The 60,948-nt window shown below is 43.9% G+C and overlaps 3 protein-coding genes and 2 long non-coding RNA genes across 8 annotated transcripts in view; 3 read left to right on the top strand and 2 right to left on the bottom strand.

Annotated features, from left to right (window-relative positions):
* Positions 1-6,848, top strand: part of FRMPD4 (FERM and PDZ domain containing 4) — a 203,852-nt gene extending 197,004 nt beyond the window's left edge. For 2 of the 3 annotated variants that reach the window (XM_081907515.1, XM_081907516.1), the window contains exons 15-17: positions 1-714; positions 1,049-2,335; positions 4,913-6,848. The exon at positions 1-714 is cut by the window's left edge and continues 351 nt beyond it. In XM_081907515.1, coding sequence (XP_081763641.1) covers positions 1-714; positions 1,049-2,335; positions 4,913-6,258 — 3,347 coding nt within the window. In that variant the 3' untranslated portion in view covers positions 6,259-6,848. Of the gene's footprint in view, positions 715-1,048; positions 2,336-4,907 lie in introns of all 3 variants that reach the window. The other variant, XM_081907517.1, reaches the window with a different exon arrangement.
* Positions 6,849-14,340: 7,492 nt separating this feature from the next.
* Positions 14,341-19,562, bottom strand: LOC309367993. The gene is made up of 2 exons (XR_014167460.1): positions 19,371-19,562; positions 14,341-14,545 (listed from the first exon to the last, which is right to left on the bottom strand). It is a non-coding gene; the product is annotated as an uncharacterized lncRNA (long non-coding RNA).
* Positions 19,563-19,638: 76 nt separating this feature from the next.
* Positions 19,639-48,298, top strand: PRPS2 (phosphoribosyl pyrophosphate synthetase 2). Of its 2 annotated transcripts, XM_081907692.1 has the most exons (8): positions 19,639-19,882; positions 29,139-29,322; positions 30,880-30,894; positions 37,322-37,420; positions 39,397-39,521; positions 41,796-41,969; positions 43,623-43,782; positions 45,940-48,298. In XM_081907692.1, exons 1-8 carry the CDS (start codon positions 19,761-19,763, stop codon positions 46,030-46,032), a joined length of 972 nt encoding a protein of 323 aa, XP_081763818.1. In that variant the 5' UTR covers positions 19,639-19,760; the 3' UTR covers positions 46,033-48,298. The 2 variants fall into 2 exon arrangements, with proteins under 2 accessions (XP_081763818.1, XP_081763819.1); XM_081907693.1 differs by lacking the exon at positions 30,880-30,894 and having other exon boundaries at positions 19,643-19,882.
* Positions 46,238-49,129, bottom strand: LOC309367967. Its single transcript, XR_014167416.1, has 2 exons — positions 46,926-49,129; positions 46,238-46,877 (listed from the first exon to the last, which is right to left on the bottom strand). It is a non-coding gene; the product is annotated as an uncharacterized lncRNA (long non-coding RNA).
* A 3,371-nt stretch (positions 49,130-52,500) lies between these two features.
* Positions 52,501-60,712, top strand: LOC309367886 (toll-like receptor 7). The gene is made up of 3 exons (XM_081907534.1): positions 52,501-52,635; positions 54,828-54,912; positions 57,458-60,712. Exons 2-3 carry the CDS (start codon positions 54,868-54,870, stop codon positions 60,608-60,610), a joined length of 3,198 nt encoding a protein of 1,065 aa, XP_081763660.1. The 5' UTR covers positions 52,501-52,635; positions 54,828-54,867; the 3' UTR covers positions 60,611-60,712.
* Positions 60,713-60,948: the final 236 nt, after the last annotated feature.

Below are 60,948 nucleotides of genomic sequence, written 5' to 3' on the forward strand. Positions count from 1 at the left end.
TTATTTTTGGAGATCACAGTTTGGATGGCATTAACCCCCAAACCCTTGGCTATGAAAGACTATTGGATGAAAGTCCAGAAGCCCTGGAAAAGCAGAGAGCTCTTTATATAAGCCATGCCAACGACATCAAGAGTTTGGAGTTGTCCCCTGACGCTGAAAGCATTCAGTTTGCTGCAAATTCCGTTTATGCGGGTTTGAACGATGGCAAAATATTTGGAGCTGCGGAAGGAATAGAGGAGCCCCTGCTGCATGACATTTGCTATGCAGAGAACACAGACGATGCGGAAGATGAGGACGACGTCAGCTGTGAGGAAGACATGATGGTGGGAGAGATCAACAGGCCTGCTCTTCTCAGCCTTTCGGGTTCCAGTGATGACATCATTGACTTGACATCGCTCCCACCTCCGGAAGGAGATGACAATGAAGACGACTTCCTCTTGCATTCTCTGAACATGGCCATTGCGGCTCCTCCACCTGGATTCAGGGATAGCTCTGACGAAGAAGACTCTCAGAATCACACAGTGCAGTATGGAGAGGACAAGGAAGAGACGAATAACGCAGGGAGTGATGATATTCCAGTGTCGCTTATTGATGCTGTTCCTACAAATACTGAAGGGAAATCTGAAAAGGGTCTGGATGATGCTGTGGTTTCTACTCTTCAAGCATTGGAGGCCTTGGCTGCTTCTGAGGAACAACAGACGAATGACAACTCAGGTTCTTACACCACTGTTACGTTTATTCACTGAAACAAACCATACCATTTCATCCATTTTCACCATTTAGCCTTTTCATCATTAGCCCATTTTTTTTGGAAACATTTCATTATTAGTTTTTGTTTTTGTTTTTCCTCCATCACCTACACATACCATGTGATAGAACTACCATAATGTTAAGTTGCCTTTCTTGGAAACTATGCAATATGTGAATCAGTATGCTAGAACCATTTTAAAAAAAAAACTTAAAACAATCCATTTTTTTTCCCCTTATCGGTATATTGAAGTGCCTGACGTGATTTCATTAACTGGCTCTTATTTTTTACGGCATGCAGGTGTAGCCATCTTGAGAGCATATAGCCCCGAATCATCCTCAGATTCTGGCAATGAGACTAACTCTTCCGAAATGACTGAAACTTCTGAACTGGCCACAGCACAGAAGCTGTCTGAAAATGCCACGCGCCTGTTTTTGCCCACGAACGAAGGTTATCAACCGCTTGTGGAGCAGCAGGCTGAGTTCTCCATCACCAAGAGCCAGGCTGGAGGGCTGCTGCTGAAATCCGTACAATCCTCAGCCAATCAGCAAGTTGCAGAGCTACAGTCAAAAGTTGTGCCTTCCAAGCAGATTCTCCATTCAGACAACATGGAGATGGAACCGGAAACCATGGAAACAAAGTCCGTTACTGAATATTTCAGCAAGCTGCACATGGGGTCCGTGATATATTCTTGCACTACGAAACGGAAAAATAAGGCGGCCGAAGGGGAAGGGAAAGCAACCCCTGATGGCAATGTTGTTATGAAAAAACAGCCGGGGGCTAAAAAGACAGAAGCCGATGAGCAAAAGGGCAAAGTCAGCACTCTCTCCTCAAGAGAGGGTCAGCGCATAAGCACTTTTAATGTGGAAAGAACTGCCTTTCGCAAGGATGGCCAAAGATGGTATGCTGCTTCGGATGAGGGAGCGGCAGAGAAGCCAAATTCAGAAACGGTGAACGGAAAGGCAGTTCCGAGAGTTTCAAGCCTTGGGAAAACAGAGGTGGACTGTAAAGAGGAAATGCACCCTGAGATTAGTCCTAGTGGGGCTTTAGGGCACGGGCCAGATGAACATTTTGTTTCAGATGTGACTACTCTCTCTTCACCCAAAGAGCGCAATGACTCCGAAGATGCTAATTCACCTGGCGAAGGCCACCTCTCAAAGCTTCCGGAAGCAGAGCAGAGCATGACTAGATTGTGTGAGTATCACCTAGCTAAGCGCATGTCATCCCTGCAGAGCGAAGGCCACTTTTCTCTGCAAAGTTCGCAGTGCTCCTCAGTGGACGCAGGGTGCAGCACAGGCAGCAGCACGTGCGGAACCCCGGTCGAATCTCCTCTTTGCACCTCAGACGCGAAGCACATTATCCCTGACTCGGCAGGAAAGGGCCTCAGCTACATTATTCCGGCAGACGAAAGAGCCGCCATGCTCTCCAGCCACGGAGCAACATACAAGGAGCTGCACCAGCAGCCTGAAACTGTGTGCCACAGAATGGCAGTGCCTGTTATGCATCCCACAGTCAATTCCGCTGACCCACTCTTCGGCACGTTGAGAGATGGATGTCACAGGATCCCCAAGATTAAAGAAACTACAGGTACGGCAGCAACAAAGTGTTAATCTGAATGTGTGTAAGAGACGTGGGCGGCATTTTTTAAACTGTTAAAATAAATAAAAAAATGAAGTGACTGTCCAGAGCACACGCAGCCCAAGAAGGGCAAACAACCAGCACAAACTTAACAGTAGCTCCTGAAGCACACTAAACATGCACACACATGCGCCTGGTAGCTAGGTAGCTGGCACCCCTTTGCAGGCTTGTGCTCTAAGTTGGAGCAATGATGGGACCATGCCTGCATGCAAACGTAAGTACCTTTGTCTGCTGGCAAGAGCACAGGCAACCTGCTCAGACCCTTCCCCCAGCTCTGGCTTCTGCCTCATGGGGGTCACAACATCCCATAAATCGTTACACCTTAATAATAATAATAATAAGAATAAGAATAATAAGAATAATAATAATAATTTCATTATTGATATCCCACCCTGACTAGGTTGCTCTAGCCACTCTGAGTGGTTTCCAACACATACAAAAATATAATAAAACATCAAACATTAAAAACTTCTCAATACAGGGCTGCTTTCAGGTGTCATCTAAAAGTTGTGCAATTCTTTTTCTCCATGACATCTGAAGGGAGGGTGTTCCACAGGGAGGGTGCCACTAACAAGAAGGACCTCTGCAAGTTCCCTGTAACTTCACTTCTAGCAATGAGAGAAACACCAGAAAACTCTTGGAGCTGGACCTCAGTGTCCGGGATAAACAATGGGGGTGGAGATGCTCCTTCAGGTATATATAGGGCTCCTGGCCCCGCTATCTCTTCCCCCCACTCCTCAGAGCCCTGACAGTACTTCAAGTGTTAAGAGTGTGGCCTTAGCATGGTTTCACACAGTCACTACTCTAGAAATCCCACCTGTACAGTGGAGTGTAGACTTTGTGCATATCCAAAACACATGCTCCATTATCTGCTTTGAGCCACATGCACATTTGTCTGATTTGTGGGATCAAGCCCTACAAATAAAAGAATCAAACTCTTCAGAAGAATATTTTGAATTGGAAATACTGAAATGAGAGGCTGCAGCAGGAACCCAGAGACCAACTGAAGGGAGGTTGAGGTACCAGTTAGACCTGGCCGACCGTGGGTAGGGAAAGCAAAGCAAGATAGGGAGGAAGAAGGCAAAAGTGTCACAGCAGGCAGTATTAACAAGCCTCTAACTCTGCAATCCTGCACATGCCTACTCAGAATTAACCCCATTGAGCAGAATTGGATTCACTCTTAGGTGAGTGTGTATAGGATTGCAAAAGCTCCCATTCAGGCCTATCAGAGCCACAAAGCTTTTATTATTATTATTTGGCAATGTTCTTTCCTTGCAGTTCCTTCCTCTATTGGCCAGAGCTGGAGATGTTACTGTATTGATTAAGTCCTGCTTGAAACCCAAACCATGTGATGCATGCCGTTTGGTGTTTTTTCTCCTGAAAGTTTGCTTTTTCCTTAAAGGCTTCATCTGCATCATACATTTATGCCACTTTAAAAACCATAGCACAGCACACACCCCGAGAATCCTGGGAAGTATGGTTTGCTAAGGGTGCTGAGAGTTGTTAGGAAACCCCTATTTCCCCTCATGGAGCTACAATTCCCAGCTGGTTTCACAGTCAATCCTTCTTCACATGAAACTCCTGGAATTGTAGTTCTGAGAATGGAGCAAGACATTGAATGACCAGAATAACGTATATGCTGATTCCTAAAGTCAGGGGGCAGGGGTTGTCCTTCAAGCAGGAGGAAGGACAAAACCAACAGCTAAACAAGCATTCAATTTATCACTCCTATGACAAGTGCACTTCAAATTGTGAAGCAGCTTCACAGCTGAGGTGGTGCGTTTTCTCTTTTTACACCATAGACTATACTGGTGAGTTAAAACATTCTAAATGAGTTATAAAAATGTACAGCAGTAAATGGAAAATTGCACTGAGAGCTATAGTGGTACCTCCGTTTTTGAACGTAATCCGTTCTGGAAGACCGTTTGAGTTCATGGCATGTTCGACTTCCGAGGCATGTTCGAAAACTGAAGCATTTACTTCTGGGTTTACGGTGTTCAAAAACTGAAATGTTTGTCAACAGAGACGTTCGAAAACCGAGGTACCACTGTATATAACTTTTTTCTTAGCGTTTTTTTTTAGATCAGTGTAGATCCAGCCTATATCTGTCTTCTTCGTCAGAGTTAACTAATAACATATGGAAGGAACAGTTAGTTCAGTTGTTTAGCACTGGTTTAGCACCAAGGTTGCAGGTTCAATCCCTGTATGGCGGAGCTGCATATACCTGCATTGCAGGGCATTAGATTAGATGATGTAAAGGGTCCCTTCCAATTCTACAATTCTATAATTCTATGACTGATGTAAAGATCTTTTTTTAAATTTTTGTTTTGATGAACTGCACATCTCCTGAAAGATTTGTGATTGCATGTGGGGTCTGAAAAATGTGTGTTCAGAATATTAAACCTTTCCTTTTTAAAATTTCCAAAGAAACAGTTATGACTATACGGCTGAAATGCTTGGCCACTTAATGGCTTTTTGAGGCGATGCTTAATTATTCCCTTTGTTCTTCTACTCCCCCTAGTGTAGCTTTCACAGAGCCTGTGACTGGAAGACAAGGAAGCATGTCTTCAGCTTTTCCTAACCAGCCCAGAGCTGATTCCATCACGCTATCATCCCACATTCACTCAGAATCAAAGGTGCCAAGTCGAAACCAAGACTCTTTTGATGTTCCCAAAGTCAACCAGTCAGGTGGGGTAGCGGTTAGTTTATGGCCATATGAGATGATGGGGGGAAGCCTCAAGATGCCGCACAACAGGAAAGTTCTGCGGCGAAGCAGCAGCGTCACTGCAGAATCGACAAGCCTCGAGACGTTTCTCGGGAAGAAGAAAGCCCCAGTCAGTGTGTTATGTACAGACATCGCTGAAGCAGGTGGCTCAACAAAATCGGAAAAAAGAGGAGAACTTCCTCTGGGCAAAACGTTATCCAAAAGTTATTCCCAGAGCTCTGTGAATGTCAGCAGCGTGGGCAGCAAGAGATCTCCTGTCTTGAATGCCATCCGGAAGGAGTCCAAGCAGTACAGAACGTTGCCCTTACGAAAGCTGGATGCCAGCAATTGGAAATGCCGTGGCCCCTTTAGCTATTGTTTCCTAGCGAGAGGAAACGCCGAAGAGGACGAGGATGAAGATGAGCACAGAGGTGGCGCCCGGCTCTCGTTCCTCTATCGTCCCGAGATACAGTGCCAGGTAGCAGAATTGTCCCCTCGGCCTCCTTCCATTGAAAGTGAGGAGAATGGGAAGGAGGGCACAAAGACTGGCAGCGATGCCGAAAGCAGCCCAAGCAGCAAGAGCACTCGCGGAGACCAGGATGGTCAAACCGATAGGAATCTCAGCGACATGTCCTTCGATGCACGAATAGCGAGACTCGGCGTAATGAAGGAGAAGAATTATGCAGTGCCTGATGGATTTCTTGCAGCACAAAAAGATGCCAATGAGCTCCTCTGTTTGGTCCGATCGTGTATGGGGAAGAGGGAGGATCATTCAGAAGCATATGACCTTAAACTTTCTCAGTATAAACAACTGTTATCTGTAGAATCGCGACAGTTGGGAAGTGCCTGCAGGAAAATGGCCATGGCTGAAAAAAGCCCAGAGGAAATGCTTGTAGCTATGACTGCCAGCTTTCAAGTACTCTGTTGCTTAACAGAAGCCTGCATGCGTTTAGTTAAAATCATGAACTCTGAAACACAGCAGGAGGAAATTGTAGCTAAAATAGATGAGGTTGTAATAAACTACATTTGTCTTCTAAAAGCTGCGGAAGCAGTGTCTGGTAAGACCTCCGGTAACTCTAGCATTAAACTCTTGGCTCGTAATTCGACCACCATGGCCACTATCGTAAGCACACTAACACGTTCTCTTAAAATGCTTTTAAATAAATAAACAGAAGTCACTTCATAATCTACCTTTGCAAAGCCATACATTAAAAAAAACAACTTTTATTTACTTGTACGTGTATGAAATAATGTTTAAAAAACAAACAAACCTTGACGCTCTCTCTGTATATTTTGTTATTTTATATAAAATAGGTATGAGATTTAAAAAACAACAACTATGGGACTTCTGACCAGTTCTGTCCTCCTCTTTCTTTCTTTCTTTCTTTCTTTCTTTCTTTCTTTTTGAAGGATAAACTACATAAAAGCATTTGGAAGTTTGACTTTTTCCATAGTCAAATCTACAGGTGTTTGATCTTAATTTCTTAAGACTGTAATGCTAGAGCATTTACTTCCTTTCCCCCTCCAGGTTTATACTTGGGAACTATACTGTTCATGGTTAGAACTAAGAAATTGAATCATAATGTATATAACAGTATTTAATGTTTGAATTATAATTTTTAAAGCATTGAATATAGCAAAAATACATTTTAAAACCCAGAGACTATTGTGACTGAATAGAGATTATATATATATATATAAATATATATATACATATGTGTATATATATGCGCATAATAAATTACTCTTTTGTTCATACTGCTTGCTTGATGCATCTGTTACATTGGTAGTTTGTTTCTGTGCCACTGCTCAATCAAAAAGGCACTGCTCCCAAATATTTAACGCTAATACAAAATTCAAACACGTAAATGCAGCTTATGACATTCGGGGGGGGATGTTTACTCCCCTTAAGTTACATTCCAGACAGCAGTTTTTTTATATGATTCCCTGTAAAAGGGGGTGGTTTAGAACAGGTAGAGAAGCTCACCCCACTGGCTTTCCACACACACCCTCCCTGGTAGCAATTCCTCCTATGAAAATAAAGGGCAGCTTGGCCTTAAATTATATCCACATCTACACACTGAGTCTTTTTTTCAACGCTGTGGCTTGAAGCAGTTGCTCAAAGTTATTTTGGTTAGTCTGCCATGTCAAGATGGTGTGTCACAAAAGCTGGTGTGTGGGGAACACTTTCATTTGAATCCCAAGAGGATTTAAGGCACCCAACCCTTTGAAAACAGAATCAAAAGCAATCTTGCCACAGATAGCTTTGTGCATTACATGAAATAACATCCTGGACAGTTTGAACAGAGTGACTTGATTTCTATATATTGGCTTTTTAAGGCATCTCCTAGTCTTCTTACTCCTTTGTATCATCTTCTGTTACTTTATGCATTTGGTGATTTGTGGTCTGTTTTCCCGCTCTGCTCTTTGCTCAAATAGGTCAATAGATAGAGCTTTGAAAGGATGTCATATAACCAACTTGTAATTTCCTGGCACATCAGTTTTCCTATTTCAGACTTGCAGTAATCAGTGATTACCTATAAAGCTTGGGAACATATCAGTTTACATGAAGGGAAACCTTTGGTCCTCCAGTTGTTGCTAGACTACAACTTCCATCAACCTGACAATTGTCCATGTTGGCTCAGGCTGATGGGAGTTGGAGTCTAACAACAATATCTGAAGTACCACAGATCGCCCCATCTCAGATCTAAGCAATATTCAGAACAATATGGTGCGTATCTCCAGCTCACGAAGAACAAGTAATGCAGTGAAGTATTAATCAACGACAATATGATTGCATTCTTCATTTATTTTATCCATTTTAGCTTGGTAAATCTGGATCATTTCCAGCATTAACTGAAGTGCCTACTTAAACTGGTTCTCTCATACAAATGGTCTTTTCTCTCTCCATAGGATGCTAGTAAACTACGGTGTGTACCATGTGGAGTGTACACACTCATGTGCTTAATACTGGTGAGAAGAGAGGATGAGAGCACATTGCTGCATAGAAACATCTGCAGCTATTCCAGCTGATCCCAGAGCATACGCAGCAGAGACTGTGTCAACACAGTTATCTGAGGAACAAATGAGATATTTATTGAGAAGACTTAGTTTTTTGTCTAAAGGGTATTTGTGCCCTTTGGGTACATGCCAGACACTGTTTTCAAGCGTTTCTCAACAGCTAGAATCTGTCTTCAAGATTTTAGGCTTCTCAGGCTAACATCTAAGATACGACGGCTCTACTTTTAGTCACCAGCCTTCCACATCAATCTTGCTTGTCTTTTCCCATTTAGGAATTTCCCAAAGACTTAGTCAACTGCATTTCATTGAACATTCATGACTAAAACCTCTAGTACCATTAAATCATGCTTTAAAATAAAAAGGAAGAGGATGCCTTCCATTTTGTGCAAACTTTGTTTTCAAATTAAGCCTATAAATGTACATTATGTCAAACTAACAATCCCCAAAAGTCCATAATTAATATGGCTGATGTCCATGTGTGTGGCTGCAGGGTGAGGGCTTATCCCAGAGATGCTGATAAGCTTAAAGATAACTAGGCCATATCCATAGTTGATCAATTGATATTTATGGTCCCATTCATGTTGCTTCAAGGGAAAAAATATGTATAAAATAATAATTCCTAGGTTGCCAAGATCCAAGTTTGGGGCAAGTACTGCAATATTTTACGATTAGGCTGTCTGTCAGTGTGCTTTTTACTATGTTTTTATTATATTTTATTATGTTTTGTTCCTGCCAACCTAGCAGTTCGAAAGCACGTCAAAGTGCAAGTAGATAAATAGGTACCGCTCCGGCGGGAAGGTAAACGGCGTTTCCATGTGCTGCTCTGCTTTGCCAGAAGCGGCTTAGTCATGCTGGCCACATGACCCGGAAGCTGTACGCCGGCTCCCTCAGCCAATAAAGCGAGATGAGTGCCACAACCCCAGAGTCGGCCACGACTGGACCTAATGGTCAGGGGTCCCTTTACCTTTACCTATTATGTTTTGTAATGTGTTTCTAATGTTGTACACCGCCCTGAGATCTTTTGATTAAGGGCAGTATTTACAGACATACCTCAGAAGTCAAACAGAATCTGTTCCGGAAGTCTGTCCAACTTCTGAAAAGTTCAGAAACCAAGGTGCAGCTTCTGATTGGTTCCCAATTGTGCAGGCGTGCCGGAAACAGTAGCAGAAGCTGTGCCAGACATTTGGCTTCCAATTTTTTTTTGAAAACTGGAACACTCACTTCCGGTTTTTGATCGTTTGGGAGCGGGAACGTTCAACTCCCAAGGCGTTTGGGAGCCAAGGTATGACTGTACATTGAATTAATAATACTAATTAGTGAGAGAACCCCTGCAGAGATTTTAAATCACAAAACATGTAGCAAAGTGTGGAAATATAGGCTGTTAGACCTTTAAAATATGCCCTTGTGAGTTCCAAAACAATCCCTCTTCCCCTAGGACAGAAAAAGACCACACGTTTGGTAAGTTAAAAACGGTTTACTTACAAACTCTCCAAAGGTGTGATTCATGTGCTTTTCCATACAGCATTCGGAAAAGGTTGCACAGACAGTAAAACTTGGCTTAGTTACAATGGTGAAAGTTCCTAAATTATTGGTATAGGAACTCAAGAGTGGCTGGTGAGAGCCACGTGGCCCTCTTCACATACTGAGCTTCTAAGGGAGACTGGAGAGTGAACAAAAGCTTGAACCTAGTCCCTTCCAAGGTGAGCTAAGCCTGGCAGGACAGCTGAATTTATGGTGTTAGTCCCTTTATGCATTAATTAGGCCTAAGCATGTTTGTTATGAGGCCAGTTATCCCACAATCTAGTCTTCAAATAACTTTATCAGGCCCCTAAAGTCTACGAGAATTCTATACCCAGAGAGGGCTCCAGTCTTTTATTGCTGCAGTGTCTCCTACTAAGCTTTATGGCTGAGTGGAGTAATGGCCTGGCTAGAAGCCATTATTACACTAATACAGAGCCTGACAGCCTATGAAGAAGTTGGCATATACCACATTTCTTTGGCTCCCTAGACATTGTTTGGGGGAATCGAGTGGCCCCTGAAATGTCCATTTCTGACTTAGCCTAACTCTTGGACCCAATAGCCTGAACTCTGTAGCTTGAGGTGGAACCAAACAGATAGAAACATCATAGCATATTTTTCAGTCACTATTCAAGACAAAGCTATGGTCTGCAGCATCACATTTGCTTCTTCAAGCCAATCTCACTAGTTGTGGTCCAACTATGTGTACGTATAACCCAATCAGATAACTTACCACTGTGTGTCGATCAGCAGTTTGTCAGGAAGCAGAGAGTGAGGAAGAAGAATCCCAGCCCCTCTTCCTCCCAAACAGCTGAATTGCACGACTGATGATGTATTTCATAGTTCCAGCTTTTGAATCAGCCTAGGAAACTCATTTCAATGTATTTCAATGTACAGTTCCATGTACAGAAACCTGCTTCCACGCAGATGGCCTCTGGAGGGATCAGGACAATTATATGGAAGAGGTCTCATTCACATCAAAATAGCTCTACTAAAGATGGCAACCCAAGAATGCAAGCATTTAACAAAGGTATGTTTCATTTAAAAGCTGCAGTTTACCAAACATGATGGTTGTGAGTGGAAGAGGAGATTGAAGTATTAATTATTTCCATATGAACCTATCCGGACCCTGAGAGCATCTTCTTCAGGTGTTTCCTCCACAAGAGGTCCAGAGGGTGCAAACATGAGAATGGGCCCTTTCTGCAGTGGCTCCCCATTTGTGGAATGTTCTCCCCAAAGAGGTTCACCTGGCACCTTCATTATACAATTTTAGGCACCAGGCAAACATGTTCCTCTTTAACAAGGCCTTTGGCTGATTGACATCCAATGCCCTTTTAAAAGGTGTTGCGGAGGGAAGTGGGTTATTAGGTTGTTTTTGTTTCTATTATGTATTTTGTGTTTTTTATATTGTGACTTTATGCTGTAACTTCCCTGAGGCAGTATACAGATTTAATAAACAATAAATACAACTTTTAATGTTGGGAGCCAGAGTCCACCTGGTCCCCACACCCCTTTTCTAGCGCAGTACAACGGTGGAAATGATGCTAAAGGGAGACTCTTGGGAGTCTTCTTTAAGAAGCAACTCTAGGGAGACTACCATAGCATCTGGGGGAGAAATTGGAAAGGAACCTGCTCCATTAAATGAGTCAGTATCAATTAGACTTCCCTCTGCTGCTGGTCCAGCCACTGTTGCGGACAGTAAAACACCTACTTGCAGATGCCTGGCCCAACAGAGCCAGCACTCTGTGGACCAATCTGGAAGAATGTGTTTTTGGGCAGAATATATTTGCTCTGTTCTCATGCTGCACAGTAGATCTTCCTGGCAGGCATTGCTCATATTTTGTGTGTGGAAATCTGATCCATACTATAGACAAATATGGGTGCTCTGAAATGGAGCTGTGCAAGAGAAAAATCTATCTCTTTTCTGTACAACACTCATGCACTGTTTCCCTGCGCTTTGAAAATACCCAAACAGACCACTGTGTAGCATTGAATTAATATGCTTTGGAACCCATTAAACCAGGGAAGGAGCTCCTGGGGGCATCCCAGATGTTTCTGGACAATTTATTCATTTATGAAATGTACGTCTCACTCTTCCTCCCAATTAAATTTATGTTCCACTTTTCATCATCTCTGACCATTGGCCATGCTAGCTGGGGCTGAAGGAAGCTGGGGGTGGGGAGGATAGCATCTGGAGAACCACAGAACCACCCCTTCCTTAAACCTTTTGGATTGGGAAATGAGTCTAACATCATGTAGATGCTTTGTTAGAAAGAAGCCCCATAGATGTAAAGAAAACTTGATATAGATATACGGACACGGGTGGTGCTGTGGTCTAAACCACAGAGCCTAGGGCTTGCCGATCAGAAGGTCGGCAGTTCAAATCCCTGCAATGGGGTGAGCTCCCATTGATCGGTCCCAGCTCCTACCAACCTAGCAGTTCGAAAGCATGTCAAAGTGCAAGTAGATAAATAGGTACCGCTCCGGCGGGAAGGTAAATGGCATTTCTGTGTGCTGCTCTGGTTTGCCAAAAGTGGCTTAGTCATGACCCGGAAGCTGCCTGCGGACAAACACTGGCTCCCTCGGCCTATAGAGTGAGATGAGTGTGCAACCCCAGAGTCGTCCATGACTGGACCTAGCGGTCAGGGGTACCTTTACCTTTAGATATAGGTATAGGTATACACACACATTTTACTTTCAAAACCTTCAGCAGTTCTATCGTACTGACAATTTGAATAAATGGAGAGCTAATTCATACTTCAGGTTTGTTAGCACACTATGCTGAACTCATTTAACACAAATCGTTTAAAGATCGTGTTATAGCTTTACTCTGAAAGCTTAATACACATTCAGGCTTCAGGTCTTCCATGAAGAAAATGACAGCAATAATAATAAAGAAATGATTCCATTGTACAGATGTGGCAGTTTTCACGCAGTAATGAGCACAAGTGCTTATTTATCTAATCACGCATAACATATTAAGATAAACATTAAGGGCTAGATAAATTGCTTCTTATGAAAATACTTTTATTATAGATTTCTGTCCGTCCGTGAATAAGAGAGAATGTTGGCTCAATACTTTTTAGAACAAAAAAGGGGGGGAGATGGATTATACAGCCCTGATATAGCTTAACCATTGTTTAGTATCTTTAAAAGTGCGGAGGCTCAGGCTTGCTTGGAAGTTGCATGCCACATGCCAGTTGTGGCAACCCTAAGCATTCTTACCATAAAATAAGTCCTAGCGGCACATGCTTCTAGGGATTCAATTGCTAATTAAACTGCCCAGTTATGCTGTGGGAATGCTTGGAGTCAAATACATTAATCGGAATGCCTTTGATGCACCTATTGGCACAGCACCAGCCTTCTGTGGTCCTCATTTCCCCTGTGCATTTTACTCTTACCCATGAGATCAGCCTGACTAACCACCTGCACATTGCTATGTCGTCTCTCCTGAGAGAACCTGACAGCAGAGAAGTACTGGCAAGCATCTGATCCTTTCCCCAGCTAAATGCACAGCCCCTGAAGCACTGTCTCAAGGTAATTGCTTCCTAGTCTAATATTAGAGCCATTTTCCTGAGGGGTGGGTGGGTTAGTGGAGAGGATGCTGATACCAGTTTTTCATATCCAGTTGTAAAGCACGCTTGTCTGACCCACATCACGATGCATCAGACATGGTTAGTGGGATAATGAGAAATGGAGGTGCTTGAGAATTTTGGGGGAAAGCCTGTTGGGTTATCCTGCCATTTGCTGTGATGAAAAGAGGAAACTTTGACATGTAAAATTTACTCCTTCCCTGCTTTTTCCATGATGGGAGGTAGAAGAGACAGCCTCTGAGAGAGTGCCGCAGGGATTTACAAGGTTGTAATGCTTCTTTAAACACCTAGTTCCTTGTTGTGTTGTGTTGTGTTGGCATTGAGTCTGAGAGTGTACAGTGGTGCCCAGCAAGACGAACGCCTCACAAGACGGAAAACCCGCTAGACGAAAGGGTTTTCCATTTTGGAGGCGCTTCGCAAAACGAATTTGCCTATGGGCTTGCTTCGCAAGACGAAAATGTCTTGCGAGTTCCTGTGGGGTTTTTCCCTCCCCCCCCTTTTCCTAAGCCGCTAAGCCGCTTATCAGCTGATCCGCTGATAAGCCGCTTAACAGCTGATCGCTAAACCGCTAATAGCACTAATCCGCTAAGCTGTCAATGGGCTTGCTTCGCAAGATGAAAAAACCGCTATACGAAGAGCCTCACAGAACGGATTAATTTCGTCTTGCGAGGCACCACTGTATTTGCTGCTAATGTTATGAGAACTGGAACTGGTTGGAGCTCCAGCTGCTTTAAGATTCACACCCAACCAGTGGTAATTGGCATTCAATTACTGTGGCGAATCCAACAGTAATTTGCAGTCCTTTCACCTGGGATGATTGAGATGGTAGAACAACTTCCGGCAGTAACAGTGGAGGCAGTTCACTAGCGTGTTTGTTTCCCATCCAAGACAGTAACCTCTCATTTTCATGAGAATACAGGATAGCCCAATTGTTTCAAATGCAGATGTAAGACCAGTAGGATACAACAGTAGCTTAAACCCTCTGAAGGAATAGTACGAACAGTACAGATGTCAAGTACTTCATGACTAAATATTTTCAGGATCAATTTTGTATAAGCAGCCACTTATATAAAGTAAAGTATATATGTCAAGTAAAATGAAATGTGCGAGTGCAGTCATCTCCTAAAAGAATATTATTTTATGCAATACAATGACAGTGACTAATGGATAAAGACAGAATTGTTATACTAGCAAAAATGTGTCGCCCCTGCCCCCAACACATGAATGATGGTTAATGTAGAAGGTTGGCATTTGGTAGGCAGGTGGTGGCGGTGCTTAACATCTACTTCTCTTTCTCCCTTGCAAATATATCCAAGGCTCCTTCTGAAAGAAAAGCAATTTGGAGTTTTGTAAGCATTTATGCTGGACACAGGCTCTGCTGCATCACTCCTTTTATGCTTGTCCCTTGCTGGCAAAAGCTAACAGCTAAAGGGCCTGACTTTCAGGATCAGCCTAGTCTATACCCTCAGTGAAGCCCATCTCCCCACACCTAATGCACAGTCATAGCTGAGAGGTGGGTCTAGCCAGGGTTTCTGCCTCGGGTGAAGCCTCCAGAGGGGTGCCATTGAGACTCCCAGCCATCCAGCATGTCTGGGCTTCAGCCAGAGAGAAATATGAAAAAGTGAACGGCAGCCGTGAGCTCCTCCTTCCTCTTTCCCCATGAAGCTGAAGGAGGCTCATTTACGAAGGAGAAGATAGGAACCCCTATCATTCTTCATCTGGCACAAGTCCTTAATCCAGTCTTAGCTCTAAAGCGAGGGTTTGGGTATCTGTGGCACGCCAAATGTTGCTGGGACCACAACTCGTATCATTCATCAGCATTGGCCATGCTGGCTGGAGCTGATGAGAGTTGGGAATCCAACAATATCTGGTGGACCACACCATACTCTAAATAACAATTGGAAAATAATATAACCCCACAATAGACACATTTTGATTACTTCCTGGCAAAGATTTTAAGCAGAACTTTTGAGAGAGAAAAGAGAGAGCATCCAAAAAAATTGTTTTCTATTTACTTCACTTTCACACAAATGGCTATAATAGAGATGTTTTAAAAACCCACTTATTGAAACGTTGCGAATTCATCCATGCATTAGTTTACAAGCACGAGGTTCTCTCTTACAATACAAGTTTTGAAACTTTCCAGAAAAAAATAATTCACATGATAAGCATAAGACTCTCAGCAGGCGACAGGAAAGAAAAGCCCAACAGAGGAGGATCAACTCCCCGACATCCATTCATCTAATCATTTTGGGGAGTTTCTGCTTTCAGAAGCTTAGTTGTTAATGCACAGCTAGTCATTTGCTCTGCAAAATTACGATGAAACATGCAGGAAATTGAACATGCAGTTCAGTTGTGTCTGTAACATTTCCCCCTTTTTCCCCAAAGCAATTGTTAGTCCTGGCATGAGATGGATAAAAAACGTAGTTTTTGCCTATTATATATTTATATTTTCTCTTAGTCTATTTTTAATTGATTCCTTTTGAAACATATTTGCTAGCTACCATGAAATGTGACCACAATTCTGGTTAAGGCTGCAGTCCCAAGGACACTTGGTAAGAAGTAGGTCCCATTGAACTCAGTGGGGCTTACTTCTGAATAGACAAATATCGGCTTGCACTGTAACGTTACAACTGTATGCATACTTTTGTATGCACATGATGTGGCTGCAGGTCAGCAGTAGAAGGCAAGGTATATCCCAGAAGACTTGTCTTGTGCTCTGCCCAAGTTTGCAGCACCCAATTTGTAACATAACAATGGGGAAGTGGGCCCATAGCTCAATGCATAGCACATAAACCCTACTGGATCCGGCAAATGACCCATCTAGACTAGCATCCTGTCCTCAGTGGCCAACCAGATGCCAGGAGGAACCCTCCAAGTAGTACCTGAGCAATCTACTCACCTGCAATTTTTAGTAATTCAGAGACACACTGCCTCTGGCAGTGACCTATTGCTAGGAAGTATGGTGTGTGCTTTGTAGCAATATCTGGCTTGGGGGGCAGCTGCCTTGTGTGTTACTTAAAGGCCTGTGTCACACTCTGCTTTCCCTTTTATAGGGTCTATTCACATCCAAGTTATGCATGTCTCAGGTATGACGGCAGAGGAATAGGCAAAATAAATTACGCTGCCTCAAAGTGGGAGGCATTTTAAAACATTATTCTCATCCTGCCTTGCTTTTAAAGAGCAAATGATTGTAATGGAATAATAATAATAATATTTTTTTATTTATACCCCGCCCTCCCCAGCCAAGGCTGGGCTCAGAGCGGCTTACAAGCAATAATAAAAACAAGATGAATGATTACAACTTAAAAACAAAAATAAAATACAACATTAAAATAATGGAACATTAAAATATTAAAATGTAGCCTCATCGCAGGAGGAGAAGGAAAAGAAAGGAAAAAAGAGAGGGAGGGAATCAAATTGGCTCCAAGCCAAAGGCCAGGCGGAACAACTCTGTCTTACAGGCCCTGTGGAAAGAAATCAGATCCCGCAGGGCCCTGGTCTCATGAGTCAGAGCGTTCCACCAGGCCGGAGCCAGAGTTGAAAAGGCCCTGGCTCTGGTTGAAGCCAATCTAACTTCCTTAGGGCCTGGGACCACTAGGGTGTTGTTATTTATGGACCTTGAGGCTCTCCGTGGGGCATACCAGGAGAGGCGGTCCCGTAGGTATGAGGGTCCTAGGCCGTGAAGGGCTTTAAAAGTCAAAAGCAGCACCTTAAATCTGACCCTGTACTCCACCGGGAGCCAGTGCAGCTTGAAAAGCACTGGGTGAATATGCTCCCATGGCAGAGACCCCGTGAGGAGCCTCGCTGCAGCATTCTGTACCCGCTGGAGTTTCTGGGACAGCTTCAAGGGCAGCCCCGCATAGAGCGAATTACAGTAGTCAAGCCTGGAGATGACCGTCGCATGGATCACTGTGGCCAGGTCGGGGCGGGAAAGGTAAGGGACCAACTGCTTGATGCGGCGAAGGTGGAAAAATGTCGCCTTGGCTGTTGCTGTAACTTGCGCCTCCATGGAAAGGGAGGCGTCAAGGATTACACCCAAACTCTTAACGGAAGGCAATGGCACTAATTGGGCCCCCGCAAGAGAAGGGAGTTGGTCCCTCATCCCCATGCCATCCCGACCTGGCTATAGGACCTCTGTCTTCGAAGGATTTAGTTTCAATCGGCTCCCACGAAACCATCCAGCCACAGCTTCCAAACATCTGGTCAGTGTGTTCGGGGCCGAGTCAGTGTGGCCATCCATCAGCAGATAGAGCTGAGTGTCATCAGCATATTGGTGACAGCCCAGCCCAAAGCTCCGGATAATCTGGGCAAGGGGACGCATAAAGATGTTAAAAAGCATTGGGGAGAGAATTGCGCCCTGTGGCACTCCACACACCAAGGAGTGGCGCGACAACATTTCCCTTCCTAGTGCCACCCTCAGTCCCCGACCAGAGATAAAAGAGCACAACCAGTTACGGGCTACGCCCTGTATCCCCACGTCTGCGAGGCGGTGGTTCAGAAGATCATGATCGACCATGTCAAAGGCTGCTGACAAATCTAAAAGGATCAGCAGTCCTGACCCGCCTCGATCCAGTTGTCTACGGAGATCATCTGTTAGGGCAACCAGAGCCGTCTCCGTCCCAAAACCAGGACGGAAACCGGACTGAAATGGATCTAATGCCGATGTTTCCTCCAGAAACCTACCAAGCTGTTCAGCAACCGCTCTCTCAATTACCTTACCCAGGTATGGAAGATTTGCAACTGGGCGGTAATTGGATAGGTCTAAGGGATCTAATGAAGTTTTTTTTAAGAGTGGACACACCACTGCTTCCTTTAGTTCCCCTGGGAATGTCCCCGTGTCAAGGGACAAATTGATAATTTCAACCAGGGGGGTCCGCGCAACATCTGGACACTCCCTAATCAGCCAAGACGGGCACGGATCAAGGAGGCAGGTGGTGGGCCTACCAACTTGGAGGAATCTATCCACATCAGTAGGGAGTATCCAATCGAAATGGTCCAACACTGGACCTGAAGTCAGTCGAGTTCATGACAGTTGTTTGAAGTTTTTATGAAGACAGGGCGTAGTGGGGGTGGGGATGCTGGGGCACATTTTTAATGGGGCGCTGCACATTTGGCTCCTCACGCTGCCCTGCCAGCCCTGCGCCACTTTGCAAGACTGGGATGATCCAAGGTCTGTGTCAGCTGGCTGGACTCTGCCACATTTAACCTGTGTGCATTCAGCTTTACGTGCTTGGCAAAAAAAAAAAAGGTAGCAGGCATCTGAGAAAAATTACTTTGCCACTCCCACCCACTAGTGCACCCATTGTGTTGTGGCTTTAGGTGCTTGAGCCCCAGAGTGTAACCCCCCACATAAGTTGCGGGCTTATTGTACTACAGTACTATCTGGAATTGATTTTGCTTAACAACTCCTGCACCTTCGAAGACTGCAGTTTGCCATTTGGGCCAGATTGTGGAATTGAGCTGTTTTTGTGGTTTGAGTGGGCAGTTGTTATCTGTTGTACTGTATGTCCCATGCCAGAAACCTGAGAACTCTAACTTTCGCACATGACTCTAGATTGTGAAGGTTTGCTGACTTGTTTTGTGCCATTTTTTGTTGTTGTTTAGTCGTTTAACTAAACAACAACAACAAAACGGCACAAAACAACAGCCTGAAGGTTTGCTGACTTCTTTTGTGCCATTTTAGTTGGTCCTAAAAAAGAAGAAGTCTCTCCTACTTAGCCATGGGCAGAGCTCCTGCGATACCAACGGCCCTTCAAAAAAACCTTTAGGTGATGAGATGGTTTCAACGTTAGTGTTTTGATTTTGGGGCGGAGCTTTACTTGCTCTATGCAGAACTGTTCTATTATTGGTACTTCAGCCACCCTGGGTGGGGTGGGAATTTAAACAAGCGAAATCCCCTGCAGTTCAGAGGGGCTCCATCCCGGAGTGGGGCAGGAAGGTTAGGATCGCTCTGCGCGCTTCCCTTTCCTCCCTGCGCCTTCCCTAATCCCCTTCAGCTCACAATGCACTGCTCCACCCATAGAGATAGGAGAGGAAAAAAAGTAGAATCCATCAGAAACTAGGTCAGGCGCATCTGAGATGATCCCAACAAATCTTCCCTGCCCGATGTAAACCATATACAGCCTGTTCAACGCAGCTTGGTTACCTCGACAAGCGAGGTAGAGAGTCTTTCAATCTTTACCGGAAGTTTGGCATCTCTTCATTCTTATCTCTAGTTTCCCCACACTGGAAGCCTCGCTTGGAGGAACCTTCTTCCACTTACTCACCACCTTACAGCGTGAGCAACGTCCTTCTCGTCCGGTAGCTCCGCCCACTCAGTCCCCGCCCTCTTGAGTCAGGGGGGCGCGCGGGAGAGAGAGCGCGCGCGCCGGTGGGGGGCGTGTCCGCGGCGCTGAGGGGGCGTGTCCGCGGCTATTTGACCCGCTGGCCGCGCGCGCCCGTTCTCTCTCTTTCTTCGTCTCCTCGCCGTTTCCCCTCCTCCTCCTTGTTTCCCTCCGCCACCGCTACTCTTGCCGCGGCCCCTGCGCGCCCAGCCATGCCCAACATCGTGCTCTTCAGCGGCAGCTCGCACCAGGATCTGTCCCAGCGCGTGGCCGACCGGCTGGGGCTGGATCTGGGGAAAGTGGTGACGAAGAAATTCAGCAACCAGGAGACCAGGTGAGGCGTGGAAAGCGGATTGGGGATGCGGGGGGAGGAGAGGCGAGCAGGCTAGGCGTCTCCATTGCAAGCCATTCCCGGCGCCTCCCCCTCCCTAAAAGCAACAACTGAGGCCCTGAATCCCAGGGTCGCCCCACGTTGGGCGAGCGACTCCTGCATTGGCAGAGGGTTGGGCTAGATGACCCTCGCGGTCCCTTCCAAGCCTTCCTGCGTTCGCCCACGGGCGGGAGAAGAGCTTCCTGTCTTGAGAAAGCGAGGGGTGAAGGGACGAGCATGGTGGGGGCGTGGGGATGCGGGAGAAAGAAACCCCTTGAAAGCTTAAGCGCGCTTTCCTCTGGGCTGCGTGTTTTGTGTGCCTATGCAAAGTATGGAAACGCTAATGCAAAGTGGACACTCTCCTGTTTGCTCATAAACCTGCGCGGGAAAAGGGCGTCCTCCGTGTCGCAGGATAATTAATTGTTCTGCCCTAAGAGGGTGGTTTAATATATTTGTCTGAGGCCTACAAACTAGATAGATAGATAGATATCTGAGGCCTCAAGTGTATGCTTAGCTCTGGCCACGCTTTCATTGTCCCGTTTTAGGAAGAACAAGAACAAAACAAAAAACCACTTGCCGCTTTTCTTTCTGCATGCGTTATTTCTCAGGGCCCCAAATTGTAGATTCAGCAGGCACTTGTAGCCAGGTGAAGCTACTCAGAAGCGTCTGTTACATATGTCTTTGCATGTAGTCTTCTTTTTCTTCCTTTGCTTTCACATTTTATAGCTTAATGTTTGGACTAGAGGAGATGATGAGGATGATTTACATTTGTCTAGAGTGAGGCATGCATTCTGGGCCTTCACATCTCTAGTTTACGCATGAAATGCCTTATTCATGTTTTAAAGCATAATGTGTGAATTATTAGCCTGTAGTTTAGAATGATTGCACCAGTTCTTGGCTCTCTCAAAGTGTGCCTGAATGCAGAATCTGAAAGTCCACATGCCTGGTTGTACTATTAACAAATTTTGAGTAACTACCATATCTTAGTAAGAGTACCGTCACTTGTTAATCTGATTGTGAGTCTGCACTTCACCGATAATCTGTGTTTGCCTGTAAGCATGTCTTGAAAGCCTACAGGCTGCCCTTTTCCTGACAACCTTGATCATGACAGGACAAAAGAGTGTTTAAAAGGCACTACTGATCATAAATAATCTAGAGTTAAGGGTGAGCAGTGAGGTGGCCATGTTTGCTTACAATAACTGCCCTAAATTGTTAAAATAGAGACTGAAGAGCTCCAAGAGATCTGTGCAAACTGACTGAATAGGCAGTAAAATGGTAAATGCAATTTGGTGTAAACTAGTGTCAAGTGACACATATTGGTGCCAAAAAAAGCCACTTTAATTTCATATGCACTTATGAGGTCTGAAGTAACCAAGAATGAGACCTAATAATAATAGACATAATAGATAGCTCAGTGAAGATGTTGACCCAGTGTGCAGCAGCTGTGAAAAAGCAAATTCCGTGTTAGGAAATCATTAAGAAATCAATTGAAAACTCAACTGCCAATAGCATATTACCATTATGCAAATCTATGGTGTGGCTGTGTACAGTTCTGGTCACCTCCCCTCAAAAAGGATATTGTAGAGTCGGAAAAGAGCAACCAAAAAGAGGTGACATGATAGAATTTTATAAAATTTTGCACGGCATGGAGAAAGTGGATAGAGAAAAGTTTTCCTTCCTCTCATAACACTGGAACATGTGAACTTCTGACGAAGCTGAACATATGAAGATTCCAGGCAGATAAAAGAAAGTGCTTCTTCTTGCACCTTTGGTCCTTGAATATGAAATGTGGTTTGACTGATCAGTCCAATAACACATTTCATATTCAAGGACCAAAGCTGTTAACGAGCTGTTCTAGATCACACATACATATCATATCCCTCTGTTTCCCCTAATTCTACTCTGAGGTAGAACAGTCTGCTTCTGTGTTGCCTCTCATAAGACATAGGAATGTGGCTGTTTCTCCTTGAGATGGGAAAGTTAATCACAGCTCCTATAGCCTTTCTTGATTGTCTTCCATTGTAGAGCATCCAAGATCTCTTGCCTGATGTGCTATCTCATTTCCCCAGCACTTTAGAGCCAGGGTAGATATAATTGTTTCTGTCAGATAGCTCTTGCCATTTCAGATGAGTCTGCCATGTAGTTGTGGCTGGTAGAATGTCACAGGAACAGAAAAAAGATTTTCTGCTGCATGCACACCAACTCAAGAATACTTCCCAGAATCAGGGTTTAGGTTTGGGGTTTTTTTGTGAGGGGTTTGGCTTAGTTTACAGCTGGTTATACCTTGGCAAGAAATGTAGCTAAGAGGCGTCTCTAAACTTGTTAAGAGACTAAAATTGGACACTTTATAGATGAAGACTCCTATAGAATCATAGAGTTGGAAGGGACCTTTTGCGTAATCTTTCTACTGCAACCTCCTGCAATACAGGAATCTCAACACACAGTCCCCCATCCAAATTGAAACCATACTGGCCCCTGCTTAGCTTTGCAAATATGCTAACCATTTTACTGCTGCACCACTAAACTCCTATAAGTTTCCCTTTTCTGCTCTTGATTGCACAAGTAAAATTGACAACTTTTTAATTAAAACAGGAGGCTACGGGATGGCCAACTCTACGGTTGTCTTCTTTGTAACAGGTCATTCCTCCCTGTCATCCTATATTCTTTGTCCCTAGGCCCAGTCCCTAACATCTCCAGTTAAAGTGCTGGGTAGCAGGTGATTCAAAAGGCTTTAAACCTGAACAGCCATTTCCAGTTAGTGAGCAGCGATGTGCCAGGTGAACCAAAATATTGTAGCTCATTCATGCTGCTGTTTATAGAAGTACACCTGAGTTTATTTCAGCGAAACTGAACACTAAGTTATGCTTGAGCTAGAAGCAAGATGCTACTCTGTGCAAGAGCTGTGGTGGTTGGGCTGTATCCCTTAGTAATAATAATAATAATAATAAATTTTATTTATATCCCGCCCTCCCCAGCCGAAGCTGTATACCTGTATACTGTATACCTAGCTTGGATCCTTAGAGTTAGTGCACATTAGATACTTTAGCAAGTCTTGGTTTAGGGATAAGTATGCCATTCTTGTACTGCTTGTGCATGAAAGCAAAAAAACATGCTCACAAGAAGTCAAAGGCACAAAGAACTTTGTATCTCACTGATGCTCCACTAGAATGGAGAAGTGACATCAGTTTAGGGAGTTCATCATATGAAACTGCAAACATTCATGTTTAAAATGAATAGCACAGTATGGATGCTATGACTCTCTTGCACTCCTGATTTTAACAATTCATGCTTGGAAGTAAGCCTCATCGACTTCAAGCATACAAGCTAAACATTTTAACCTTAATCTGTCCTAAACTGACTCAGAGGACCACAGCAACTCTGTTGTTGTTGCTGCTGCATTCTCTAATTTTCCAGCACATGATTTGGCCTGGGGCTTAGAACAAGCACTGTGTGCACTCTAATCGCATCTGCTTCACGTGTGTAAACAAAAGAAGCTTATTGCTTGTGTTTCTTTAGACACACACACACACACACACACACACACTCCACCAACGATAGTGATGGCTCTTGGTGTTATTGGGATAGTTGTGAAAACAAAAAATAAAATAGCATAAAGTTGAAATAACAGCTAAAGTGCAAGTTCCTTCTTTGATGTGTTTCACTGATTTAAATTTGTGTAAAGCTGTGATTTCAGTCACTTTGAAGTTTCATTCGTATAACTGCTTTTTGCTGCTCAAGAGCTCAAATCTATTTTGCTATTTATTGCTGTCCCTTGTTTCCTGGCGGGTTGTGCCACTAACGCTAACAGAAGCAATGCATGCATGCGGGCTCGTTGCTGCACAATTCTGCGTACACGAATAGGTACTAACTATGCCTTTAAGCTTGTTGCTGTGAGACAAAATGGTAATTTGTGTGAGCAAGACGGACCATTTACCTTTTGCTTGGTGCACCTTGCTCTTTTGCAAAGGAAGCACATAGTCAAAGGATATCTCACAGAAAAGAGCACTTAGTGGGATCAGAGTTGCATTTGGTGTAGCTGTTGGTCAACTAAAACAAAACATTATTAATGTCTCTTGTTTTGAATATATCTGATATCCTGGCATTGCAAGTCCACATCCAGTCTTTCATAAAATCATGGAGTTGTAAAGGATCCCCTGTAATGCAGGAATCTCAACAAAAGCCTTCTGTGACAGAGCGCCATCCAACCTCTGCTTTAAAACCTGCAAGGAAAGGGAGTCTACAACCTCCCAATTGACAACTCTTTTCTATTTCTTGCCACAAAAACAATTTAGCATTTTTAAGTTACTGTTATTCTCTCCTCTCCGATTATGAGATATATTTCTTTAGCAGCTTTTTTTAAAAGTTTGAATATCTTCTCAATCAGAATGGGACCTAAATAATAATTGAGGATGTTGAAAGGACTGCTTCTGCTTGGGGTGGTGGTGGTGTTATCCCACTGGTATGTGCTCAGAGTGACATTTTAGCCTTGCAACTATCCTGCGTTCAAGTTAGTCTGAGAGATACTAACTTAGTTGACCAGCTGTTTGGATTGGGGATTGCCCACATCCAAGCACAGCACTCAAGCACTGGATCTATGACCAAGTTGACTTCGGATATTTGAGCAGGCTGAGAGCAAAGACTTGACTGTTTAGTAGGGAATGATAAGGTGCTGATTGATAGCAGGGGTGGTTGACATTGTGCCTTGTATGTCATCAAACACATGTTTTTCTGCCACATATTCGCAAGTCAGGAAGTTGCATGTGACCTGGACAATACATGTAGTGGCTCACATACATTAACTCCCCCTCCCCCCCAAATATAGCATTTAAATGCTGTGTGTCTGTCCCTTTAAATGTGTGTGGAGCATTCTGTGTTTTCTGTCAACAACATTTAGAGCTTCAGCCACAAACTGTGGTTGGAAAAACAAATACTGCTTGTGCAGTTTAAGGGAAAGTATTCTTCTTGTTTTTGAACAGAAGCAAAATATGAATTTGGCCATCCAGATTAATATCCCAACAGGCCTCGCGGCATGCTTTTTTGTTCGGTGCTTATTGCAACACCGTCGCTGGGAGTTTGCAAGTGTGTGCTCAGCATTATGCATTAATAGAAGTGAACAATTAACCAATTGGCTCAGTATTAAAATATGGTAATCCTCTCCTAGAAAAGCCCTGAGGCAAATGCCTGTGTACATTGATAAGCCTTGCCCTGAGGGTCAACAAACTCTTGTTCTGTTGGACCAGCTTAGGGGGCAAGTTCCAGAGTCAATAGGCTGCCAGCGCATCCAGCCCTCCGAAGTTCGGCTGCCAAAATTGCACATAATTGCGTTCGGGCTGTTACGTTCGGGTGCAGTAGTACAATGCAAACAAATTGAATGGTGTGATGTACATCCCAAAACGAGGGGAGGGGATGTGGGGATAGCATTTCAGTGAAAAATACTGGTATAACAGCAGTACAGCATTAAATGTAAATGATTACATGGTGTAGAATGTGAAAGCTGCATTTCCCAATTAAGCAGGAGGAAAGAATCTGCCTTCCCTATCCAGGCACACTCCGTAAATAGGCGATTGGTGCTGCAGAAGAGGTTGTAGGGGTCTGCATTCAGGCCCAGTCTGGGAAGTTCCTGCTTTCTTGTTCCTTTCCTTCTCTCAGGAAGCAGTTGCTTAGCTTTCTGCAAAAAGGCACAGCTTATTGCCTGAGTCTGAAGCGTGGTCAAATACAAAGACTGCAAGCTTAGTGGATATAAGGCAAGGATATCAAGCGTAAGCAAACCTTGGCCATCGCTACATTCAACTTCTCATGGCAGGGAGTCCCGAAAGTGCATCATGAGATCCATCTCCTTCTTGTCTCTGCTTGAACCTCTTGTCAGTCAGTGTGTGGATCCTGAGCTCTAGGGTTTTAGGAGTAGTGAACTCTCAACTCTGCCTGTGGTAAAGGAGCCTCAGTCCCATTTGTCCCAAATGGGGAATCTGAGGGCAGATTATGCAGCAAGTAGCTGAAGCAGCTGTTGTTGTCATTAATTAGTTAAATTTCTTACCCATCCTTCACCAAAAGGTTCCAGGACAGATGATCGCAATTTAAAAATACAAAACTAAAAGTTTAAAATAAATGATAGTCAAGAGAATAGGGTGGGTTCTAAAAACATCCACTGGATTCCATAAGCCTTTGTGGATGGACCAGGGAAGGAGCCATACATGACAGCAGGCTCACAATGAGGCCCTCCCTCCCATCCATTTTGTGGCAAAGAGCAGTCAAGTATGTCCAGCCATATGCACCGTACCAACAATGTACTGAGATAGACCCTTAGTTATCATGGAGGCCATGAAGTCCTGCAATTATTGGATATTGGAACAGCGTTCGAAACTCCCATTGTTCTAAACACATTTTGCGACAAGGAATTTCATTAGCATGAGCAGTTTCTGAGTTCTGGACGCAATACGGCACCTAAGATTTCTGATTAAAACTGCAGAGTGGAAGGAAAGGAGGACCTTTTTCTGCCTCCCCGCTTCCAGCCACTCTCTGAAGACTGGAGAAGTGACCCTCTTAAGAATATTAGGAGGGTGGGTTAGGGGAAGGACTAGACCATGTGACAAATGAACAAAATATCTTAGCTGCTGTCTATTCATTTTCAGCTTTGTATTCTTGTTATAAGAAAGTATGCCTAGACATTCCATTGTGGCGTCCCTAACCTAGGTTTAAGGTGCCATTTAGCTCCTGGCTTTCATATCTCAGTTTCTTACACTGATATTGAAGCCCCGCAACTCCACATCTGAAACTTCCTCCACCAACTCAGCTAGGGAAGTTGTAGTGCAGCAGGCTGGACAGTACACTTATCAGCCTCCCTCTTCTGTCTCTAGCATGACACATCAAGCTATCTCCTTGAACTCAGACACAGTTCAGATTGGACTTCTGAGGAGAGAGATGGCATTTTTATGAACAATAGCAAGCCTATTCCTCTGACCTTGACAGATGGTGCACCAAGTACCCGGTGGACATAAGCTGAGCTAGCTTAATGTCACTTAGATGATCCAACTAGGTTTCAGTAGTAGTACTAGTAATAGTAGTAGTAGTAGTTCAGCTGTTCTCCTCCCATCTGTGTACATTTGCTCACCTCTGTACCTTCCCCATCATGGAGACAGCAGCTAAGCATGTCTGGCTCAGATCAGCGCCTGGCTAGATCACCTGGGAGTTCTTTAGCATAAGAAATGTACTAAATAAAATAATAGGGGAGCTCCTGTGGACTGAAAAGAGAACCCAGAAGCCTGGGTGGTGAGTGGGCCTGAGAGAGAATTGTGCCTAAATTGTTTCAGAATACAGTGGTGCCCCGCAAGACGAATGCCTCGCAAGACGAAAAACCCGCAAGACGAAAGGGTTTTTCGGTTTTTGCGACGCTTCGCTAGACAATTTTCCCTATGGGCTTGCTTCGCAAGACGAAAGCCCATAGGGAAATCTCCGGGGACCTCTTTTAAATGCTGGCGGTAGGGAGCAAAGCCTTTTCCCCCCCTCCGGACTTCAGAAGAGGTCCAGGAAGGCCGGCGGGGGCGAAAGGCTTTGCTCCCCACCGCCAGCATTTTAAAAGCGGTCCGGGATAGCAGGGAAGTGCTTCCCGCTATCCTGGACGGCTTTTGAAGGCAGGCAGGGGGGAGCAAAGACTTTTGCCCCCCGCCAGCCTTCAAAAGCCGTCCGGGGGCTTTTAAATCGCCTCGGGACTGATTTAAAAGCCCCCGGTTAGGCAGGCAGGGGGGGACAAAGACTTTTGCCCCCCGCCCGCCTTCGGAAGAGGTCGGGGGACAGACTGTCCCCGGACCTGGTCTGAAGGCGGTTTCTATAGGAACGCATTAATTGATTTTTAATGCATTCCTATGGGAAACCGTGCTTCGCAAGACGAAAAACTCGCAAGACGAAAAGACTTGCGGAACGAATTAATTTCGTCTTGCGAGGCACCACTGTACTTGCATGAGGACCTCTACCCTTTGGACAAAGAATCATGTTGCCAACACTGAGCCACATTCAATAATCTTCTCTCTAGGACTTGGCCCGGGGGGAGGTCGCCTCTTCTGGATACTGTCAAGGCCATATCCACAAGTGAAACTTACATTAACTGTTGGGCTTCACACCTGTGAATCAAAATAAAATATAAGTGTATTATTTCTGTCATGGGTGAACAATACTCATAGTGCATTTGAGTCAAAGGTACCATGGCATGAGGAGGGTATAGCTGAAGTACTGACTTGCATAGCTTTGATTCCATTCAGAATGTAATATATTTTGGGCGGAGGGGATTTGTTGTAATAATTGTGCTGAAGTCCCTGCCGTGCATTTTATAAAATGGTGCAAATTCAAAGTGAAATAAGGAGGTTTGAAAGTACGCCTAAGTGTATAAAATCTCCTCAGCTGTCTAGTGGTTTGGGCACTTTGCACCCGTCACTCTTCGAACTTGAACCAAAAGTTCCAAATGGCTGAATTTGATAAATTGCATAAAACAAACATTGACGTTCTTCTGGGGGAAGATCGAGCTTGATTGCCCTTTTATCTGTATCACCACAGCAGAATGTTGTTTAACCTTGGAGGTGGGGGGTGGAGATGGGGTAGAATCTTAATGGTTAACTAGTAGTTTTGCCCTTGATACATTTGGAATACAGTGGATTTTTTGTAACTAGGTAAATGATGCAAATTCCAGGCAGAATCGAGCCAAAGTTAAGCCCTTTTATGCTCAACTGATTTCAGTGGGAATAATAGTTAACCCTCTAATCTTATGCTCTTAAGGCCCTGTCTGCACTATACAAAGTAGTACTGCACCACTTTAAATAGTCATGTCTTCCTCCCTAGAAACCTTGAAACTAGTTTGCTGGGAAGCTGAGAGCTACACTTCTCAGAATGGCTTAACAATCAATTCTTCTTCCCAGGAGTTAGTGAGTTGAGACTTAACGGTATGCCAAGTAGTACAACACCCTATAAAGGTGAAGCCTGTGGTTAAGTCTATCATAACACGTGAAGCCTCTGATCACGTTGCCACAACTTGTTGGTTTTTAAGGACCCCTCTTGCCTGAAAAGCAATTTTTGGGTTTGGGGAGTAAGCCTGTGTCTGGTACATTATCTGCAGAGATCTAAGCTGCTTAGTTAAAATGTATTGTTTAGGAAGAGAATTTAAGTATTACTTGTCTGCTTTATAGACTTAACATGCCCACTCATGTCATCGTTGTGTCTCCATCTTTCTTTCCAGTGTAGAGATTGGTGAGAGTGTAAGAGGGGAAGATGTCTACATCATCCAGAGTGGTTGTGGTGAAATAAACGACAATTTGATGGAGCTTCTCATCATGATCAATGCTTGCAAGATTGCGTCGTCCTCCCGAGTTACGGCTGTAATCCCATGTTTCCCTTACGCTAGGCAAGATAAGAAAGACAAGGTAGGTGAGCGGTGGTTACTCTCTGAAGGTGTTTGTCAAAAGAAGAGTCATCCTCTCCTGCCCCCCGCACATTTGCGCTGATTTGCCAAATTATGAAATGTATTTAGAATCTTTGGCTCTCCAGATGTTGATTGGCCCCAGAAAGCATGGCCAATGGTCAGGGATGAGGGGAGTTTAAGTTCAGAAACATCTGGAGGGCCAAATGTTCCCCACCCTTCATTTAGACTATTATAAACAACCTAGTGTAGTTATAGCTGCACTCTGCAGAATTCTTAGTTAGAAGCAAAGTTTCCAGTGAAATTGGTCAACTTTGCTCCCAAGTGATTTTTTTATCTTAAGTGGCAAAGAGGATTCTTCCTCCCTAACCCATCATGATGGCCCTGAGATCAACATGGCATACTTGGTAGTTGATACGGCAAATATTAATGTTGCAAATGAGAGCTGGGTACATTCTACCACAAACGCAGTTGAAAAATCCAAATATAAGTACCTGTGGGTGTGTTTGGCATAAAAATAGTGCAGCATAGTATGAAGCAAGGAATATATTATTGTATGCAGTATAGTTCTTGTTATTTTTCATGCTTAGATACCGATAAACAATTGTATGCATTCATGTCAATGTTACACCTTTGCTTTAAACAAATCAAAAGGATGCCTCCTAGCAAATCTTCCTATGCTGTGTCTTCTGCCTCGGTTTAATTCTTTTACTCAATTATGTTAATTGTGCTGTTTTCCATACTTTAGTAATGCATTCTTTTAATTATAGGCATTCTTGGGCTCAAGTGTTTGGCTACCACAATTTTTGCAGCTGTGAACAAATCAGTTAGAGGCATAACACATTCTGAAAAATATTGTGCTTAGACAACCACGTGAGATTAGTTTTGGGACTGAGCAATAAGTTATAATTAGTTCTAACCACACTCTTGGAATGACAGGGCAGGGAATGCCATGGGAAATTGCATCTCCAGTCATTATTTACCATTATATATCTTATGCAACTTGTTTGGAGTACAATACCCCACAACTTTATAGTGATTCCCCCCCCCCCTTTTAAATTAGATAAACCTGCTTCACTTTTCCATTTTGGAACATTTTGTTCTATTCATATTAGAATATTGGAGAGCTGATCATTCTTCCCCAGTAATGAAACTTATTTCTACTTAAGATCTCCTACAATAAGATGACAAGTTTTTGATAATGACCTTTTGCTGCCTTAAAGGTTGAAAGAAAAAAAAAAGATGCTGAACCAGGTGATCTCAGAGTTCCATTTTTGACTTTTATAGTTTCTTACCTTAAAGGGAAGTCACTGAGGATGCAATCTTCTCTTTAGTTCTTCAAATCATATGCAACATCCTTCTTTCAATATGTCAAATCTCACTACCTGATATTTAACCCGTATACACATTCTTTTCGCAACACTAAAATTTTCACCGCATATGAAAGAGGTCAATGGGAATTCTGATTGAAATGATTTTTAAAATTTATCCTATTCTTGCAGATGAGAGAACAGGATTTGCATATTTCATTAATTGACTTTTGTTGTGTTTTCCTATATAGGACCAAGGTAGATGGGTAAGTGGTACTTTACAGCTATCTTGATTTAAAATGTACCATGGATTATTAGAATCTCAGCTGACCCATTTTGATCTCAACGTCAGTTTAATTGCATAATTTTTAACTACGTTTGAGCAAGCTCTGCCTCCCTTATCAAGAAAGGGAAAAAACCAGACTTAAAGTTGTACTATGAAGCCGCAGCTTTCTGCTGGCTAAAAGACTGGCTACTTCTGGAGGACACGGATGTGCTGGATTTGGAAGGTTTTAACAATGCATTTGGATGGCATGCATATTTATGGTATGACAAGGTTAAGATCAACAAGGTCTTTAAGAACCATATTGTCAGAAAAGCAATATTTAATGTCTGGACAAGATACAAAGACTTATTAGAAAACAAAACACCGAGGTGGCTGTCACCTTTGGAGGCCAAGGCCCGAAAAAGACCCAATATGGAGGCCAATTGGCCAAAATATTGGGAAATACTAGAAAGGGATGGAGACAATTGGAAACTGCAGAGTTTAGAGAAAATGAAAGATAAAGTGCGAGACTGGTTACACTATGCTCAGATTAAGGAAGTGTTTAAGATTGATAAAAAGTTAGGATTCCAGGTGGAGAAATCGAAACTGGAGACAGAATTGCTAGAACCTAAGACCAAGGTACTTTCAAAAATGTATAACTTGCTGCTGAAATGGAACACACAAGACGAATTGGTTAAATCGGCTATGATAAAGTGGGCCCAGGATATTGGGCACAACATTATGTTTGAGGACTGGGAAAGGTTATGGACTATCGGGCTGAACTTCACAGCATGTAATGCTCTGAGGGAAAATGTAATGAAAATGATATATAGATGGTACATGACCCCAGTGAAATTGGCTAAAATATACCATTCGTCTGATAACAAATGTTGGAAATGTAAGGAAAATGAAGGAACATTCTTTCACCTCTGGTGGACCTGCCCTAAAGTGAAGGCCTTTTGGGAAATGATATATAATGAGTTAAAAAAGGTATTTAAGTATACCTTCACCAAGAAACCAGAGGCCTTCCTTCTGGGCATGGTCGGCCAGAACGTGTTAAAGAAGGATAGAACATTTTTTATGTACGCTACAACGGCGGCAAGGATACTTATTGCTAAGAGCTGGAAAACCCAAGATCTACCAACACTGGAAGAATGGCAGATGCAGCTGATGGACTATATGCAACTGGCTGAGATGACTGGCAGAATCCGCGACCTGGGAGAGGAGAGGGTTGAAGAAGACTGGAAGAAATTTAAGATTTATTTACAAAAGTACTGTAATTTGGTTGAATCCTAACAAGGAAGCCAGAGCAGAAATAACTGTCTACCATTAAATTATAATTTTTTATTTGAGTTTAACCTAAATATTGCACTTAAGAGTATAAACAAGATGATAATTTGCTTGGAAAACTCGTTTTTAATGATGAGAGTGGAAGCGGGAGACGTGAGGGAGTCCGCAATAGAATGAAAAGATGTTATGAAACCTATTTTGTTTGTTAAATATGTATCTGTAAAAAATCTTAATAAAAATTTTTATAAAAAAAAAAAAAAAAAAAAAAAAGAAAGGGAAAAAACCTGGGATTTTTGCATTTCCAGATAACATTACTACTTTTTGCCAACACAACAAAGTTCATGCTGAAGTTTATATCAGACCTTTCCCAAAGTAAACAAAAAATTAGGTAACGCAGAGCAGGAAAGTTTTAAATCTAAGCCACTATTTAAGACTTATGTGTGTCTATATAGGATATTCACCGCACATGCAGAGCAAATTCCTTGATTATTGGAGAAGCAGCATAAATCAATCACAGTTTTGAAGGAGAAAACTGGAAATTGGGTTGTGTAGGCATGACACACACACACACACACAGTAGAAACATATAAGCCAAAAAGTGTGGTAGACAAGTTCACCTGTCCAGACCCAGAAGTTTGGTGTGGTTCTATAGGATGCTGGAAATTTCCAGGTTTCAGGTCTTCAAAAATATTAATGTCATTCTGAAATATTTGTTGTTTGTGTTACATAAAGGAGCTGTGACTAATAGCTTTGTCTCTTGCTCTTAATCCCAAAGTATAATTTGTAAGCAGAGAGCAAAATGTCCAGGAGCTAACTCCTTGAAGGTTCAAGAATTTGGTTTTTAGAAGGGTTTTAAAAAATGCCAACTTAGACAGTTCACTGATTTCCAGATGTTCTTTACAAAACATACATGCCAGACTAGCACTTATGAATGGTTCTTCTGTTGGCTCATTGGGTTCCCTTTTGAAGCATTGATTTGCCCCAATCAGAAAAAGAGATGCTAAGTGGAAATGTTTGCTGTACTAGAGAAGGAACAACATTTTCCCTTGGGTCAGTTTGGCTAGCAGCCCTCGAATTTTGGGTCTTCTCCTGTGTTGTGTGACTTGGCTTGTTCACTTGGGTGACTTGGGTTTACTTGCTAAGCTGTTTCCTGTAGGCACCTTTGTCATGGTGCTCTTGGACTGGAGGCACGTTGCAATCTAAATGACGTGGAACCCGATTGTGCAAGTCTCTCCTTGCCCAGTGTTTGTACTAAAAGGCGATCGCCAACATTGCACCTGCTTGCTCTTTCTCTCCTCCACCTGCATATCATCCAACCTTGAAGAGCAAATTTTTGGGCAGTTTGGGGCAGAGATGGAGGAAAGAAAGGAGAAGACCATTGTGCAAGTTAGGCTGACACAAACTGGATGCCACCCAGAGCGCTTACAATTTGGCAGCATCAACAAGCTATTATTTGAAGTAAATCTTACGCTGGTGTGTGGATGTGGTTTTCTGAATATTCAAAAAGTGACAACATATTAATGGCTTCACACGGGAAGACACCTTAGTCTTCAGAAAGTGTTAATGACCAATTTCCCTCCTTGCTAATGAGAACCAGATAAATAGCTTGGATGTGACCTATCCACAGTTGGGCTTTGAGCAGCCAGAACATCCCATGAGGCAAAGTAAAGACTTCCTACTAATTATCAGAGATGTCCTCTCTGCGCTTGTCACACTGGTGTCTTGACAAGATGTAGCTTTTAAGCAGTGGCTCTTGGTTCTGGCATCTATCAATGCTGCTTTAGCACTTCATTTTTCAGTCCCGAGATCAATAATGTACGCAGTATGTTGAACTTTGCCTCCTGGCTGCTGATGTCGCAGAATAGACAGGGAAGAGAGGTATGTCTTCAGCTATGTGCTTTGGCTGAATGAAATTCTTCACATTCTTTATAAATAGCCATATTTTTGAAAAAATATGTGTATTTGACTATATTGTCTTCCACTAATGTCACTGTTTGGATTTTCAGTTGTGTGAATTTATTCTTGAAAGAGTGGGCAGTTTGCGGTGTGTGTAATCACAAGCTCTAGTGCTATGCAGTCACCCATTCATTCTTTGTGAGAGGTGCAGAACTTCTGAGCAAACCACATTGCAATGAATGTGTACCATATGGCAGAAGCGGTTGGTGGATTGTGTCATGCATGTGACTCTGCTATGAGTAAGGGGAAGCTGATTGCCCCATCTCAGTTAAATGAGCTCAGCCCCAAATCATGGCTGTCTGTGTATCAGCTGTGCAGGTCGTGGTTTCTGTCACAGTTCTTTCTCAGTTCTGTTGGTCTGCAGTTACTTTTCTGTTCTGAGTGTCTGCTCCTCCCCCCTTTCTTTCTCTATCCCCTTTTGTCCATTTTCAGCCTTTTACAACTCTTCTTTCTTCTCCTGACTTTTTCCACTTCCTGCAGGCATTCCAACTGCTTTGCATCCTGAGCATTTGTGTAGGAATTAGGACTAGCTTCCTGAAATGAAATGTAAAAGAAGCAATAAAAAAGTTAGGGGTGTGGGGGTTCTTGGAAGAGTTGACCCTTAGTGGGACAGTTGCATTTCAAGTATTTTCAAATGCTACATTTTAGCTAGACGAATTTCTGTAGCAATACTGTATGTCCCATTCTGCCAAAATATTGCATGCTTTGACCTGAATGGGAGTCATGATAAACCTGGTGGTTGGTAAGGCAAACCTTTATGGAGGAATCAACTTGTGGTTGTGTTTTGCATCAAAAAACGGGGTGATCTGGAATGCATTCCATCCCCCCCCCCACACTTCTTAGTGCTTTCAAAGTATCTAAATGCCATTTTGGAAAAGGCCCACTTCCCAGTTAAATCTGGTTCATCATTCCTAAGAACTAAACTTCGTCACATGGGGAAATGATGTCACTGTTTACTACTTGAAGAGGAATGATTTGTTCACTGTTCAGTTCCAAACTACATGTTACCTCAGTAGCCAAATATTTCCAAATACACACTTGCTTAGGCAACACTTAATGTAATGTGTGGTGGGGGCAAGGATAGAGGACCATTTGAAATTGGTTGGGCTGCTCAGCACCATTGATACGCCTTGAAAATTCTGCCCTGCTGGTTTCTCCCCCTAGTTGTTTCAGGTATCTGAAACCAGATTTCCTTTTGGGGTTAAGGAGAATTTTTTCAAAAAAGATTTTAAGATCTTTCATAATACAATGCAATGCAATAACAAATCTAAACGAGAGAGAAGAATGCAAAGTCCTCTGTCGCAAGTAGGTCTCCATTTTTTCTCACAGCCTCCTTGTGAGATCTCTGGGGACCTGTGGTCCTCCAGGTGGATAGTTCAATTGTTTACGATGTGGTGCTGATAATCCCAAGGTTGCAGGTTCGATCCTTGAACGGGACAGCTGCTTATTCCTGCATTGCTGGGGGTTGGACTAGATGATCCTCAGGGTCCCTTCCAATTCTACGATTCTATGAAATCCAATCATCCCCAGCCAGCACGGCCAATGCTCAGGGATTAGGGGAACTGTAGTCTAATATCATCAGTTGGGCCCCAGATTTTCCACCCTTGGTTTAAAAAAACTGTCAAGGAAGTGTTTGTAAGGGGATGAGGGAAGAGCTGATCTCTTCCCTGCCCCCAGATTATCTTCACAAGGCAAATGGGTTTGAGTGGGGAAGGGAAGTTGCAGCAGAACAACAGGAAGCCAAGTGGTTCATTTGTGCAGGTCTCTGCTGCAGATTCCCCCCCCCCCCCCGTTGTGTTTCCTTATAAGAAGCCCTGGTTTTCAGCATGCGTTTGTGTTTGGCCCTGAGTTAGCAAGGGGCTTTAAAAATATCCAAAGAGATCTAAAACAGAAGCCCTTGCTTTCAGAAAAGCCAAACGATTGTGTTCAGAATCCTGAGGTGGATCTACACCGACCTGTCTAACATTATTAGAAGGGCATTAGGTATATCGTTCTAAAACGTCACAGGGCGTACTTTTAATTTAAATGGTTTTTCTTACTTCGTTGTTGGTTTATATTCGTCGAAACGCTGTTGGTGGCTCTGCAGCTCCCTCTGGTGTCACATTTTAAAAACGTATTAAGAACATTAAAAGCAATGTGTCATTTGTTCCTCTGCGTTACCACAACCCTTCCTTAACCCTTTCCTACCATTAAAAATGGTATGCAGGTGGCACTGTGGGTTTAACCACAGAGCCTAGGACTTGCTGATCAGAAGATCGGCGGTTCGAATCCCCACGACGGGGTGAGCTCCCATTGCTCGATCCCTGCTCCTGCCAACCTAGCAGTTCGAAAGCACGTCAAAGTGCAGGTAGATAAATAGGTACCGCTCTGGCGGGAAGGTAAACAGCGTTTCTGTGCGCTGCTCTTGTTCGCCAGAAGTGGCTTAGTCATTCTGGCCACATGTTGGCTGTACGCCGGCTCCCTTGGCCAATAAGGCGAGATGAGCGCCGCAACCCCAGAGTCGGGCATGACTGGACCTAATGGTCAGGGGTCCCTTTATCTTTACCATTAAAAACATGAGTGTAGATCTGCCCCTGGGTTGGGACAAGAATTGAGAGCAACAGCAGGTAACATTTGAAGTGTGTGAAGAAAGTGATTTGAACTCTTGTTGCAAGCCCAAAAAGCACACACTGGGAACTCCTTACCTGTAATAGTCTTCCTGGTGCCAATGAGAACTGAGAATGCTCAGTGGATACTAAGAGCCGCAGGATGTTGAGTGTAAGGTGTATAAAAAGGCAACTGGAAGGGGGGCTAGAGGTGAAGATGTGGCTGGAACCCTGAGCAGAAGCCCTTCTGTTAGACTGCAGCGTTTCTCAAACTTGGGTCTCCAGATGTTTTTGGACTATAACTCCCATCATCCCTGACCACTGGTCCTGCTAGCTAGGGATGATAGGAGTTGTAGTCAAAAAAACAGCTGGAGACCCAAGCTTGAGAAACACTGTGTTAGAGAATGAGGATACAGCTGCAACATTTTGTTTGCAGGTCCCACTTGCTTTATATAGAGAGATGCATAGATATAAGAAGTGTGGAAGAGCTCTGATCACTTGTCCACTTGCATCGCTTGAACCGAGAGACCTTATGACTTCCTTCTCACCCGCCCCGCAACCCCAGAGTTCATAAAACCCGTCTTTTGTTCCCTCCAGAGCCGCGCTCCCATATCTGCAAAACTTGTCGCCAACATGTTATCAGTTGCTGGAGCAGATCACATCATCACCATGGATTTGCACGCTTCCCAGATACAGGTAATGAGGATTCCTTTTCTCTCTCCTTCCTGTATGCCGCTTCCCTTTGTGTGTTTGCACTGTCATCAGGAAAATGTGTTGGGTCGTGCGCAGCTAGGTCTGCGTGCAAGCGGAATAGACACCTGCTCTTCTGCTCCTCCCACCTCCAGCTGCCCACCGCATCTGTTGTGCAGGGGTGTTTTTTGGAGGGGGATATATAGGAGGCTGTAGATGGGAGGAGAGGAAGGTGAAATCCCATTGTGTGAGTAGAAGCTGGATTCCACCCTTTGTTCTATCTATCTGTCTACTAAAATTTGTGCCCCACCTTTGTAAACAAAAAGTCAGCTTGATTGTGGAAGCAGTAAAGTGATAGTACGAACGCTCACAGCATGTCTCCAGTGCCTACTTAAAATAGGCAATATGGGCCACGTGTCATTCTCTAGGGATATGGCTCCATCATCTGAGTAGAGCAACAGGCAAAGACCCTTTTCCCTCACCCGGCTGATAACAAGGGTTTCAGAAGCTGAGTGCGGTTCTTTACTAGGTTCGAAAGGACAAGCGATTCCTGAGAAAATCCTCATTCCAGGCTGATTTAGGGCTTTAAAAACTAAAGCCACCAACTTGAGTAGAGCCTGGAGACAAGTTGGCAGCCAGTGAAGAGGATATATTCAGCTGTCATCATATGATCCACCCTGCTAGCCGCTGGTGGCAAGATTGTTGACCATCTGGACCTTCAAGAGCAGCCATGCACTGCAGCAATCCATATGTTGCAGTTGACTCTACTAAAATTGAAGCCGGGTGCAGTGATTTCCCTTGGGCAATCCTGTGGTCTCCAGGGTTGCTTTGAAGCATCATGGGCTTTGTACTGCAGTGGTCTGTTTAAATTCCAGGCTGGGGCATTTTAAATATGTAACAAGCAACCGCTATCTCTCCAGCTCTCTCTCATAAAGCCCCAGGTTGTTGACTGTCAGCTGTAGACAACACACACAGTCCTGGAGGTTTTCTCAAGGCCAAGTAAGACACCTGTGTTTTGCTCCCATGGGCTTCAAACTCCTGAGTTTGCTGTGCATGTGATGGGGGCATAATTGTGTAGGAAGGTCCAAATGGCTTCTTTCATTCTCAAAAAGTGACAGCTTTTTCAGTAGGAAGAAAGAAGTGAAGAGCAGCTCCCTTAAGTGGCAGAATCAAGAGAGGCAGAGGACCAGCCTGGATGCTAATGAGAATTGGGATGCAGTTTATTAAAATTAACACCACCCACCTTTTTGGAGTCACTAAATTTAGTCACTGTCACAAAGCAGTGGCTGTTACATGGCTGCTTAGATGCAGGCTGAAATGTATTCAGTAAGCTTTTTCCTTGCAGCTGTTGGGGTGTCCTTGCCTCTCTTGTTTCAAGCATTTCAGTGAAATAGGCATATCAATAAGAGGGTTAGATGCTAGACTGCATGACCAGCATCTCATTTTAAATGGTGAAGCACAGCCATTTAGATGTTGCACTTGGACATATATTGGAGCAAAGGTGGTATGTGCTTCTTCCCATGTCTGTATTGGCCTTTTGTTTTATATACTCTAATCAGGGACGTGCCTTCAATCACACCCCTCACCAGCCCTGCTCCACACTTCCCTCAGGTGCTTTTGCCTGGCTGGAATGTGTCCTTGTTCTGTGACAATACCTCTAGTTTGTCTGGATAAAGATGGGTGTGGTGGGTGTGTGCATATGGGAGCTTCCAGCTGAAGTGTTGCCTGCTGTGCAAAGATAAGAGTCTCATCCATTGCTCTGCCCAGTTTTGCTTGTGACCCTGCCCACTTTTCTCACTGGTCCCACTCAATACTGGCTAACAATCCCCAGGAAGTTACCTGTGAGACAATGGCTGTGGCAGAGAAAGCTCCTCATCTGCTTATTTTGCATGAGATTTTGGCAGTAGTTAGCTTGTTGATCGTATAAAGATCTGTACCTCCGTAAATTAATACCTGGCTGCCTCTTTTCTTGCAATCTACAGGGTTTCTTTGATATCCCAGTGGACAACCTGTATGCAGAACCAGCTGTGTTGCAGTGGATCAAAGAAAATATTGTAGACTGGAGGAACTGTGTCATTGTCTCACCAGATGCGGGAGGAGCAAAAAGGTAGGATGCAATCTCCAGCTAACCTGTTTTATTATATAGTTTCTGACATGCAGAACCCACCTTTTTTATGTTACGGAAGCCAAGGCAGCTTACATGCTGTTCTGCAGGTGGTTTCTCCATTCAGGCACTGACCAGACCGAGGCTTCCTTAGCTTCAGAAAAGTGCTGACCACAGGGGCCTTCAGACCGTATGCTGGGAGGAACAATCTCACCAGCATTCCTTTTACAGAGCAGAAACCACTTTGGCAATTGATGTTTATCTAAGTGATTGATGCATCGGTTGCTTAACTTCTGTAGGTGGAACATTTTTTAGAAAGCAGCGAGTTCCAAGCACTAACAAACTTACCTTCTTAAAATAATTTCTTTGTCCTGCTAAATCACGACAGAGATCCATCTAGCCTTGTTTTCACAGTGGCCAACCAGATGATTTCCAAGCTCTGCACTTTGCTTGGTGGGCAAGGCCCACTGAGTGCATCAGCTCCTGAATGCTAGGGATGCTTGTGTGAGATCCCACAGGATCATCCCAGTGCAGGAAAGGATTCAGACATTGGGACATGATATATTGTTGTTATCTTTCCTTGTTCACATGAGTTCAACACAGTACCATCCTTTGCAGCTTAAACTTGGAAGCTAAGGCAAGGTTCATTTAACTCCTAGAAACAATAATCCAGAATGCTTTAAGGCACACTGGATTTTCCCTGGTATTGCCCATTTCCTCCCCCTTAAAAACAACAATCGCACACAGTTTTTTGTAGTAAAAATTGTATTTACTTAAATAACCTCGGTCTTGAAGAAACACTTAACAGTAGCAAAATGAAGGCACGTTTATAACCACTAAGTTACAAAAGTACAAAATGTAATTTCAAATATGGTGAATGGGCTGCCCAGATCAGCAGGATGTATGGAGGGTTACCGCTTACTGCCAAAGCAGACAAAGGAAGTGATCTTACAGAGTTCTCTCTGGCAAATTTTACAGGAAAGCTCTGTGAGTCTCAGCCCTGTCATGTGCCCATCTGGCAAAACATGACTTGTTGGTTTGATTGCAATGATGTCCCACATCCAGAACTGGAGTGCTGAGCAGGGCCTTGACCCCCAAGCAAGTTGGAGAGCCTAAAGCTCTTTCCGTGCCAGGTCTGCTTGGGACCTGATTGGCGTTTTGTTTGGTTGTTTCCTTGGCAAATGTAGCTCACATCCTCTGCATTTTAGCCTCACAGCAACCTTGTGAGGCAAAGAAGCAGTGACTTGCTAGCAAGTGAGCTTCATGGCTGGCTGGGAATTTGACACACTAAACCCCTCTAAACCCACACTTGCAAAAGTTACCACTGTGATATATGTAGAAACTGCTTTCAGCTGCCAAGGCAAACATGGAATAGGCCTTTGCATTTAGGTCTTGCCAGGCATCTGAAACTCATTAGCAATGGTGCCTGCCTAACTTCTTTTGGGAGGCAGTTCCACAGGCTAGGGCCCACAATACTGAAAGCACAACTCCGCGGTGACAGGAATTCTGCTTCTGGCTGATAGAGAACCACTAATAGTGCTTCTCACCCCACCCCCAATAATGGTAGTGATAAACGTGGGATTGCACATGGTCTACTTTACTCTGGGTACAAGTACCTTGAGACTGGCCCAGGGAAGCCAGTGCAGGTCTTTCAACTCCAGCATCATATGGTGGTGGTGGTAGTCTGTGGGTTACCAAAGCCTCCTTGAGAAATTAGCCCTCTGGTTTTATTCAACGCGTGCTGAGTAGTCCCAGCCTCTCTAGCCTTTGTGGGAAGAGCAGAGAGGTCCTCTGTGGTCATGGGAGTCTTCACATGCCAGAAGGCATCCACCCACAGGACATCCTACACGACTGGGATTCTGGGTCACAAGCAAGCTTTCGCAGGTTCAGCCATATGCACAAAGACACAGGTGGTAGAGGCAAGCGAGAGCTGCTTATCATGTGCATCTTGCCATGAGAGACGTACTTAACACAAAATTCTGCACTCTAAAGAGCAAAGATTCTCTCTTGCTATCAAGCTACCCATTATGCTAAATTGAGACAGCTAATGTAATCAAATGCAGCTAATTTTTAAAATGCTCCATCAAGCCAATCTAGATCCTGATTATAAATGCTCGCCTGCCTTAAATTGAGGGGAGGTGGGGGTTGAATTTTGCTCCATGTGACTCATCTACTGCTGTTGTAACATTTTTATAGGATCTAAAAGTTTTGTTCCGATGCGTCAGTTCTTTTAATAATACAAAAGCCCTGACTATGTTTTGCTCCCGCTTGATGCAGAGTCACTTCCATCGCTGACAGACTGAATGTCGAGTTTGCCCTGATCCACAAAGAGAGGAAGAAAGCCAACGAAGTGGACCGGATGGTCTTGGTTGGGGATGTGAGCAACCGCGTAGCCATTCTTGTAGACGACATGGCAGACACATGTGGCACAATATGTCATGCTGCGGACAAGTGAGTAAAAAACTGAGGCAGACCTTCATGATGAAGAGAATCGAGTAGCAGCAGAGGTTTCTTTGGGGTGGGGAGGGGATGGGTTTCATTTTAGTTCAGAAAAAGAGATTTTGCCCACACAAAACATTGGTTTCACTGCCTGCTACGACTTAACGTATTTTTCGTCCCATAGGACGCTCCGTCCCATAGGACGCACCTAGTTTTTTGGGGGGGAAATAAAGGAAAAAAATTTTCCCTTTATTTCCCCCCCAAAAGCAGGTCGGGGAAACCAAACCAGGTCGAGGAAGGGCGCTGCACCTCCCTGAGCTTGTGGGGCTGGCCGATGTCTGCCTCAGGTGGCAGGCTGCTATCCGCAGCGTGGGGAGCCCTGCGGGGAACTCCTGCAGGGCTCCCCACGCTGCGGATGTCTGTCCGGCGCGCGGGGCGCTCTGCTTCAGTCGCCCCGCCTGCCCGGCGGCAGGCTGCTTCCGCAGCATGGGGAGCCCTGCGGAGAACTCCTGCAGCGCTCCCCACGCTGCGGATGTCTGCCCGGCGCACGGGCGCTCTGCTTCAGGGCGCCCCGCCCACCCGGCGGCAGGCTGCTATCCGCAGCGTGGGGAGCCCTGCGGGGAACTCCCACAGGGCTGCCCAGGCTGCGGATGTGCTCCCGAAGCGCCGGGCGCTCTGCTTTCAGGGCGCCCGACACTCCAGGAAGCAGGCTGCTATCCGCAGCCTAGACATCCCTGCCGGACCTCCTGCAGGGCTGCCCGGGCTGCGGATGTCTTCCTGAAGCCTGGAGAGCGAGAGGGGTCGGTGCGCACCCACCCCTCTCGCTCTCCAAGCTTCAGCGAAAGCCTGCATTCGCCCCATAGGACGCACCCAGATTTCCCCTTCATTTTTGGAGGGGAAAAAGTGCGTCTTATGGGGCGAAAAATACGGTAAGTATGTTTTTATGGGGAGCTTCAGTCTTAATTGAAATACACCGTTTTAGGAAATAGCCTGTTAATTTACTCCCCTGAGCCTACCTAGCTATATAGATGAACTTCGTAGTCAAGTCTTCATTTACAACTGTGCAGGATCATTGCATAGTAGGGCAGGGTGATAACTGGTTTTCAACATTGTGATATGTTGGCAGCTAAACACCACGATATGCTGGGAGGAAGAAGCAGCCAAGATAAGTGAGCAAGCCCCAAAGCCTCTGGGGCTCCTGCAGGCAGGAGGGGCATCCTGCCTTCACCCAAGCAAGCAGGCTGTGTCTTTCCTTCTGGGGCGGTCAGTCGCTCCAGGAGGAAAGATGCAGCCTGCCGTCCTGGATGAAGGCAGGCAGACGACAGGTGTGTAGTGTTTGGGGAAGCCACTGGGGCAATTGCTGGGGGCGCCCTGCACTGCTTTGTGAGACCTTGCAAAGCCACTCAGGGCTATTGCCCCTCTGGCAGCTGGGCAGGCCCTCTTGGTCCTCCGCCCCTGGCACGGGTGCAGCCATGTGCACACCTGCACCTTGGAGATAAGCTCCGCCACTGGTGCATGGAGCCTGAGAAGCACGTTCTCAGGCTCTGTGCGTCTGTCTGCATTTGTCCAAGTGGGTAATTACTCTTGTCGTTTCCTGAAACCAGCACTCTAGATTTGTGCTGACATTCATATATCTCCCGCTCTCCCCCTTCCTATGTTTTATAGATTAGTGTCTGCAGGAGCAACTAAGGTTTATGCTATTCTCACTCATGGGATCTTCTCTGGCCCTGCTATTTCGAGGATCAATAATGCTGCCTTCGAAGCAGTCGTCGTCACCAACACGATCCCACAGGAAGAAAAAATGAAGCATTGTCCCAAGATTCAGGTATGGTGCGCTGATTTACAGCAGCAGCTCATCTTTTTAAGCTTTATATAGCAGTTTTATAAGCCACATTAAGGGGATAAAAATAGTTATGTGCCTGGGGACACCCCCCAAGAGAGATCTTTTTTGAGGGGGGTGCAATGAGCTGCTTCCTCATCAAGGCCAGATTTGCAGAGGGGGATGTTGCACTCAAGTCTGGCTCTGGTGCGCCAGGCAGCTTCATTGCACGATGGTCCAATGCTGCCAGCCCATGACAGCATCACAGCCTCCTAGGCCTGGGCAATATATGTTGGCTTCACTGGGTACATTGCTGCTCCTGAGTGCTATCAGCATGCCAAGGGAGAGCAGGCTGCATCCAGGCAGGGGGGACTCAGTGAAGCCGCCCTCATACTGGTGCAGAGGGAGCAACATGCTGCATCAATGAGGCACAATACAGCTTGTTCCTCCCTCCACTTCTTCAAACTGCTTGGCTGAGGAGTGTGCCACTGCCCTTGCCTCAGCCAAGCAGTTTTACGGAGTCCCTGACTGTCATGAGCCAGCAGTGCAATGAGGTCTCCGTTAAACTGCTCCCCAGTTGGGAGAGTCCCAATCCTTCTGCTTGCAAATGAACAGGAGGAGGATTGGGGCTGCGCAGGTGGGGGCTGGAGAAAGGTAGCTTGCCCGTGCAAGGCGGAGGCAGCTTTCCAAATGGAGCCTGAGAGACTCCATATACTTGGCTGCTGCTACCTGGGAGGATAGGCTATGTCTGCACACAAGCTGGAGGAGCGGGAGCCTTTGCACCACCAGCTGAGTAGTGCAATGTCGCTCTGCCCCCCCCCCCCAGCACTGGGAACAAGCTGTGTCATCCCGAGCAGTGGCTGGGGGCAATGCAGCTTGTTGTTTCAGCAGCACCGGACTACGATGTTGAAAAGCTGATGCCACACAGTGAGGCTGCAGCAGGCTCCCTCCACACCCTGCCCCTGTATAAATCCTAAGACTTTTGAGAGAGATCTATGGTCAATTCTACATTCTGAATACATATCAAACATGCTAAATCAGGTCCTATTTGATTTATGGCTTGTACTAGGCATCCGTGGTGGCTACCTAACCTCAGTTAAAAGTCCCTGCAGTGCCTTATTTGGGAAATGAGAACACACTTTACAGCCCCAGCATCCTTAGACATGTCTTTCTTTTGGGGTTCTCATGTGCACCTTGTGTCCTTCGATGGCAGTTGTGGCACACCTATTCACGGAGGCTAAACAAAACCCACTGCGCCAGCCCAACCCTGTCACTGGGTACAGTGCAGCGGGGAGCCTGGCTGGCTGACACAGCCTTTGGTGGACACATCTGGCTCTATACCCCCATCCCACACTGCACCCCTTCCTTGCAGAACAACACAAAACAAGTCTGGTCAGTGCATGGCTAACGCAACAAGAAAAATAAATTCTAAAAATTAATACTACAGGCCTTGGAGGGAAAGCGTTGTAAATAGCAGTTCTCACTGCCCTCCAGTGGCAACAGCTCTCATTGCCGTTGTGCACAGTTTCTGTCTAATACCGACCAGCCCTACTGATGACGTGTGGGTAAATCACAATGTTGAAAAACAGATAGGCTGATATATAAACACAATGTCTGTAATGTATCTCTGCTGCTTCTGCCTCCCCACCTTAGGAGAGGAAGAAGCAGCCAAGATACATTGCCCAGCCCTGAGGAAGCCCCAGTACTGCTCTGGCTCATGCAAGCTGCAGGGGCTTTCTTAAACTGCTCAGCTGGGGGCAGGAAGCTTCCTGCCCCTTGGCTGAGCAAGCCCAGATAGCACTCCAGCTCACAGAGTGGTGCTTGCGCCTTCTCAGGTGCAATGAATTGCCTGCTCAAGTTGTCTGAAACTGGTATTGCAATATGAAGCCCACATCTCTCAGACAATTTATCCACCAGCTCTAGTCATCAGTCTGCAGAATGGCTGTTTTTGGAGTCTTGGGAAATGTGAAATGTAAAAACTTAATCAAGATGTTCCAGCATATCTGCAAGGTCTTATGAATAGAGCTTGTACAGCAACAAGTGATTGGCAACTTTCCTCCTCCTCCACTCCCCCACCCCCGCCCAATAGACAATTGAGGTTTTGAATGAGACTCACTTTGGCATGTCCGGATAACAAAGGAAGCCACTCTCTTTTCCTTGTAGGTTATTGATATTTCTATGATTTTGGCTGAGGCGATCCGAAGAACACACAACGGCGAATCTGTGTCGTACCTGTTCAGCCACGTCCCACTATAACTGCAAACCAGCTTTGGCATGCTGCATTCGGGGTGGGGGAGGGACACGCACATCAGATAATGCAGCTCATGATGAAGATAACAAATGCCTACGAAAAGCTTCAGCTCAACCACACCTACGTTCCCTCTTTTAATATGGACAATAACTAAACCGGGCAAATATGTGTATTATTTTTGCTTACAACTTTTTATAAATTCTCTTTGGGTTTTTAAAAGAGAAAACTATGCTTTTTGCCTGTGATTTATTAAGATGTGCATATATCATATGGGAAAACAGTGAAGACAGTATTTTTGCTAAGGCCAAAAGTTAACTCGGGGTTTGTAACCTGAGAGGCATGCACTTGCTGAGAGTTAACTGTGCCACACTTAGAACAGAAACTTGTAGTCATTTACAGATTTAGATTAAATGGCCTGTGAAATTCCCTTCTGACAAAATCAGTGTCTATCTTAAGCTTGCAGATCGTTTGTGGTCAGGTAATAATTTTTGGCACCTCTTAAAGTGCCTCTGGCATAATGATGAACTTAGGCTGCTCTCTCATCCTTAGAAATCACTGCGCCAAAATGCTTCTAAACAGCTGTGACCTGGGATAGCATAGTACAATGCTTCATGGATTGCTGAGTTATGGCTGCACTTGCAGCCATAGGAAACTGCCTTATTAGTCCATCCCACTCTGCATTGTCTAGACTTGACTGGCACTATGATAGCCAGGGTTTCAGACGGGGCATTCCCAGTCCTACCTGGAATTTCTGCTTGCAGAACTACTGCTCCTCTAAGCCATGACCTTTCCCCCTCTTTGTGTCTCGGCCAATGAGGGACCTCAATCTGGAGGAGCATCACATGCTTAACTCACTTGACTTGGAGAGCAAAGAATATGCAGTTCTTTCAAAATGCACCCTTCTACCCTGCAGGCACACACAATCTGTAATAAACTCTTACTTCCCAATGCCAGCACTTTATTTAGTGCCTGGCACTTCAGAATACTTGAGCCGAACCGTAATTCAATGTATCAACTCTACAATTTTATTATTCTTATCCTGGGTGGGGGGGGGGAATACTTGTAAAACTTTCTTTGTTTTATTCTTGCCCTTCTGTACTGGGGGCCCTTCCCATGTTAATTCTGTGACATGAGAGCTGTTGCAGTACAGCTGCCTTCAGCACCACAAACCCCAATATCATGAGTATTGCCTTGAAAAACTTGGGGCAATGCTGACAGGGGAAGGAGCTTCGATGATGGAGCTCCCATCTGACATTACCTGAGTGGTGTGGGCAGCGCCTGCAGCAGCTTCTGTGCTGTGAAGGGGCCCTGAGTCTCTAATTCCCAGCTAACATTTCATTTTCGATGCTAGCCTCTGTTATAAAAGGGACCAATCCTAAACCCTCACAATAATCCTCACGTAAACTCCTAATAGTGGTTGTGCATTAGGGAAGTCTGTTTGAAAAGTACAAACATGAGCTTCCTTTTCTTCCGGTAATCATTTATTATGCAGAAGGCAAAAAGAAAGGCATTTAAAAACATCTGCCTTACCTCATTTTCCTTGTATAAAATAACATTTGGTGTGGTTTTTTTGCTTCTCTTTCCAAAACCAAGATTCCCACAAGACCACGTGTACTCTCCCATCTGCAGGGGAACTGAAACAATCGTGTAAAACACGTTTCAGAAACTGATTGCTAAAAGTTTATAAAGACAGATGCCTATCTTGGCGTTTCTCATAACACGGAGCCAAATATATGTGAATGAAGTAAGTGGCAAATAGTAGCATTTAATGGATACAAGTTGCATCCAGGATCACACAATCCCTTTTTAAACCATAACTGGTGGTCTTGTTCCATAGCCCCCAAAAAAGGGACAATGATGAAAATCTGTATGGAATTTTAAAATGACCTCCACTTTCTTAAACATTCACATATATTTCTTCTGTAATGATTTTTGCAATAAGAGAACAGAAAAGACTTAAAAATGTATAAAGTTTAAACCAAAAAGCATATTCAGTCTACATCTGCTTAACTTGCTTTGGATGTAAAGTCTTGGTAATTTTTTTGTCACTTATCTTGCCAAAGAATGTTTGATTCCTTAGTTCTTTGTATTGTTCCTTAGTTCTTTGTATTGTTTCTGCAATCTCTCTCTTTATCCACCAATACCAAAGCTGGAATAAATGAAACCCATTTTCTTTCAATATCTGATAAGTTATAGACTGGGTTTGTTTCAAATGACATCAGGAAAGGTTTGTGTTTCAAGTTTCTCAATAAATCTCAGAACAGCATTATACTTACTGACTGCTAGTTATGTTTGGCTCTCTCATTTCATTCAGGAGCAGCAAATAATGCAAACCTAAATGGATATAAATAGACACATTCACATTCTAAGCGACTCTGGTCACAGAAACAGATACAAAAACATTATCAAAAGCATGTTCAAGGAGGATAGTGACAAGCTGGAATGTGTGCAGTGGTTGGCAACCAACGTGATCAAGGGTCTGGAAACGAAGCCTTGTGAGGAATGGTTGAGGGAACTGGGTTTGTTTAGCCTGGAAAACAGCTGATAGCCATCTTCAAATGGAAGATGGTGCAAGCTTGTCTTCTCCTGCTCAGGAGGGTAGGACCCGAATCAATGGATTCAAGTTACAAGAAAGGAGATTCCAACTGAACATTAGAAAGAACTTTCTGACAAGCTGATTGACAGCAAAATGGATGACCTCAGAAGGTGGTGGACTCTCCTTTCTTGGAGGTTTTTAAGCAGAGGTTGGATGGTCATCTGTCGGATTCTTTAGCTGAGATTCCTTCATTGTAGGGGGATTGGAGTAGATGGCCCTTGGATACCTTCCAACTCTAAACTTCTGTCTGAAACCAGGCACTGGGTGCTTTGTGGTATCTTACCTGAACACCTTGCTTTGCGCACCTTGCATGCTAAATATAAAGTGGATTGTGCAAACCACACTAACTGTGTGGCTACAAAAGCACAAAAACAGTTTTGCTAAATGAAAAGCACTTGCCTATCGGATGAGTAAACTCAGAATTTTTCATGACCTTTTTAGGGGTTTTTGCATGGGATGTTTCTCATTCTGAGATTTGATTGAGTTTAAACATCTGGCTTACTTTTTATTTTTGAATGCATTTTCTTGTGCTGAAATGTGGCAATACTGTTAAGCATGGTCAAGCAGTCTGAATATACAAATCAGCACACGTGCACAATGTTGCAAGTGAACCCATTATTTCTGAATTAATTAAGAAGTAGTTCTGAGTTGTTATCTGTGAGAAGTAAGAAATCTCTACACAGCATTCTCATGGAACTGACATGCATTTCCTAACCAGCTGTCCCATGCCATTCCCATGCCTGCAAATATTTTGACAACCTAGTGCACACGAGTCATATGGCACAGACAGTTTAGGCATGTTACAAGGCAAATCCTTTGCAAATTCAGTTCAACAAGGGGCTTAACTAGTTTTGCTCAGTTTGTAATGTAGAACAGCACCCGCTGGTAAAATAACAGATACTTTAAAAATTTGGTGGGTGAGGAGGGCAAACCAGAGATAGACAGACTCCCTTTTCCAATGCCCTGCTGGGCTGGCACTGACAAAAGTGAGAGTGGAGAGATTATCGCCGCTGTTGCTTCTACATGCAAAACCATGGTTTATAGGCTGTAGAACAAACCTCTGTTACAGCTTGTGGTTTCTGTGAGACAAACTATAAGCCATGGTTCAACTTTATTGAGCTAAGTTGAGCTGTGGCTCCAGCCTATTACCGTATTTTTCGCCCTATAGGGCGCATTGGCCCATAGGATGCACCTCATATTTTGGGGGGGGGAATGAATAATAAAACAAATTATTCCCCCCCCCCCAGCCACGGGGCTGGGGCGGGGGAAGCCCAAGCTTCCCCAGCCCCCAGAACGGGCTGCTGCCCGCAAGCCTTGCGAGCCCGCGGGAACTCCCCCCAGGCGCGCAAGGCGTGCAGATAGCTTCCTGAAGCCTGGAGAGCAAAGGGGTCAGTGCGCACCAATGCCTCTCGCTTTCCAGGCTTCAGCGAAAGCCTGCATTTGCCCCATAGGACACACACACACATTTCCCCTTCATTTTTGGAGGGGGAAAAGGGCGTCCTATAGGGCGAAAAACACAGTAAATATTTTCCAGGACAGTAATGCCTATTCACACTATAAAGAGCTCATAACCTCAGCAGCCAAAAGCATCATAGCTGGACATTGGAGATACCTGTCAGGAGTGAACATGGACCACTGGTATCAAATTGTATGGGAAACAGCCTTACTAGAAAAGCTAACCGACAAACTGAAATGGACAAATAAAAGAGGACGCCTTCACCCCAATATGGCCTCCCCTTTGTTACACACATGGCGCAACACAGACCCAAATCTTAGTGCAGTCAACTGAAGGCAACCAACCATGCCCTGAGCTCCCTCACTGCCCATGAAAACTATTAAATGACTAGAAAGAAAACCTCCCCAAGTGATGCTTGGGGGGGGGGGACACATAGCCCTCTCTCCCTACTTTTCTTCTCCCCCAACCTTATAATGTATACAATTTTCACATCTCACATCGAAACTGTAGAAAAGACCCTATGACCTGAAAACACAGGCAATGCACCTACTTTTGTAACCCTAGAAAATCTTTAATAAAAGCTATTTCTGAAAGAAATCTGCTGGGGTCAGCACACTTGTACGCTCACACCAGGCCATAGTTTGAATTCGCACTGTGCACAAACCATCACGGTAAGTTTGAACTTGGAGCTACTGCTTGTTTTAACTATGGTCTATCCCAGCAGTGGGCTACCTGCAGCTCAAGGCTGCATTCCACTGTCAGCCAATGATCAAAAGCCCTTTGCAAATGGCAAGCTCAGGTTTCTGGCAAGAGTGGTCTGTGTCTCCCCCCAGGCAGCCCATTGGAAGAGAGAGAAAAGGGGGTGGGAGAGAAGAGGCGACGATGCCTAGTTTTAGCTCTAGCCTGTCCCACTGCCGGCAGATTAAGTAGCAAAGTGGGCAGATAAGGACTAAGAATGGCTGAGAACTAAGAAGAAAAATGGTGCCAGGAAGAAGCAGCACCACTGTTTGTTGCCCTGGGCTTCTTTGGGAAGAGGGGTGGGATATAATTTCATCACCATTATTTATTTCATAGGTATTATCTCAGAAGGCTGCCTTCTCCCAGCCTCAGAACTTAGACAGACAGTTTTTGCAGTTCAGACCTGTAGTCTATAGAGAAAGCTTTACCTTTAATGGAGTATTTCCTCAGTATCATAAATACAGGCTTCTTAAGACGAACTATTATTGATGTCCACTGTATTCCTCCTCAAGTCAGCACATGATTATGTAAGAAACACCATTTACAGGTTTTCGTACAAGAGGTCACACCTGCATGACTATTGCATGGAAAGAAAGCCTAGCTTGTAAATGTCTCTACAACTTAAGTTTCATTTCACGGAGAACTGAAACTGTAACGATGCTTGCTAGCTGCTCTAAACATGTGAGGAGGAGGGGAGGAATAAAATATTGGCAAGCATGTGAAAGGAAAGAAGACTTGGCAGTTGAGATCTTCCTAGGTTTCGGTAGGATTGTTGTTGTTATATTATTATTATTATTATTATTATTATTATTATTATTATTATTATTATAGTTAGTGATTGGCAGTATCAAAGATTGGCCAAAATCCAATAGCACAGATTATACCCACAAGCATTTAAATACTTCTTTGATTCAGGGACAAAAGGATTAGGGGGCAAGATGGATCGGTCATCCAGTTACACATCGTTTTGTATAAAATTTGCCTAGGCTAATTCCTCTGAATCTGAAGTTATCTGAAGTAACTGGGGAATCTGAATCGGCTCTGAAGTTATCATTTCTCAACCATATGACACAGCGGAGATTATTCATCAACTAAATCTTACTCAGAGTAGTTCCACTGAAATTAAGGGACCTAACTTAGCCACATACATTAATTTCAAGGGATCTACTCAGAATAAAAGCAGCTGAACACCTCTCAGTACGATTTATATTCATATTACCTATGTTTTATAAGCAGGCAAAAAAACAACAACCACCTATGGCCTAGATCTCAGTGAAATCATCAACCTGTGTCTGGGTTGTCCCACTTTAGCCTTCTCCTCACTCAGCACAATGCAGTTAAATGTCAGTGGGTAGGATTCTAGCTTATCCATTTCCCTCCCATGCTGGGGAGTTTTAATTATTATTATTTAGTATTCTTACATATGGAAGAACATTTGAGTCTTGTCTCAACCTGCATTCTGAAGCAGCACAGCCCCGGTACACTTTCATTGCAATGGCGGGTTCATGCTTTGAAGAGAATGTAGGATATATTTTTTTAAGAACCAAAAAACCCAAACAAAAAAACCAAAAACAATTCCCCACACTATTTTTACCTTTGAGGAAGTGAGCATTCGTGACAGCTGCCTCACATACTATTAATTTAGCAAGTTGTCTCCTGGTGAGAAACGAAAAAAGTACCAAAGTAGGTGACAGAATCATTCAATTGGTGAATTTTCGTGTTCTCTCCCTGTATTTTGTACCTGACCTGAAGTTGGAAGGGCTTATTTCATTGTTCTCTCCATCTAACACAGCACTCCTCAAAATCCTTCATAGAATGGTAAGTTCAATTTTTAACTGTATTCTTGAAAGCATTTGTATCTGGAGGCAACTCTTGAGTGCAATAAGTATTTTTGAGAATTGTATCATTTTCTTCTGTATTCGTCTCTATTCCCATCTGCTACGTTCTGTTAAGGTGTGTGTTTTATAAACATATAATGAGTACTATTTACCTTTAAAATAGGAAGTTAACGTATAGGTTATTTGGTTTGGAAAAAATGACTCTCCAACCCAATGTTTAGGGACCAGAAAACTTCAGAGGCTAAACCTCACATTTATCTCTGGAGAAAAGTGACATACCTTTGAACTCCGTAGTAAATGAGGATAACAGCCTTAGTCTCACCTAGATACCAAAAGGGGTCAAGTGATGAGTTGTTAGTGTTGTGTGGCTTTATTATAACTTGTGACTCAGTCAGCTGAAACTGGGTAAAAAGAGTGAGACAGATACAAACCTTGCAAGAAAACGGACCTGTTGGATTGGTCTCTAAGCCCAAAACTTTGCTAGTTTGATGGTCTACAATAGGAACAGGCAAACTCAGCCCTCCAGATGTTTTGGGACTACAACTTCCATCCCAAGCTAACAGGACCAGTGGTCAGGGATGATGGGAGTTGTAGTCCCAAAACATCTGGAGGGCCAATGCCTGGTCTACAAAATATTGTCGCTGCAGCTGGCTTTATCTTACTGACATGGCTGCTTCTGTTATAAAATGGAAAGGGCAATAAAATCACCCTACTAAAGGGATGAGGATCTAGTCACATCTGGTTGGCCACTGTGAGTGCAGAATGATGGACTAGATGGGCCATTGGTCTGATCTAGCAGGCTCTTCTTATGTCTTTAGTACAGGTAGGTAGCCGTGCTGGTCTGCCGTAGTCGAAACAAAATAAAAAAAAATCCTTCCAGTAGCATCTTAGAGACTAACTATGTTTGTTATTGGTATGAGCTTTCATGTGATATCTGAAGAAGTGTGCATGCACACAAAAGCTCATAGCAATAGCAAACTTAGTTGGTCTCTAACGTGCTACTGGAAAGAATTTTTTTATTATGTCTTTAGGTTCATCCATCATCCCTGACCACTGGGCCATCTGGCTGGGGTTGAGGCAACTGGAGCTCAGCAACATGAGAAGCACCTCAGGTTCTCCATTCCTGCCCTAGAAGAACCAATGCAGATGTGAAAACTAACTTTAGCTGCTTCTATGGGGGAGTTCCCAACTGCAAAGGTTGGACTGGCTCTGGCTAAGTCAAGCATACAGAGGTTAGAGCAGCCCACACCAGTTGGCTGGGGGTGATAGGAGCTGGAATCCAACACATCTGGAGCCCAATGATTTGATACGTGAAAATTCGGCTCCTTCTCCCTTGCCCCTCTGTATGGCCTTTCACTTCTGCCGTTCCTTATTTTTGCAGCTCCACCTCATGCTCCCATTAGGCTTCCGCTTGTTCCACACATCTCTACTTAGTTTTAATTGGATGAGAAAGCAGCAGCACAGCTTTGCCTGCTCTTGCACTTTTACCAAAGGCTTTGCTTTGTAGAACAGTAGCAGGCAAGGCTTCTTACTGCATGGAGACATGCATTATCATCTGCTAACGGCTGCAGGCCAGGTCACTGTTAATAGCAGTTGCTAATTTTGTTTGAAAATTTAAAAAAATATTAAGGGGGTGTCTGTCTCCTCACTTTCAGGGCCCCCTGCATTTATTTATTTTTCCAAACTGTCAAAATACAATTATAAACATTATAATAGAAGTTGTGACGAATCGTAAACATCACTTGTTATCTCATTCAGTGATTCCTGAAAGTGAGGAAAGTGCTTCTGTCTTGACTCAGCCTAATATCAGAGTTGTGGGCTCAAGCTCCGTGTTGGGCAAAAGGATCCTGCATTGCAGGGGGTTGATGATCCTTGTGGGCCTTTCCAAGGACTCAGCTACACAGCTGCAAATAAAATGCTTTAAATGTGCTGTAAAGTGCAATATACAAATGTGACACTAGATGGCGACAGTGGGCTATGCAAAATTCAATATATTTTTCAAAACTTTTTTTTTAAAAAAAACATTTTCACATCGCGTTTTTTTTTATATATATGTGTGTGTGTGTAGATTCCACCCAACTCTACAGTTCTATGATTCTACCACAGAAACAATTCCATATTTATTTTATTCTTGGCATATTTCTAAAATGCACTCTCCTGCTGCCTCCTCAGTTTAACAGGTAGTTCTTCATTGCAAGAAACTGATCACACCATGAAAAGAGAGGGGAAATACTTGTGCACACCTCTGGGAATCCAGGTAAGCAACTGCCTTCTGACATGACAAGCTGCTTAATTGAGCATTCACATCTACTAATCCACATTTCCTTCCCTGTGCAGTTAATTATGTTTCATAGTGTTGTTCTGGGCTCTTTGCAACTCTAATTAGAGGAGCAGGCTGAACTGCAAGATTAGTTATTAATATTCAACTACTGTATAAAATCCCAAAATCAAAATCAAAAGGCTGTTACCCAAATAAAGACAGCAAGGGCAGGTGCTTAAATCAAAGGCAAATCATGTGAGCAGCAACCTCATTAAAAACATAGATTTAAAGAGGAAAAAGCAACATAGTTTGGTGTTACCTATGGAATGTTGCCATATACCCAAGATCACTATTAAGGGCAAAGCATTTCCCTCCATCTCCAATGTGTTATGCCCAAATTAGGAATAAACTATTGTGAATTTAAGCAACGGTTTGTCCAGATAATACAAAATTAAACCATAGTTTACAATTCTGGCTTGTCTAAATAAACCAGGGTGGACAGCCTTTATTTTGTCAAGGTGGGTGAGAGATAATCCGTCAGGGGCCACATGGCAGAATCCAGAGCTAAAAAGAACCATGGCCATCCATTCTCTCTCTCTTTCTGCCACCCCCCCCCTCCATCCTTGCCAAACATCTGAACTTATTGCTTGCAGTGGGCTTTTGAAACTTGCCACCCTGGGCTACAAAGCTGCCCCACTTCTGGAATACGAAATAGTTAAAACAAACTGCAGTTCTTGGTTCAAACATATTGACCCAGTTCACCCATAACTGTGAGCCAAATTATGGCTTTACCCAGATGTACTTGTCCCCAGCAAGGAAACCGTGACCGCTTTGCTCCTTCTCTGGTCCTGGACCTGAACTAAACCATGGGTTGGCTTAACCTGCCATCTGACACACAGACTCATCCCAGGCAAACAAGCTGCAGCCAATGTTTGTTCTATGGCTTACTCCTTATGGTTTGTCTGGGAGAGAGTCAGATGACACACTGCACTTAGCTCATTCCAGTGCAGCAGCAGTAGGGCTGGGGGAGCAAAATGGCTGCAGTATCCAATCTGCGAGCCTGCACACTCATGCATCCTCACTAAGCAATGGTTTGGCTCGGTGTTGCCTATGAACTGAGCCAAGGACAAACTGCAGTTCACTGAAATGGAGGCAGGTACTTCCGATCTCCTCCTTACAGCACCATCAAAGGAAGAGAGAAGAAAGGAGAGCAGAGCTAACACTGTGGTTTAGCGTTTTATCTGAACATATTCTCATTTTATTATTTCATTTATGACTTGCTTCCTATGAAGCATCTCAAAATGATTTAAAATATGATTGAAACAATTACATATATAAATCAATTTAAAAACAAAAAAGACATATACAACTATTTTTTTAATTAAAAAAATACATATCTAAAATCTAGTTCAAATCCAGCACAGATATTTCTATGTTCTCTTGCTTTTAGAAGCTAACAGTGGACCACTAGGGTTTTATTAAAGAAAAGGTAGACCTTGAAGAGTAGGTAAACCCTTTCTTTTTTTCTGACCACATGCAATTTTTTTTCCAAGTTGCACCTCAGAGCTCTGCACGTGCAACAGATGTGTGCATTTTGGTGTGATTGTCGTGACCAGTGACTGGATAGCATCTCTCTCCTAACATACTCTCTCCTAATGTCTCAAAACTATGTTTTAGATTTTGTAAAACCACAAGTAGCTCTTGAAACACAAAACATGCAAGCTCTCCCTCCCTCTCATATAGCCTGCTGTTCAGCAAAATGATTTTCCCTCCCCAGACGCAAAAGGGATCACACTAGTTAGTTTCAACCCTTTGTTGACTACTCTGAGACATGGGGAAGCAGCTGCAATTAATAATTTTGAAATGAGAGAATGCTCCTCTCCACCATTACATTGACAGTGGCACTGAGGGTCCAGACTAGATGTTACAGGGCAACTGCATGCATTTTAGGCAGGTGTTTGCTCTGTTTGCACGAAAAAAGGACTGAAATGGGAGTGAAGTCAACCTCTCCCATGCTTTGCCTTGTGTACTCCATAACACCAACCAGTTCTCTGCTTGACTCATCACTTCCAGTTGAAGCCAGGCTGCAGAAGAACTACATAATATTAACCAAGTGCCGTGACATAAGGCAAGAGGAAGGGCTGGCTTTGCTTCCCTTTGTATTCCTTTCTATTAAAAAAACAAAACCTCTTGCTTTATAAGTGAATGGAGAAACAAGTGTGGGAAAGTGCTTTTCTTGTCTGGCTCAAATTTCCCACCATTTTGTTTCTCTGGGTAGCCATAGTTTCTAGTACGATGAGAGAGGGGTGGAAAACTGATCTCTGTCCACTATGGTATGTGCATCCTGCAGAAATTATCTGAACTTTATTTATAAAGTTTATGCACAGCCTCACACACAGCAGGAGCCAGCAATCTACATTGTTTTGGTATGTGTCTTTACGGTGCTACAAAACTCGCTGTTGCTTTTGCTACCAATATTGAAATGTCTAAGAGAAGCCTTTTAAGCCGAGTTTGTTGTGACTTCATTTTCCCTTCTGTCTAGGCAAATCACCTACAGCAAACAGCCAGTTTGCTTTTCTCCATTATGTTCATTACGTTCCTGTTTCCAAGGATGGTTCCAGCAACACAATTCCCCAAAACCTTGCCTTGTGATATGGTTGCTGGTAGCGAATATTTGCTAGCAAATTGCACTGAGCGTGGCCTCATAACATTCCCAACATTCCCAGAAGAAATGTCTGCCAACATTACTAACCTGACACTCGCCATTAACCACATCCCAAGGATTGCCCAAAGCTATTTTAACAACCTCAAGAATCTTCTGGAAATTGATTTCAGGTGCAACTGTGTGCCTACTATGTTGGGGCCAAAAGACAAGGTGTGTACCATGATTCCCCAAATCAAACCTGGCAGTTTTGCCAAACTCCACAAACTAAAATCACTGTATTTAGATGGAAATCAACTCTCCACCATCCCTCTGGATCTGCCTTCAAATTTGCGTCTTCTAAGTCTTGAAGCAAACCACATTTTTAGCCTCAATAATTTGTCAGGACTTAGTAACCTAGAAAGTCTCTTCCTTGGTCAGAACTGCTATTACCGCAATCCTTGCAATGTTTCCTATAGCATTGATGAAACAGCATTTCAGGCGCTTGGGAAGTTAACTGTGTTATCCTTAAAAGCTAATAACATATCAAAAGTCCCACAGAATCTGCCATCCTCCTTAATGGAACTTTACCTTTACAATAACATAATTCGGAATATTAGTGGGGATGATTTAGCCAACCTTCATAATTTGAAAATCCTGGACTTAAGTGGCAACTGCCCTCGCTGTCACAATGCCCCCTATCACTGTGTGGAATGCGAAGGTCAGGCAAGTATTTTTATCCATTCCAGTGCTTTCGACTCCTTAACACACTTGGAAGTACTGCGGCTGCACAGCACTTCCCTTCGCAGAGTGGATCCAAAGTGGTTTAAGAATACTATGAAACTTAAAGTGCTCGATCTCTCACAGAATTATTTGGCTAAAGAAATTGAGCGTGCCGACTTTCTGAAGTCTCTTCCTAACCTTGTAAGCTTGGATTTATCTTTCAATTTTGATCTGGGGTCATATTCCCAATATCTGAAGCTACCAAAGACGTTTTCTACTCTTACCAATCTGCAATTCTTAGGTTTGAGGGGTTTCATTTTCCGGGAACTGGATAACCATACTTTACAAAATTTGATTCCTCTACAAAATCTTAGTGTGCTGGATTTTGGGACTAATTTCATCAGGAATGTTGATGTGTCTAAGTTCAAAAGCTTCCCAGCTCTTAAAGTTATAAATCTTTCCTTCAATAAAATATCTCTCATTTCAAGTGGATCCAGTGGTAATTTAAACTCTCTTCCAAAGCATTCATTAGTTGAAAGTAATGGTGTTGTGCTGAAAGATATGCATTACTTCAGATATGATGAGTATGGCCGAAGTTGCAAGTGCAAAGACAGAGAGGCTGCTTATCCATTGCCTTTTGCCGGTGACACTTCTTGCAGCAGCTATGGAGCAATGCTGGATTTGAGCAGAAACAACATGTTTTTTATCAAGCCCTCTGATTTCAAGGACCTCACTTTCCTCAAGTGCCTCAACTTGTCTGCTAACGCTATGAGCCAAACTCTCAACGGAACTGAATTCAAATATCTTTCCAACTTGAAATATCTGGATTTTTCTAACAACCGGATTGACTTGCTGAATTCAAATGCCTTTAAAGAGCTGGAAGAACTAGAAGTTCTTGACCTCAGTGATAATAGTTACTATTTTAAGGCAGAAGGCATCACTCACATGTTGGGCTTCATTGGTAATCTTATTAATCTCAAAACGTTGTTCATGAATGGGAATGAGATTTCTACATCCACTGATAAAGGGATGGCAAGCAGTTCACTCAAAACTCTGGAATTTAGAAAGAATCGCTTAAATGTTTTATGGCAGGATGGGAATAAAGAATTCTTGTCCTTGTTCAAGGACCTGACCAACCTAAAGACTCTTGACATTTCTGAAAACTCTCTAACCTTTTTGCCTCCAGGTGTTTTTGAGAACTTGCCTTCCAAGCTCGAAGTGTTCATATTGGCACGTAACAAAATGAACAGTTTTAATTGGGCAAACCTTCACCTTCTGGAAAACCTAAAAACCTTGGATCTTAGCGACAACCAGTTGAGTACAGTCCCCCGTGAGCTCTCCAACTGCTCCAGGGGCCTGGAAACCCTCAACATGCAAAACAACAGGATTAGAAAACTGACAAAAAACTTTCTCCAAGGTGCCTACCAGCTGAAACATCTAGATCTCAGTTCTAACAAAATCAAAACACTTAGTAATTTCAGCTTCCCCAAGAATGTTATTGACAAACTAGACACATTAGTTTTACACGGCAATCCTTTCCGATGCGACTGTGACCTTGTGTGGTTTGTCTCATGGGTCAACCAGACAAATGTGACTATTCCTTTACTGGCAACAGATGTGACATGTGCAGGCCCAGGTGCATGGAGAGGTAAAAGTGTGGTTTTCTTGGATCGGAATGCCTGCGAGCTGAACTATTCTTCGACCCTGTACTTAATGACTGTCTCAGTCATCATGTCTCTGATGCTGGTCACAGTAATCAGCCACTTGTATTTCTGGGATGTGTGGTACATCTATCATTTCTGCACTGCCAGTTTGAAAGGATATGAACGCCTCTCTTCGTCCAAAGCTATTTATGATGCTTTCATTTCTTACGATAAGAAAGATGCAGCTGTAAATGAGTGGGTCCTAAAAGAATTACTTGAAAAGCTAGAAGATGGCAAAGAGAAACGATTCAAGCTATGTTTGGAAGACAGAGATTGGCTACCAGGGCAGCCGGTCCTGGAAAACCTTTCTGAGAGTATACAAGAGAGCAGAAAAACTATATTTGTCCTAACAAACAGGTATATCTCGAGCGGCAACTTCAAGACAACCTTTTACTTGGCACACCAGCGCCTCGTGGATGAAAAAGCAGATGTAATCATCCTGGTGTTCCTTGAAAAGGTTTTGCAAACCTCAAAGTATCTCCGCCTCAGGAAAAGATTGTGTAACAGGTCCGTCCTTGAATGGCCAACTAATCCTCAGTCTCAGTGGTATTTCTGGCAATGCTTGAGAAATTCACTAGCAGCAAACCATGACTTGAGCTACAACAAGCTTTTTAAAGAGATGGTATAGCTTGGTCACATTCTACAAAAACGTTCTGTAGGTTAAAGCCACACTGAACTGAATGAACAGAATCAGGCTCAATCTCAGCCTTTGCACCGGGCGAAATTTTAAAACATTCAGTTTGTCAACTGAACTTTTTAGATACTAAATGTTGGGATATGCTAGGAGGTTGTGGCAGATTTGTATATACTCTTAAACATCTGAGGTGGGAAAGATAAATAGAACAGAAAGGCTGTAGCTATAAGCTTCTGAAGCCAGTATTTATTATTCTTGTATATACATATCCCTGAGAAACCAGAAGATACATTATTACACAGAGTGAACAGTGTATTAGGCAGTGTAGTGCT

The sequence above is a fragment of the Podarcis melisellensis genome (genome assembly GCF_964234715.1).
Source record: "Podarcis melisellensis genome assembly, chromosome: 4".
Classification (NCBI taxonomy): domain Eukaryota; kingdom Metazoa; phylum Chordata; class Lepidosauria; order Squamata; family Lacertidae; genus Podarcis; species Podarcis melisellensis.

What these genes read in the sequence shown, in the direction of transcription:
- PRPS2 (XM_081907692.1), top strand. Translation starts at nt 19,761, where the DNA reads ATGCCCAACATCGTGCTCTTCAGCGGCAGCTCGCACCAGGATCTGTCC. An exon ending in TGCACGCTTCCCAGATACAG is followed by an intron (nt 37,421 to 39,396) that starts GTAATGAGGATT and finishes TGCAATCTACAG; the next exon opens with GGTTTCTTTGATATCCCAGT. An exon ending in ATATGTCATGCTGCGGACAA is followed by an intron (nt 41,970 to 43,622) that starts GTGAGTAAAAAA and finishes TATGTTTTATAG; the next exon opens with ATTAGTGTCTGCAGGAGCAA.
- LOC309367886 (XM_081907534.1), top strand. Translation starts at nt 54,868, where the DNA reads ATGAAAAGAGAGGGGAAATACTTGTGCACACCTCTGGGAATCCAG. An exon ending in GCACACCTCTGGGAATCCAG is followed by an intron (nt 54,913 to 57,457) that starts GTAAGCAACTGC and finishes CCTTCTGTCTAG; the next exon opens with GCAAATCACCTACAGCAAAC.